Source organism: Zea mays, chromosome 3 (genome assembly GCF_902167145.1).
Source record: "Zea mays cultivar B73 chromosome 3, Zm-B73-REFERENCE-NAM-5.0, whole genome shotgun sequence".
NCBI lineage: Eukaryota > Viridiplantae > Streptophyta > Magnoliopsida > Poales > Poaceae > Zea > Zea mays.
In genome coordinates, this window is record NC_050098.1 from 28,441,141 (window position 1) to 28,512,647 (window position 71,507).

Sequence of the window (71,507 nt, forward strand, 5' to 3'; positions counted from 1 at the left end):
TCTTCCCTGCGCAGGTCGCCCAGCTCGGATTCGAGCCGTCTTCACCGTCCACGCGCCCCCTGTTTCTCCTTGGCTGAAACTCTTTCCCATGGCCGGCGTACGGCTTCACGGCCGCCCAATCTCCCTGCTCGGTTCCTGCCTGCTCGTTTCCTGCCGGTGCCCGGCTCTATTACCGTGCCCTGCCGTTCTCAGCTGCTCGCCGTGGCCGGCTCCTGCTTGGCCGCCATCTCCCATGGCGAACTCGTCCCTACGCGCCGAGGTCGTGTGTAGTTCGCGCCCTGCTCAGTTGCTGCTCCTTGTTCCCCGTGTCCGAGTTCGTCCAAGTTCTGCTCGGATCTTGCCTGAACCCGAGCAGAGCTCCGTCCATGGCCGCCGTCGAGTCCCTGACGCGCGCTCCGCTGTGTGGCTTCCCCGCGCGTCTTCTCTGTTTCCTCGACTCGCTCCTTCCCCAAAATCCCATGGCGCCCGGCCTCAGTGCCGCTCGCTCTCCCCTGCCGCGCTGGCTCCCTGTATCCATGGCGATTTTCCTCTGCTCGAGCTCGCCCGGCCCGAGTTCCCGGTCGCCGCGTCCTGTCGAGCTTGGCTCCGTGCGCGCGCTTCTCCCTGTGTACCGCGCTGCTCCCTGCGTGCCCAGCCTCAATTTCCTGTGCGTGCGCTCCACTGCTCCCTGGGCGAGTTCCTCGCTGCCACGGTTGTCCGGTGTTTGGCCCGCGTCGATTCGTGTTCGCTCATATCGCCATCGTCATGTTGTCGCTGGTGATAGCTTCGCGTGCGCGTCAAACTCTCACGTCGAGTCTTTTTCTTGCTCGCAGCGCGCCCTCTCGGCTCGCTCGACTTTAATTCCCGACCGCGTGGTCGACCTCGTCGTTCGCCGTCGCTCGTCGTCGCGTCGTTTGCCGTCGAGTCGTCAAACACGTCATCCCCTGTTCAACCCTATCTCACCAGCTCGCTCCAGACTTCAATCGAAAGTCGTCGTCGTTCTGCGCGTCAGCAAGAAATTCCAAGAATCGGGTGAAGACGAAGCCAGCCGAGTAATATTTCACCGAGTGCGCGACAAAAAGCTCGAACCAGTCATCAATCATCTCGACAACAACCACATCCAAGACTCCACCGTTCCAATAATTTTGTCGCATCGCCCTTTAAATCCGAGTCCTCGTCCGTAGGATCGTCGTTGACCTCGCAACTTCAGCTCGAGTTAATTATGGTAAGTTGATTTATTATTCCCGTCAACTAAATAAATGATAGGATTAAATAGAAGAATTGATTGCGATGATTCTTTTGTTTATTACTCGATGTAGAGATTAAGTTGAATTTTAGGGTTGTGCGATAAGTATATTGGTAGATATATATATAATACACAGGTTAACCGGTAAATTAGTTTAGAAAGTTAATAAAAGTTCTTCTATCAAATTTTATAAGTATTAGATGTCCAAAAATTGTGAAGTTAAAAGTTATAAGTCGTTTAGTGTGTTCTCTAGACTAGGTTTGATAATTTATGTGTTGGTCGATCTCATGCTTGGAATGGATGTTGATTGCTACCTCGACTGTTTAGCTAGGTTGTAAGAACATGATTGTCGTAAGTAACAATATATCGATAACTAGTGTACGTAATGTCTCGTCATTAAATAGGTTATTTCTCTTTTGCGTAGCATCGTAATATCTAGTGTTATTGTTCTTTATATGCATATGCATAATGCATTTCATTCAGGACGATAAATAATCGCGTGATGCGGAAGAAAAACCAAGTCGACCCCAAACGCGGGCTAATCTGCAAGCTGAAGCTGAAGAATCAACCTGAAGATGGTTAAATCAAGCAAGTGCTCGGTCGACGAATACTCGTCAAGCGGATGTCACCTAACAACACTAACCTAGTGTTACTCAGGCAAGCCCCGGTGCATTTGCCACCTTTCTTGATGTTTTTAAAATCTTTCTCACTTGCTTACTGCATTAGGTGATAGGAGTTCATTGATAAAACAATTCATGCATTACCTTCCTTGAACTTGATTACCTTCCTTGAAAACTCTGTTTTTATAAAAAGGTTTTACTATGCTTAGTCTTGCTTTTAGAAAAACAAAAGGATTTGTTTTACAAAAGATGTTTGGCAAAGTTGGAGGGTTGTTTTCAAAAATAAAACTTGACGGTGAATCCATCACGACCGTGATGGATTCAACATCGGAAAAGATGTACCTCTGCCAGGTACCAAACTTTGGGTTTGAAATAATTAAGCTGAGACCGGGCGGGTGACTTGCACGGGAAAGGAGTCTCGGTGTAGTGTCTCCGTCTGAGTCGATTAAGGACCGTGTCGATATAGGCCTTCTGACCGAGGACCCTTTAACTGGTCACATGCCTCGTTCATGGGTAAGCCTTGCCTCGGGCAGACTAAGGCCAGAATAAGATAACACGAAATGGGCGTGGAGCGGTGGCGGGAGTAGCGTGTACCCTCCGTAGCAAGAGGCTGGACGGTGGTGTATCTGTGCTCTCGGTTTGCGTGAACCTGATCTGGTCTTAAGAACCCCGGTGGCGGGTTGACATATGCAAGGGTTAAGTGCTACATATGTCGTGTGATTGTCTGAAAGGGAATTAGGCTTACACCTAGTTCCTAAATAATTTTGGTGGTTGAATTGCCCAACACAAATATTGGACTGACTAGTTTGCTCTAGTGTATAAGTTATACAGGTGCAAAAGGTTCACATCTAGCCAATAAAAAGATCAAGTGTTGGATTCAATAAAGGAGCAAAGGGGCAACCGAGGGCACCCCTGGTCTGGCGCACCGGACTGTCCGGTGTGCCACCGGACAGTGAACAGTACCTGTCCGGTGCACCAGGGGACTTAGACTCCAACTCTTCACTCTCGGGAATTTTCGGAAGCCGGCGCGCTATAATTCACCGGACTGTCCGGTGTACACCGGACAGTGTCCGGTGCTCCAACGAAACGCGGCCTCAGGAACTCGGCAGCCTCGGGATTTCACGAAGACTGCTCCGCTAAAATTCACCGGACTGTCCGGTGTGCACCGGACTGTCCGGTGTGCCAGCGGAGCAACGGTCATCTGCGCCCAACGGTCGACTCTGACAGTAAACAGTACACGCGGCAGAAGTCAGAACAGAAGATCAGAGAGGCACCGGACTGTCCGGTGTGCACCGGACTGTCCGGTGCCACATGAGGACAAAAGCCTCCAACGGTCGACCAGCTCCATCCCCAACGGATAGGGTGACGTGGCAGGGGCACCGGACATGTCCGGTGTGCACCGGACTGTCCGGTGCGCCCATCGACCAGCAGCTTCTCCAACGGCTACAAAATTGGATGGTGGCTATAAATACCACCCCAACCGGCCACTTCAAGGCGTGGGAGTCCAAGCAACATTCCAAGTCATCTAGTTGACATACTCAAGCCCTCCCAACCACGTATATTCATTGATCCATCCTATACACAAGATTTAGTTCACTACAACCAACACAAGTGCCACAAAAGAGAGAGCAAGCAATTGAGAGCTACTCAATCGAGTTTAGCCCTAGCGCATTGTGAGATTCATTGAGAGATAGTGTGTGCTACATCTTTGTGTTCATTTGCGCGTGGAGTTTTTGACTCCCATTCAAACTTCCTCCAAAGTGTTGGAGGCTTGTAAAAGCTAGCAAGAGACACCAAAGATTGTGGTGGTCCTTGTGGGATCGAGAGTGATCCTTGAGAAGAAGAAGAGCTCGCCGATCCTTGTGTGATCGGGAGAGAGGGAGAGGGTTGAAAAAGACCCGTCCTTAAGTGGACTCCTCAACGGGGACTAGGCCTTTGAGGGCCGAACCTCGGTAAAACAAATCACCCGTGTTCATTGTGCTTTTGCTTGTGATTTGTTTGCTTTCCCTTACTCTAAGTTCTCTTGCACTATTCTTTGCTCATCTCATTTGGTGTTGCTTCAAGCTAAAATCTCATTTAAGTGAAGCAACACTCCGCAAGAAAAGAACTTGAGTTAGTGTTCTTTTTCATCTAAGCCTTCTTGCTTTATTACTAGTTGTATTGATTTATCACTTCCGCATTATTTGAAAGCTATACTCTTTACTAGCAAGAACTTAGTTTTTATACTCCGATAACTGTTCATCTTGTTCTAACCACTAATCAAAGGATCTAGTTGGGGGATAAAGTTTTAATTTTCAGGTTTCGCCTATCCACCCCCCCCCCCCCCCTCTAGGCGACTTTCAATTGGTATCAGAGCTAGGCACTTCATCTTGAGTCTAACAACTCGAAGTGATGGCTCGTAGAAGATCCCAAAAGAACAAGAAGACCCAGGAGAACCCAACTCGGAAGGAGGTAACTCTTGAGATTTTATTTGATGATTGTTCTAACTATGATTCATGGTCATCTAGTGTGATAAATGCTTTTAGAACCATAGATCCTCGATTAGAACAAATTATAGACAAGAGTATTTTTCCCTCTAATTTCAATGGAAAAATTAATTCCGAGGAGGATCAAAGATGTTATCGCTTAAACTATCTAGCTTTTGACATCTTAACTAATTCTCTTAGCAAAGAAGATTATCATGCCTTCATATCAAACTATGATGAATCCGTCCATGATGCGCATGATATTTGGACTAGAATTAGAAGCAAATTTGATGAGTCCAAACATGATAGTTCATTTTGTGTCTCTACTTCCTTTGGTATTTGTGATACTAACCCTTGCAAGGAAGAAGAAGAGAATGAACGATGGAGACCAAACGATGAATCCACCTCTCCAAAAGGTTTGTCTTCCCATTTCGATTCCCACATGTGTTGTGTGGCTAATGAAAATAATAGCGGAAGCACAAATGAGGATGAGGAGGAAGAAAGAAGCTTTGTGCATCTCTACGCTCGCCTAAGCCAAGAAGATAAGGCGGTCATGCTCAAACTTCTAGAAAGAGCGAGAGAACAAAGCGAAGCTCGTCAAAGGCTAGAAGATATTCTCTCCATAAAGATGCAACACTTTGACGAGTTGACTAAAGAACATGAGGAGCTAAAGTGCTCTCATGTTGATTTGGTCCAAAGGTATGAAACTATTTCAATTGAGCAAGATAACGCTTCACATTGTATCGCTCAATTAGTAAATAGGAATACCTTGCTCAAGGACCAAGTAGAAAAGCTAAAAGTTGAAAATCTAGCTTTTCAAGATAAATATGATATGCTTCTATGTTCTCATGAAAATCTTATGGATAATCATATCATATTAAACATTGCTCATGAGGTTGTGATAGAGAACTTAAAATCCCAACAACCTCATTCATGCACATGTATTCAAATTGATACTATATTACCATGTGCTAATGCTTGTTGTTTGTCAACAAGCAAATCTTTCTTTGAGCTAGAATTTGCAGGAACAAATGATGATTCATATCAAAAGCTCAAAGAAGAAAATGAGAGGCTAAAGAAGAGCTTGACACAACTAAAAGGGAAATGCATTGCCCAACCTTCTCAAGATAACCGTGATCACATGGTGAAGAAGCTTGAGACGGGAACAACTGTGGCATGCACTACATCCCTTGAAGAAAATGTCAAGGATTTGAGGATTGCAATGAGGAGGGAACAAAATATGAAATTCAACACCTCCTCCAAAAGCCTCAACCACGCCTCCACAAAAGGTAACATCCAAGGTAATGGTCAAGCCACACTTCACATTAAGAGGTGTAGTGAATGCTTTAAAGAGGGGCACTTGATTAGGTCGTGTCCCTACATTAAAAATGGCTTGATTATTAGCAAGGATGATAGACTTTGTTTTAAATGCTCCAAGAAGGGACACTTGCTTAGATCTTGTCCCCATTTAAAACAAAGAGGCATAGGGTTAGAAAAGAAAATTTTTACTAACCATGTAGCAGGCAATAAACAAGGAAAGAAGAAATCTTCAAAATTTGGAAAACGCCTATGCTACACATGCCGAAAGAAGGGACATCAATGCAAAGATTGTCCCATTGGTAAAAATCTCACTCCTAACTTGTCATTTGATTCATATATAACTAGGCAACCCAAGATTGCAACTTGTGCTAGAAAAGTAACAAGTTTACCAAGCGCTAGCACAAAGGACACTTGGGTTCCTAGATCTTTGTTTACTAACCTTAACGGACCCATCAAGCGATGGGTACCAAAATGTGCTTGACAAGATTTGTAGGAGAAGGAGATGGTATGAACCTTTGGGGTGCTTGAGGGAGTTAATTCAATTCTTATCAACTCAAGCTATCAATCTTCAAATGATCTACATATTCAAGATTGACCCAAGGTTACTTCAGCTTATTGTATTCAAAACTCATATCATCTCGGGAAGATATTAATGTTGTAGGAAATAAAAAATCATCATGTGCGGAATATCAAAGCCTACAACATGGAGGAAAGTCAAGGGATGGTAACATTTATATTCTTAAGTGCAATTATCTTAATTTGTCATGTGTCTTGTGTAGTCACATAGAAATAGAAAGCACTTAAGGATGTTTTAAAAATTATGTCATCATTTTTTTGAAGAAATTCCTCTCATATGGTAGATTGTGTATTTATCAAATTCTATATTATGACAATCTACATGCTTTAAATTATTGCAAGTTCTCATGGCATGTTTCTACATTAATTATTCTATTATTGCCATGTTCTAGATATAGAGAGATACTTCATGTTCTTAAAAGAATAAGGTGTCATGTAAGGAATTCAAATACTTAGGACACTTATAAAAGGAAAATTCTCTCCATAGCTAGAAAAGTGAGACTAATGTTTTTATCTAAGTAATTTAAGTAGTCTCACTTGTAGAGATAAAATTCTCTATGGAAATGCGTAATCCATCATGACAAGGAAAATCAATCCAATAATTTATGGTGTATCTCTTATTGCTCAATTGGATATGATTCTTCTACATTTATCGCTCTCCATGTAATAAATTAGATTTATTCCCTTAAGTCTCAAGAATTTAACCATGCTTGTTTTATGAGTTTAAAACTAGGCATACTTCATGGAATAATCTAGTTCATATTATAAAGTTTCCATGCTGTAATAATTCACCTTTTCATTCCCTATCAAAATGATTACTAAATGGAAACTAGTGCTTGTGTTGCTAACGTATCTCTTGAGCTTACTTATAAATATGCATAGAAGGGAAAGTACACAAGCCTCATGGGTTGATCTTCACCCAAAAGAAGAAAGGTAAAAGCAAAGGTATGGGAACTCATCTTCTTGGATAACAACACCTACTTGGACAATAAGGTCTTCGCAATAATCAATGGTGTGGTTGTAAGCATTCTAAATTCTTTTTCATTATGAGATTACAAGGCTTAAGTTGGTTATTGCTAAATTTATGAGCCTTGATCAAAATGTATAATACTTCTCCCTTTATGTTCTTTAAAGTAAATGCATCGAAATCATTTCTTTAAAATTACTTGATGCATATCTTTAGGGGGAGTCCATTATTATATTTTGATTATGTTGAGACTATTGCTTTATCTTAGTAATTTCATGCATGAGAATAATGTCTCTCATATAGTATGCTACTTCATCAATCAAACTTGTTAAAGTAATATCGCTTTTATCAAGGATTATTGCTTTCATTTTTTAAAAGTAGCATGCTTATTGGATTCTCCTATTTTTTTAAGCTTGATTGGAAATTTAATGCCTTTGTTGTTTTCTTGATCGCATATTGGTTGATCATTGAACAACTTCGATTATCACTTATGTTTCTTAGTGCCTCATGTAATTTCAATTTGATCTCAATTGGTAATTTTAATTGACATCTATCTTGATATGCACTAAGGAAAAAGGAGAATTCATGATTCATTTATGCAACTTGTGATCCGTTTGATATATGCTAACAATAACTTGAAAAAGATCACTAGTTGTAGAACTCTCTCTTGTGCAAAGTATTTCCATATATTGTCATTGAGTATAGGTCTTAAGCAACTAAGACTAAAGACAAAGCACAATGAAGAGAGCGTATCTATATGAAGGTACAAAAGGGTAAAATCACTTCCTTTCATTTAAACTTGTACCTAAATCTTCCTCTTATAAGCATTCTTTGCATATCTTATATATAAGGAAGAGAAAGCATGTCCTTTGCATTTATCCCTGCTTCATACCTAGTTTAACCTCTTAAAATTTCACTCATGCATTATTGCATCTTGGCTAAAACTAGATGAAGTGATTCTATTGTCAAAGAGCTTAAAGCTTAACCTTGTAACGAGGATAAGCTACCTTTGTTCCAAAGGTGGATGGTCCTTAAGTCTCTTTGAAATCCTTAAAGGAAAATGCTTAAAATGTTTGCAACATGCTTTCATAAGTGCATAAACTGTCTTGAGCATCACTCATATACTATGACACAATGCACTTCACTTTCTCTATGATATAGACTTGTTCTCATTAACCTAATTATGTGCACTTGGCATTTAAGGCCAAAATATGTATTCCTCTCAAGGCACATATTTAGGGGGAGAAATCTATATTATATAGAACTATGATCATGCTTAATTGACATATCTCTTGATCATATCTCTTTCATTTTGGTACAAATGCATATATCCTATTATTCCCGTACCATGACTACGACTAATATGTTTCCAAGTATATTCTATGCTAAGTCGTAGATTGAAAGGGAAATGGAGTCTTCGGCGAAAACAAAGGCTTCCACTCCGTATATCATACTTCGCCATCACTCCAAGGAACTCTCTATTCTTTGAGGGAGAAATGAGCATCAAAGAAAAGGACTTCGTCTCTGGAAGAGAGTAAGAGCCCAAAGCTAAAAGACCGGACTTCGCCTTTGGTATAATCTTAACTCATTTATTTATGCCCAAAGGGGAAGATAGCACTTCGAGGGCTCTAATGATTCCGTTTTTGGCGATTCATGCCAACAAGGGGGAGAAATGAGCCCAAAGCAAAAGGACCGCACCACCACCACCAAATTCAAAAACTTAGTGCTTTCCAAAAGTCTTTATCATTTGGTATCCTATTGTGTTCAAAAGGGGGAGAAAGGAGTATTTCAAAAATGGTATATCAAAACCCTCTTGAACACTAAAAGGTGGATCTCTTTTAGGGGGAGTTTTGTTTAGTCAAAGGAAAAGCATTTGAAATAGGGGGAGACAATTTCAAATCTTGAAAATGCTTTGCAAACTCTTATTCATGTACCTTTGACTATTTGCAAAAGATCTTTGAAATGGATTTACAAAAAGAATTTGCAAAAACAAAACATGTGGTGCAAACGTGGTCCAAAATGTTATATAAGAAAGAAACATTCCTTGCATATCTTGTAAGTAGTTATATTGGCTCAATTCCAAGTAACCTTTTTCACTTACATTATGCAAACTAGTTCAATTATGCACTTCTATATTTGCTTTGGTTTGTGTTGGCATCAATCACCAAAAAGGGGGAGATTGAAAGGGAATTAGGCTTACACCTAGTTCCTAAATAATTTTGGTGGTTGAATTGCCCAACACAAATATTGGACTGACTAGTTTGCTCTAGTGTATAAGTTATACAGGTGCAAAAGGTTCACATCTAGCCAATAAAAAGATCAAGTGTTGGATTCAATAAAGGAGCAAAGGGGCAACCGAGGGCACCCCTGGTCTGGCGCACCGGACTGTCCGGTGTGCCACCGGACAGTGAACAGTACCTGTCCGGTGCACCAGGGGACTTAGACTCCAACTCTTCACTCTCGGGAATTTTCGGAAGCCGGCGCGCTATAATTCACCGGACTGTCCGGTGTACACCGGACAGTGTCCGGTGCTCCAACGAAACGCGGCCTCAGGAACTCGGCAGCCTCGGGATTTCACGAAGACTGCTCCGCTAAAATTCACCGGACTGTCCGGTGTGCACCGGACTGTCCGGTGTGCCAGCGGAGCAACGGTCATCTGCGCCCAACGGTCGACTCTGACAGTAAACAGTACACGCGGCAGAAGTCAGAACAGAAGATCAGAGAGGCACCGGACTGTCCGGTGTGCACCGGACTGTCCGGTGCCACATGAGGACAAAAGCCTCCAACGGTCGACCAGCTCCATCCCCAACGGATAGGGTGACGTGGCAGGGGCACCGGACATGTCCGGTGTGCACCGGACTGTCCGGTGCGCCCATCGACCAGCAGCTTCTCCAACGGCTACAAAATTGGATGGTGGCTATAAATACCACCCCAACCGGCCACTTCAAGGCGTGGGAGTCCAAGCAACATTCCAAGTCATCTAGTTGACATACTCAAGCCCTCCCAACCACGTATATTCATTGATCCATCCTATACACAAGATTTAGTTCACTACAACCAACACAAGTGCCACAAAAGAGAGAGCAAGCAATTGAGAGCTACTCAATCGAGTTTAGCCCTAGCGCATTGTGAGATTCATTGAGAGATAGTGTGTGCTACATCTTTGTGTTCATTTGCGCGTGGAGTTTTTGACTCCCATTCAAACTTCCTCCAAAGTGTTGGAGGCTTGTAAAAGCTAGCAAGAGACACCAAAGATTGTGGTGGTCCTTGTGGGATCGAGAGTGATCCTTGAGAAGAAGAAGAGCTCGCCGATCCTTGTGTGATCGGGAGAGAGGGAGAGGGTTGAAAAAGACCCGTCCTTAAGTGGACTCCTCAACGGGGACTAGGCCTTTGAGGGCCGAACCTCGGTAAAACAAATCACCCGTGTTCATTGTGCTTTTGCTTGTGATTTGTTTGCTTTCCCTTACTCTAAGTTCTCTTGCACTATTCTTTGCTCATCTCATTTGGTGTTGCTTCAAGCTAAAATCTCATTTAAGTGAAGCAACACTCCGCAAGAAAAGAACTTGAGTTAGTGTTCTTTTTCATCTAAGCCTTCTTGCTTTATTACTAGTTGTATTGATTTATCACTTCCGCATTATTTGAAAGCTATACTCTTTACTAGCAAGAACTTAGTTTTTATACTCCGATAACTGTTCATCTTGTTCTAACCACTAATCAAAGGATCTAGTTGGGGGATAAAGTTTTAATTTTCAGGTTTCGCCTATCCACCCCCCCCCCTCTAGGCGACTTTCAGAGATCCTCAGCTGAGTATAATCGATTCGGATCACCGTACCTTCGCGGTTATGAAGACTTGGTCACTGACCTATACGTAGAAATCCAGTAAAGATGATGGGTTTGTTAAGAAATTGGCTAGTGCAGGTCAAGTGATTGAACTAGGGTAGAAAGAACTCTAGTTGCAGGTAATTTTACGTAACTTGACAAATAAAACTGGATTTTTAAGGATCCACTTTAGTAAGCATTTCTGCAAAACAGAGTCTTTGATTATTGAGAAGCCTTACCTTACCTTGACACCCTTAAGCCAGCATACCCTTAAGAGTCTTTTCTTTAGTCGGGTAAGTCTTGCTGAGTAATTCCATACTCAGGGTTTTATTCCCTGTTGTTTTTCAGGTTCTAACTTTGTGCTGTTGTTGATGGTGTTAAGTGCCGGTGGGCTCGGCCTTCTTATAAGTCTAAGTAACCCTTCTATACTTCTTATTGAGGATGATCCCTTGAGCTAGCATATATATTTCAAACTTATACTTTTGTAATCACTCCGATAAACTAATGTAAAATTTTTGTAACCTGTAAAATTTGGTAGTAAGATTTCCGCTGCAACAATATTGGTGTGTGTGATTTGTGTTACTTAATCCCGCGGTTCTGGTTGTAAGTGGTTTATCCGATGTCCTTGGGGCAATCGGACAGATCCTGTTAAGTTATCTGGTGCACATGCATAGCCGCCTGAGGTCTTTGGGACAAGGACAGGTGCATGTGGGCCCAATAACTTGGAAGGTTCTGCCACACTTTGGAGCTAAGTTTGAGCAAGAATGAGAAAATGAGTTGGATTTATCGAAAACATATGCAACTATGGTTTAGGCTAGTTGGATAAACTCTAGTTAGTGCTCAAGAAGATAGCCAAACTCAGTCAAGGAAGAAAAGCCCAAAAGTACTTAAGTCCAGCTTGTCTGCGACGCACTAGACCGGTTACGTAGAGAACATAATTCTGGGCAATCGTGGCTTGGCGCACCGGACTACTTACAGAGAGAAGTCAGTTCCCTAGACAAAGAGGTTCTTGACGCACCAACCAATCTGGTGTGCACCGGACCTGTCAGCACTCAACGGTAAGCTTTAGGTTCCAACGGTTACATGACATGGTGGCACATTTGGCAGGGCCCAGTGTTGCATCGGACCGGTTTTGGTGCCCCCTAGTACCTGATAGCTTGGTCAGAATGGTCTGTAGAACAACAATGTGGCAGAAGGTCTGATGTGCACCAGACCTATAATGTAGAAGATCTGGTGTACCCGAGTTTAGAGCAAATTTTGGTATTTGATGTCAATGGCTATCTAAATAGTTGGAGGCTATAAATACACCTCCAACCAATCCATTCAATACATAAGAGCTAAGCAATACCTCTAATACATAAGTGCAACACTCCCAAGTGTTCAAAGCCTCCTAAGTGCCACAAAAGAGAGAATCAAGCAATAGAACTAGTTCCTTTATGTGAATTCTGGTAGTGCCTTGAGACAGTGCTAGAAGAAAGAGTGTGTGCTGCGTTCTTGTGGTCATTGAGCTTGGAGTTTCGATTCCCATCGATTGTAAAAGGTTAACAAGAACATCCAAGATTGTGGAGCGCCTTGTGGAGACTTCGATCTCTCCATTGAGTTGAGGAAAGAGAGATGGCCCAAGTTTGATCTTTAGAATCACTTGAGAGGGTTGAAATAGACCTGATCTTTTGAAAACCTTAATTGAGACGTAGGTATCGTTTGAAAACCGAACTCCAGTAAACAAATTGTCGCATCTTTATGTTTGATTGATTGCAAATTGTTTTCTTCCTTCCTCTTAAGTTCTCTTGCATTATTCTTCATTACAATCACTTGTGTTTCTCTTAAGTTTATTCCGCACATTGACAAAAGCAACACATTGCAATAAGAACTTATCTCCCTACTCCGATTGAATTATACCTTGCTTTAACCAACTAATTAGGATCAAGTTTTGTATTATGTGTCAAATTTCATGTTTCGTTTATTTACCTCCCTCTAGGTGAATATCAATATATCACATGTACGATATGATGTAAAGTCACCAACAATATATTGAGACAGAAAATTCATCAATAATTAAAAGTTTATTACACAACTGGATTCATATTAGAATATGTTTATACGAGTATTGTGTGAGAATATGCATGCACAAATGAGAGAAGGCAAGTTGTGGAGCCTTTTTATATAAACTACAAATGCTTAGATCTCTTCAAGTTATTAGCCCATGCAATAGCACAGGTTGTGGGACTAGTGTAAAAATAAAAAAAATATAAAGATAATATAGGACTTACTAAAATTCAAGGATGACATCGGGGTGGGGCACACGATTTTTGGACCCGGTAGGGGTGGGGTTGATTTTTCCTCTGCGAGTCTGCATGTTTGAGGACCTGAACTATAACGGTGTCTGGAGCGGGATTTTTTATCCCACCCACGGGTGCTCCACGGGCCTAAAAAACAACCCACACGGAGCCCAACCCACATAAAGGCCTAGGTATATAAGATATTTCCCGCCATCCCTCCACGGGTGATATTTCAAATCCAAATTTTTTGAATTCACACAAACAAAAATAATGCTCTAGAATGCAGTGCACAATATAATTTTATATATTTCCCATTTATTTAATTAAGAAAATAATTTAAATGTATAGTCCACATAAAAAGCACTGATTCAGATAAATCTTTTGGAGATCTTTATTTAATTCTCAAACTAGGAGATGTTGGGCGTTACAACGTGGGCTGCAGCGGTCTCTTTCTGCGCCATCACATTTTCCTCTTGGACCAATGGGCAAGTGGGATATGGGCCAGTATGTATGCACCATAATTAGCCAATGGCGCGCATCTTGTTATGAATTCTATAGTTTTATTTTTATTTTGGTCCCTGCAAAAGTTTTGAATATTGATACTCTTCTATACTCTGCAAATTTAGTTAAACTTTAGAAAATTTGAATAGTAAATAAAGCTGTCGCATCCTCTTCTAGGTTCTGTTGGAACCACACGGACTGGATTGGACTGTGAGGGTACAGCCTCATCAGCTGCGAAAGTGGGCAAGAAGCGCACAACAGCACAACACGGTAACCGCAAAACTGGAGGCCCATATAAGACGCACGGCCCGTCACGTCAACCAGCAGAGGCCCACCCCGACGTCCCCTAATCCCCGGGACCCCTCCCCATTCCTCTCCTCTTCTCTCCCTCGCCCCTCCCTCCCCAAAACCCTAACCCATCGTCGACCGGTCCCCGCTCTCGTGGCGCCGGCAAGATGACCCTCCTCGCAGCCATCACCAACCCCGCCGCCGACTCCCGCTCCGGCTCCAGCGAGAGGGCTCACCCTATCGTGCTCACGCCGGGTGTCACGCCGCCGCCGCCGCCATCCTCCACGCTCCCCACCCCAATACCGTCTTCCACCTGGTCGCTCTCCCCAGCCGACCCCACCCTCGCCACCGCCGCTTCCTACCTCGCGGCCTCGCTTGCCTCCTGCTCCTCCCTCCCGCAGCTCCGCGCCCTTCTCACCACCTTTATCACCACTCTGTCACGATCCCTCGCACTCCCAACCCCGCCGGCGGCCCTCCCCGCCGCCATCCGCGCTGTCGCCCCTTACTTCCCCGCCGCAATCGCCTCCCTTGTGGCCTCCAAGGCGGTAAGCCTCGCCGGGCACGACATCCTCCTTGCTCTCGCGGAATCCCGCCTCCTCCCGCACCCGCCACCGGAACTCATCTCGTCGCTCTGCGACAACGACTGGGTCGACCTTGTCTGCGTCTTGCTCCGCCAGGCCGCCGACATACGTTCCTCCGAGATCCTCGCCGCGCTCCGTTGCTTCCTCTCGCCGGCCTCCGATAAGGCTTACGACGCCATGATGGACGTCAAGTGCCGATGGAAGGACGCCGCGGTGCTTGCTGTCAACAGGTGTCGGGAGAAGAGCGCCGTGAAGAGGAAGAAAGTTGACGCTGCGGCGAGGCTCGCGGCGCTGCTGCTCATGATGGGGCACGATGGGTTCACCTCCCCAGAGGTGTGTCTGCATTACCTATTTGCATCAGGGAATGTGGATTCCGTGGTGCTTGGAGCGGCTCTGGCTGAACTTGATGGCGGGGAGGTAGTCAGGTTGATGAGATATCTCAACAAGTGGATTCGGAAGTACTGGAGCTTCTCGGAAGCGCACACTTGCCCGGAGGCTGTGGAAAACCTCAGATTGGAGCAGTGTGACAGCGTGCCATCGTTTGGAGCAGTGGCTAGGGCGCTAGGAGTGCTGCTGGATAATCATTTTTCACATCTTGTGTTGAATGCTGATGTGAGGGAGGACTTGAGGGCTGCGGACTTGATGGTGAGGGAGCTCGCTGCCGAAGCAGAGTCTTCTGGGCCAATCCTAGACTTGCTGCATAGGTTTCAACTGGATAAGTGAGAGGTTGATCTTATTCTGTCGAAACTATTTACTTTTTTGTACTTCCAAAGCCGATGCATGGAAACTTTTAACTGTTTTATTGCATTGCAGTGATGAGATACGTGTTGCAGCATTGAATATTGAAGAACTTTGCAAATTGTGATATGCTTGTTTAGTTGTTGTGAAATTCTAACGTCTATCTATGATCCAACCATCCAGATCCAAACAAGTCTGGTATCAACTAGCCTCTTGGATTTTGTAGGAAATAATGAGTGGCCTTAAATATGAACTGGTCTGAGGCCCAAGCAAAAATCCTGCATTCAGCTGCTATCTCACTATGGCTGTTTTCTTCTAAAGTCCTTCGACATGTAAGTATTTGCTTGTTAATGGTCCCTGCAACTGCTGCCCCCCTTTTGATTAATGCAACTTATGTGATTAAGATTGTCTGCTTCTTGCGCATAAAATTGAATCATCCTTTGACTTAACTGCCTCTGAAATTTGGGATAGCATGAGCACGAGAGTGAAAAAAAAATGGTTCTATGTCTGTTTTGTGAATCATATCACCGATACAATCACTATTGAAGACCTGCCAACCAGAGCTGTTAACACAGAAAAAAGATGACATAAATAAATAAGCGTTTTCATTAAGCTAAGGTCGTCTGAAACTCACAGTTCACGCGGTTCACTGTATATTAAAAGTAGTGGCAAAAAATATTTGTAAGTTGCTCCTTGTCAGGTATTGATAGATTTTTTCTGTACTTCAACCTGGATAGCTTCATGCTTGTTCGGTTAATGTACCTTCGTTAGGTAACTTTACCTGTATCTTGTGTTCTAAAATACGGATGCTCATTGTTTTGGTCCATATTTACATGTTGAAGGCATGTTCCTTCCTCCTGAGGTTTAAACAGTTCTGCCAAGGATTGGCAAGTGATTGGGATATGATCAACAGACTAAGGAAGCATGGATTCCCAAAAAAAAGATAACCAACCAAATGGGCCTGATTTTCTAGTAGCTATAGAGCTAAAGTGTGAAACTTTGGCAAGAGAGATGGGTCTCAGATATCCCATGCCACTAGGAGTACCATTTGCAGGAGCAGTCGAGCGGTCCAAATTCCTATCGGATGCTCTTCTACTTTCTTTTATTGGGCCTTCGTATGAAGGGGTAATATTCGAACTAACAAAAGATTGGTTATGTACAACAGCATTATTTCAAGAAGCATTATTAATATTATTATTATTCAACTGGTTGCAGAAGTGCGTTGAGTTTTCTACACACTTAATATTACCAGAAATAGTTTGAAACATGTTTCGAGAATAGCGTATTTGAACAGGCACAGACCATAGTCCCATGCATGAGCTAGTTCGTCAGCAACATTCATTTTTACCTTGAAATGTTGCTCTGGTGTTTAGAAACAAAACAAAACAAAAAAGAAAAAGAACGGTAGATGCTTGAGACTATTGCATGGTTAACCTTTTTTTTAGTATTTGGATGTGCAGAAAGAATCCTCTCATTTTGGCGTGTAATAAAGGCGTATTCCTTGGGACAACCTAGCAGCTTTCGAGGAATTCTTTGGGAAATTTCCTTTCTTTGCCTACCCCGTGTACCCGCGCGCATTTCTGGTAACCGTGGCCTTGTCTTTGCCTACTGCTCTGTTCATATGTACTACAGGACAGATAGAGCGTTTGTCGTCTGGTGCCATCGACCGGCATCGTGAACGGGACGCAAGAACAGAAAGAGGAGTAGAGAGTCCGTGCCATGCCGGAGAGCGGAGAACGTGCCAGATTTTCGCGGTCGGCGTTTTTTCGTCAGAGTCCGCGCGCAGTGCTGCCGGAGAAAACGCGTCGACGCGTGTGTCGGTGCCCTAGCTTATGGTTCCACTTGCAGCCACCATTGTCCATTCTCCGTGCCGTGCCGTGCCGTGCGGCTCCAGGAACCAGAGTCAGCAGGAGGAAGAAGAATACAATGTGTGTATTTGGAAGACCCGCACCCACCACGCGCACAGAACAGTGCAGTGCAGTCGGGGAAGGGATTCCAATCATGCCATGCCATGGCACCACTGCTGCACCTACCAAGACGTCGCCGGGTTTTTGCCGTGTGGGCAGCAGCTGGCACGCTCTCGCGAATCGCCGGGGAGTCCTTTTGGGCGCCACGCCATGCCAACCTAACATTACATTACACGAGGAGATGGATGGATCGATCGATCCAGGCCTCTCTTTCTTTTCCTCCTGTAAAAAGTAGAGTAGACTTTATTCCTTGTTTCTTTTCTCTCCCGCGCGCTTTCCCTCCGCTTTGCTCGCCCGTGGCCGTGGCTCCCTTTCTTCTTGCTTCCCTCGATCGCCACCGTCCACCGGTGCTGACTGCTGTGGGCTGCGGTCAGGTCAGTGGTAGTGGAAGAGTTCGCGCGGCGGCAGGGAAGCTTCGCGGCGACGGCACTGCTGCATGCCTCTCTGCGCGCCGCTAACGGATCGGAATCGCGTGCCAAGGAACCTCCGAAGGCAAGCGACCGATCGATCGAGCAACTTTAGCTTCACGGCTTTTGTACCAGTCGTCCGTAGCATCTGGTCGGAACTGGACTGATGGTGCCGTCCAACGCGGACCGTGTACATGGTTGCGTTCAACATGTGCATACTGCGTAGCAGCTGCAATCAAGCAAGCAATCAAGCCCCCCGGCCCCACTCTGGGTCGTCGTCATCTGATCTTCATGTTCCCCAAACCATGCATGCATGCATGGAAGGATCGACGTACGAACGCCACCAAACGCTGTTGATAAACCAGGGCCAGGCCTGCTTGCGATGGCCACGACGCGGTGAGCCGCTGACAGATCCCGACATGGAAACGACGCCTAGCTCCACCGCGCGCCTTCGTTAGTTCGTCACCAAATCCGTCCATGGCATGTACAGTACCAGCAGCGTGCAGGATTATATTATTGAAGATACAGCGCCGTAACTTTTGCAATTTCTTCGCTGATACGACTTATTGTACAGTGTTGTACCACCATTAGCTAGTATCGAACGAATAAAGCGTATTTTGACAGGGTATCGAGCATTTTAAACAAGAAATAAAGCGTTAATGTTGTTTATACACAAATTAAAAGTTGACAGGAAGAACTAGTACTTCAGATGTAACACAAAACAAAAAACGGACAGGGGGGCACCGTCGCACCGAGACAAAAGGCAAATATTCTTGTAGTCACTAGCCACGTCCATGCACATATACATGATGCTCTCTGTCTCTCTCTCATGAAGAACTAGCGATGCTGCGATGGTAGTTGCTCCACTACTCAAAAGCTCAGTGGTAATCAAGAAACTAGCTATAGTAGTATGTAGATGATATATATATATATATATATATATATATATATATATATATATATATATATATATATATATTCATGAATATAATCCTGCTGAATAAATTATAACAAAAGAGGGGGAGGGAGAAATAACCTCTGCAGCTCTGCTGCATCAGGGCGGAGAGAATATCGAACGAAGAAGCAAAACGAACAGGTGCTGCGGCTAAGCGCCTAAGCCACGATCAGCTGGCCAGCGGCTAGCACGGCGGCCAAGCCAAGAACACTAGAACCGGTCCCCCTCGCCGCCGCAGACGGCGGCGGCGGCGGCGTCTTGTAGTACCAGGGGTACCACGGCAGGATGGGGTTGGGCGGCGGCGGCGCCGGGTAGCCGTACCCCGCCCCGCCTCCCGCTGGAGGATTCAAGTAGGGAATGTAGCCCCCCGACGGCGGCGGCGGCGGCGGGTAGCTCCAGGAGGACGAAGGCGGAGTGTTGTAGGAGGACGATGGCGGCGGCGGCGGGCAGTTGGCGGTGACGACGGCGGGCGCCGCGGGCGGAGGCAGGCACGGGTAAGGGCAGTCGGCTGGGTACGTGCTGCCGTCTGCGGCGGAAGCAGTGTGTGCCTGGAGGAGTAGGAGCAGCAGCAGCAGCGCCGAGAAGAGCATGGCCTCGAAGAGGAAGAGCCTGCCGCCGTGCGCCGTGGCCATGGCGAGAGCCGAGGGACCGGCCGCGCGGAGAGGGATGGCAGAGCTGTAGGCTGCTGGTGATCTGGTGATGAGATGGCGTGGGTGCGTGTGCGTGTGAAATATAAGTGAGGACTCGTCGACTAGCTCGGCTGATCAGCTCTCCTCAGCAGCTGAAGGTGACGGTGGTCGGTGGCGCTGCAGAGCGTGTGGAGCGGAATAAAACGGCCGCTTTGATTGCGATTAGCGAGTGTGGGTTCCTTGGAAAAAAATTTGGTGCAGCACTGCTGCAAACCAGACTGGTTTGCAGCCCCTCACAAATAGGAGGATAGACCCCACCTGCAGGTCCAGCAGATAACGTTTTAGTTGTATTATTATTGCTGCGGGTGGGGTCTATCCTCCTTTTTGTGAGGGGCTGCAAACCACTCTGGTTTGCAGCAGTGCTGCACCAAATTTTTTTCCGGGTTCCTTATATTTAGCGGGCCGCCGGCAGGGTCTCCTTTGGATGGCGAGTTGGTAATCGCCTCATGCCCCTTTGCTATTTATTGGAAAAAAACAGTTTATTTCAGAAGCCGGTAAGAAAACAACTTTTGTTTATTGACTTTATTCTAAAAAGCATATGAATTAATTAATAAGCTGTTGCATAAGACTAGCTACTATTTGATTTCGAGCAAAACATGTTGACATCTTCATTTGATTTCGAGCAAAACATGTTGACCTTCCATAAAGGCACATAATTATCTCGTATTGCTGGAACTTGGATGCCATATTTATTGCAAAATAGTGTGTCCCTTCGAAGGAATGGAATCCATCCAACACATATATATCTCGATCCTTGGAATTTTACACTTTGCCACACTAACGAGTGACATTGCATTAAGAATATTTTTGGTCCCTTCCAAACTCTCACACAGATCATTAGTGTATCCGAGAATCACAAGCATCAAACGAGCACTGAAATAAAGTTAAATGACCCATGGACTCCATCCATGCTAGCTATGTAATTTTGGCCATTTACTTCTTTGTGATGTATCCTCTCCCAGAGCTATGAGTACATCACGGATTGCAAAGTACATCACAATCATGTTGACCACATTTTTGTAATGAAAGCACCAACGAGCTTCACCAGGCCTAGGCAAACCCCATCCCTCGATTTAACCCGCTTCTAAATTCTAGTACACCACTTTCAAGTGATTTGATGACATTATCAAATTGGTGATGGCAAAGCATACCATGCCGCTTATAAGAAACTCCAAAAATATTCAGCAAGAATGATAATTGATATAAAAAAACACACACACACAGCCACCATTTCCCTTTGCAACAAAAACAAGGACTAGTTGGAATTGATGTGCAGAACAATGAATGTAATAAGCAGAAGGTGACTCTAACGATCAAAGTTTTCAACCCTTTAAATGTCTCATTTCATGTTGCTAGCCCCATCACAGCCTTGACTAGCGATTTAAGTAATAGTCAGCCCATGACTAAACAAGTAAAGATCGAATTGCTTCCCTTAAATGATATAGTGACATATCATCTACATGAACAACTCTAAGAAAACGCTCACACATGCCCTTCCTGAACTATCAACATAGCACAGGAAAAGTGCTAGTTGTTCCTTATGAGAGACATCACTAGACTCATGAGCTAGAATTGTATAGTACTCTTCCCCACCAGTTTTGAATGTTATGTTTTATAGTTTCCATATAGCACAACATTGTATACTACCCTTTTGCATGTCTGGACTAGTCAATGTGCAATTAGTTGGAGCATGCTTGAAAACATACTTGTCCACCTCCCGCATTATTTGTTGCAAGGCACTTCAAAGTTCAATGAAATTCCCTCTATCACAAGATTCTTTACTTTTTCTTCATGCATGCCCATGGAATGACAATCTTTGCTTCAAAAGAAACTTGAAGCATCAAATGAATTATGTACTGCATGCACATCAGAGGTAAATTAAAGAACATACGCGGATCCTCCAAAATATCCCTTGTTGCGTTTGATCTTTTCTTTTCTTTCTGTTTCGTTGCGCGTACTAGTGTAGATGCAGTATTAGACTGTCTTCAGCGGTTCCCCCTAAATTTCTCCCCTATATCCCACTCACGTGTCACGTCAGCGTTCTCTCTCCCCCTATATCTCCACGCTCTACAGCGGTTCCCCCTATATCAATCCTCTATACCCCACCACAACAATATTATATACTTTCATCATCAACTAACTCAACTACCATCCAATATTAATTTTATTTTTATTTCTTCTTTGCACAGTACACGGGCGTAACTTGGTCCACAATTAATTAGCAAACTTCATAATTAGTATATTAATACGTTAGTATAAATACGGTCGAATTTTATGTTTTTTAAAAAATAGAAATTCGCATTCTTCTCGTACACGACACGAGTGGCTTCCACCACACGACTGGCTTCTACGGCAAGCCACGACCCTCTGGCTTCCTTCACACACCGAAGCCATCTATAAATAAGGTACCCCTGCGGGCATGCTCCACTCAACTACACACTCGTCTCTTCTGTATCATCCGCCATTCCATCAAAAGTACGTAGTACGTAGTCTTAGTTCAGCTCGTCATAGACTCATTGAGAAGCCTAGTGTTGTCTTTGTCATCCGATGATTCGGACGATGAGATCGATAACTTGTTGCTTTGGCAACATGTTGACCACCTTGTACTCGGAGACACGAGCACGCGTCGTAGGCGCTCCTCATTGCCTCGCCGTGTTATCCATAGGGACCACGCTGCTGGAGAAAATCTCATCAAGCACCACTACTTCGGACCTAATCTAGTGTATCCATCACATGTTTTTCGTCGAAGGTACATTTCCTAAGTAATGTTTTTACTTTGATTTGGAGCTTCGTTTTCTTATTTTTTGCTTTGTTTTCGTTTTTAGGTTTCGGATGCATCGTCCTTTGTTTCTATGTATCCTTCGTGCCGTTCAGCGAGAAGACGATTACTTCACAGTACGATGTGATGCAACTGGTTTAGCAGGGCTTGGTCCATTGCAAAAAGTTTGTGCTGCTTTGCGTATCCTTGCATACGGGTTACCAAGCGATGCGGTCGATGAGTACATACAGATTGGACAGACTACGGCTAGGGACTGTCTTATCTGTTTCTGTCGCGCAATCATCTCTTCCTTTAGCGAACGATACCTCTGTATCCCTAACCACGACGACATTGCTCGCATACTTAGTGTAAACGCGGACAGGGGGTTTCCGGGTATGCTAGGCCCATCGATTGTATGCATTGGGAATGGCGCAACTGTCCTACTGCATGGCGCGGACAGTTTTGTGGGCGCAATTCGAGGCCAACAATGATACTAGAGGCAGTCGCTGGGTATGACCTGTGGATTTGGCATGCCTTCTTTGGAATGCCTGGTACTAACAATGATCTCAACGTGCTTCATCGATCACCAGTGTTTGATCCGTTACGTAATGGGACGATGCCACCAGTGCACTTCACTATTAATGGTACCACGTACAATTTCGGATACTACTTAGCAGATGGCATATATCCAAATTGGCCTACCTTTGTAAAAGCAATTCGTCACGCTTTTGAGGAAAAAAAGGTTCACTTCATAGCCAAGCAGGAGAGTTGTCGAAAGGACATAGAGCGAGCATTTGGAGTTTTGCAGGCGAGGTGGGCAGTTCTACGTGGCCCTGCTTATGGTTGGGATCGTAATCACCTCGCAGAGATGATGACTGCTTGCATTATTATGCACAACATGATTGTCGAGGACGAAGGAGATGGTGCAGCAAATGTGGACTTCATTGGCCCCACTGGTCCCCCAGAAGTTTGTAATAATATTCCTGAGGTCCGCAATGAGTGGCTAAACAATCATATCCGCTCTGAATTACCCAACGATCCCGAGCAGGACATCACATCTCAGACCACATACTTGTCTTTGCAGCATAACCTGATAGAACACCTTTGGGCACGTCGAGGGTCGATGGGTTGAAGGCCTTCATCCATATTATGTGGTTCAACAATGTTGTTATATTTGATTTATGAACTAAGTCATTAGTTCAAGCAATGCAAGTCATGTATCTTGGTCGTCAGTGAAGAAGTCATGGTAACTGTTATGTGTAATGCATCTGCTACAAATAATTTGCATATGTTGCCAAACGTCAAGTCATGTATGAAAAAAACGTTATTATGAATATCAATATTATGAAAATAAACAATGTTCAAAAACCAAGCTCATGTTCTCAAACTAATAAGGAAATGTTCAAACTACTCGAAATCACACAAGTCCAAACACACAGGACCACGGTACGCCGATACAAAGGTGAGCAACACCTTCTCAAATAAATTAGTACTCTTCAGACAGGATTGTTGATGAAATACTCGATTAAACCTTTTCTCCTCGCGATGTATACAGCTCTCAACTCTTCTGGTAAAGCATCCATATCCATAGCATAAAGTTTCTTCAGCTCTTCGTCCTTTTGCTTCCTGTCTTCCATCATCAATTTTTTTTCCTGCACTTCTATTTCCTTGGATTGAACCTCCAACTTCTTGAGTTCAACTTCTTTCATGAACTCAATGTTCTGTTGTTTTAGCTCTGATTTTTCTTCACTTTGCTTCAATCTTGCTATTTGAATGTCATGGAGTCTTGACAGGTAGTCAGTAGACTGGGATGAACTGGACATTGCCTTCTTCCTTGATGCTTTGGTCGAGTCACGTCCTAATGGTCTCTTACCTTTTGAACCACCTTCGTCATATTCGACATCATTAATAGAACCTGTAGGTGTAAGACTACGAACAGGCTCCGTCCCCGCATTGCCTCTCCAGGGGCTTCCATGAACCATGGCATCCCATTTTGGTTCGTTTTTTAGCCGCGTCCAGCAATGCATGAAATGAAAAGGCTTTTTCTGTGACGTTGCATATAGAGTTGCAGCTTTCGAAGTCTACAGAAGATTTATAACCAGTTGTCAGTGTTCGAAAAAATAGTAAGTACACATAAACCATGACCATACATTGATTATTACAAATGAATGTTATTGTACCTTGTCGTTATCTGTGAGGCCACTCTGGTTTTCCCTTAGGACTCTAGCGTAGAATCCAACAAATTTGCCTGTTTCAGCTCTTATTTTGTCCCACCTGCTGCTCAGGGCCCTATTCAGTCTCATTGGAAACTCACCTCTAAGTTCATTGTACCTTTTCTCAATTCTAGTCCATAACCCCTCCTTCCTCTGGCCTGTGCTAATGACTGGGTCACTACTAATCTCTAGCCATGTTTTGCAAAGCAACAGGTCTTCATCAGGTTTGAAGTTCTGTTCCTTTGTCCTTCTAAATGTGATAGGTGTGTCTGAAGGTTTGGTAGGGCTATTAACTTCCTGGACACTGTGTTCTGCTTCAGATTCAAAATTGATAGGGTCAGTCTGGTTGGGAACATGGGTAGAAACCTGTGGACATGGAATGGGTGGTACAAACTGGGGTTGACAGAATGATGTTTGTGGTGGAGGACCCCCAGGATTCATCATACCAAAAAATGGGTTACATGGACTACGAAAGGTATATGTAGATGGGTCATTAGCTCCCTGGGACCAGGTAGGATTGCTCATATGGGATGTAGGACTAGTAAATGTAGAAGGATGGGTTGGGTCTAAACCTTGGCCCTGCCACATCTGAGGATCCCACATGGGTGGGGGGAAAGACTGGTTACCTGAATTGGGGCTGGCACCAGTAGGTCGAAAAGGTGTGTTTGTGTTGTTGTCAGCCATTCTGTAATGAAATACATGAATACATTAATTTGGACAACATAACAGACTTGTACTATAAAGTATAAACTTTAATGCATTGCACATAAGGTTCATAGAAAAGGAACACAATGATGAAGCATTGCACATAAAGGTTCATACGAAAGCAACATAAGGATTAAGCATTCCACATAAGGTTCATAGAGAAGGAACTTAAGGATGAACCATTCCACATAAGGTTCATACAAAATAAACATAAGGTTCGAGCATTCGTACATCGGTTACCCATGCATCACAGACATAAGACAAAAGTTCTTATTTGATTTCGATGCATTACTACCACTAAGACCATAGTCTACGTACCACAATTACAAGTTCCAAATGCTATACCTAGTGGACCTGTCCGAGTCGTACGAGTCATTGTCACTGGCCTCATACAATTCTGGTGAGGAAGGGGGGTGAAAGTAATTTGTCTAGGCACTGGCTTCACAGGCTCCGCAAGGTTAATTTGTTCCTCCATCCTCTCCTTGTCTGGGTCAGACCTTGCTTTGCTCTCAAGTGCATCCTGCTCCATCAGGTCTACCTCCTTTCGAATTGCAAGTAGAGCATTCAGAAGGTAATGCTCGTCACCCAAATGACGGAAAGCCTCTTCTAGAAAGCTTCTAATATTGAAAGCACCAGTTTCCACTGAGGATGCAAGATTGAGGACCAAGTGTTGCAGCACTTTGGCATCATGGCTGCTCATCTTGATTCGTATCCTCAACCAGTACCTCCTTGGCTAGACAAGGTGCATACATGAAAAAATTAGGGGCAAAGTCTTGTTCCTAATTGGTGAAATTAAAGTGTTCATGGCAGTTAGGAAACATCTGTGGGTTGCAATATAATAAACTAATATTTCAATTTAATAAACTAATGTGGTGATGGCAGTTAGCAAACAACTGTTGGTTGAAATATTATGCACTGCTAAAGTATTTCTACACATGTATCGTGCCTTTGGTACGTCTGTTGGTTGCATATAATAAGCTAAAGTTGCACAGAATACATGAAAGCACAGACAGAAAACATGGAGACAGACTTATGCAATTGATAAAAAACAATGTACTATAGCGAAAAAGGATTTAGAACCTCAATTAGTTGAAGATGACGTCAAATAATCAAATAATTTTATCAAGCTGCATAATAAGTAAAGGTTTCGTTAGTTGCATGCAATGGTTGGTCATGTAAGGAAAGACTACTCGAAATTGAAGGGTCACTGAGTCCAATTCTTAGACAGAGGAACTAAGTCCAATTTAAAGTATTCGATATGGAAGGAACAAGGGGTTGTGTTGGGGAATTCAACGGTACTGGTACTGAGTTCTTCGAATAGGAACATTAACATGCATTTCTCTACCAGCAACATTGAGCAAACAACATACAATCCACATGACTGGAAATCAATTCACATGCGAGAAAATGGTGGGTACACAAACTTCAGTAGACGAGGATGAGGAATATGCAAATGACACAAAAGTCTGAATGTTGTTTCCTTTGTACCATACTAAAAGTAGCATCGATTTTTTACTTCATTAGCACGGATCAGTTAGCAAAACGTGATTGAGGATAGGTTCAGATCTATGTGTACCACAATATCAAACTTTGTTCTTGTACATAAACAATAGGCGCATCGGATATCGGACATAACCGCAACCCTAACTAGTCAAAGTAGGCGATGAACACATAAATCGTAGCGCTGAAAGAAGTAAAGTACATCTAAACCCTAATGGTAATCCAAGGTACGGTTTTTAAGGAACCCGGATCAATCCGAGGTGTACACCTTGGAGATGCGACGAAGCGTACCTTGGACCTTGAAGCTCCAATGACGCAGATCTGCTGAGCGTAGATCTGTTGGCGAATGGATGACCTCCCTTCGACCTCCACCCCGCAGCTGACGTGCCGACGGACAGAGACGAGCGGCGCCGGCGTCTTCGCACGGATCGGCTGGGTCGCCGGTCCGCGAAGCTTGACGGCGGATTCGCGTGGACGACCCCCACTGGTGCTCGCCGGCCGGACGAAGACAAACGATTCGCGGGCGATGACGGATCGACGCGTACCTTCTCCGGCGGCGGTTCGGTCGCCCGCGGGTCGCCTGGAGCTCCTTCCTCGGAGTATTCCGAGCGCGCGCGTGTGTGGGAAGGAAGCGGCTGCGGGGAAGGTCTCAGCCGTAGCGTCCCTATCCATTTAGCGGGAGAGAGAAGAAATTAGAAGAGGAGAGGAGGAGGAAGAGGAAGGCGGTGAAGGGGATAGAGGGGCACTATAGCCCCTATCCCAGCTACATTAATAGGGGAGGGGGCGCAAGGGGGCTTGCGTTGAAGAGAGTCTTATGTGTTCGGAGTGTTCCGGCTCTAGGCTGCACAGAGCACGTGCCCCCGGAAACAAAACGCTTGTTTGTTCCGTGTAGGAGTAGGTGGGCGTGGGTGCATGCTGCAGCTGTAGACCTGGTAGCTACTAGGCTAGGTACGCCGAACACGAACGCCAGCGCGGGCGCGGCACTCATGCGAAACGCCGCGCCGACCGCCTGACGGCTGATTGCTCAGCATTCAGCAGGTAGCACAAACATCCAAAGCTGCGTCCATGAAAATCGAATCCATAATATATATACTCCTCCTACATCGCACTACGGGCCAGCACATACAAAAAAAATACGTGCAAATGTTGGGGTAACGTAATCGGAGGAGCAAGATGCCCCACGCAACTCCACCCGCCAGGGCCAGGGCCAGGCCAGCAAGAATGCAAAGCAAAACTAGGCGACAAGAGGACAGGGGCCTGCACTGCCGGGCTGCTCACGGTCTCACCCAGTTGGGGCTGTTGCTGTGGCAGTGCCTGGCACAAGAATGAGAAGCTTCCACGCAATCAGCAGCCATTCGGTGCCCGTCCTTGCTTGCCGGGCCGCTCCCAAACGCGCCACGAACCGACCTGCTACCTTCGTTTTTTTATTCCTTTTTTAATTAATATATTTAGTGGCACAACAGGTAAGGTTCCATTTTATTGCTAGCCGTTACTAGAGATAAACCTTTAATATCGATTTTTGGCAAGAACTGTCACGTGTCACTAAAGATGGGCCTTTAATATCAGTTCTATAGCAAAGAAACTGTACGTACCAACGAATTTTTATTTTCCGCACATACAAATTGTTGTTGATGGATAGTACATTAATTAATATGTGCACGTATAAACGGTCAAGTTCTTTCCATTACGACATGTGACACGAAAGTTCCTTGTTTTTTTTTTATCTTAGTTCCTTCTTTGACCCTACTTTTGTTTGTCTCGGTTCTACTTTTTTCTGCGCAGTTCCTTCTTCGTCTCTAGCAAGGATAAATATGCTCTTAGCGTCAACTAACCTTTAACGCACCAAATAAAAAAATGTTTTAAACTAATGGTTTGTTGATAGTTGAATGTATTTTCTTATTTCCTGTCTAAGGGCCAGTTCATGATTAAGTTCTTCACCGTTCTAAATGATACACCCAGCCCAGGTGGGGTTGGCCGAGGCCCAATAAATTAGAGTTGTCCGGAGCCTAACAATTCATTAAGCATACCCAACTCAGAGAAAGGCTCAATCGCCCCAAAAGACTAGTCCAATGGAGGAAGGGTGGTTCTCCCTTTTAAAGTGGCTTCCTCCCCCAAGTTAAGCGAGGTGGGATAATTCTGAGGCTCACACGGTCGCCGTTCAACTACAATTGAGCCAACTGGGTCAATTGCGTCTTTGCCAATGGGTAATAGTGGAGGATGCCCTCATCACTAAAGATATCATTGTTAGCACGAATCCTGTGGAAATGTATACAATAGGAAAAAAATAGAGTTTAAAATAAACCATGTAAACATTATGGACTACAAACAAAAAAGGGAAAAACATGGACAAACGTCATTTTGCGAGTATGTACAAAACTCAAAATCTATAATGAAGATATATAACAAGAGTTTCCAATGTTCTAGGGCTCGGACTCAAGACACTCAGTGGTGGTGGTGGTCATGAAAAAGAAAGGCTCGAGAAGGCTGGATTTATACGAAGAAATATTAGTATACGTTCTAATTAAGAACTAGTGCTAAAGATTTTTGGATGGAAAGGTGAAAGTTCTGGATGAGAATTGGAATATCTTTAGCACTGATTCTAGCGAAACATCGACACTAAACACTTCGCTTTTAGAATCGGTTATTTATAAGAATCGATACTACAATATCGTGTTTGGGCCTCCACCCCGGTACGATGAGCTGGCACGAGCACGACACGATTAGGTGTTGTGCATGATTAGGACGGTTTAGACCAACTGGTGGTCTGCAGATGTGATTGTGATATGTACTTGTGATTTGTGATTTGTTATGGTTTTAAGCATAATAAATTCACTTTATAATGGTATACATGTTCAAGTTTTAAAATTGTACATACAACTTTAAAGATCTTCTATGTTTTTTGAGCTCTCAAAGTGAAATAGTGCATGGACTGACACGAGCACTATTAGGTGTTAGTGTCGTATAGTGTCGACACGACACGACTAGGCACTATAGTATAGTGCCCGGGCCGATAACTAGTCACTAGTGTCAGCACGGTATGACACGATTAATAATAATGACTAACAATGTTGTGTCTAATAGTGCTAGTGCCAATGACAGGCTAGGCGGCCCGTTTGGCTATCTATAGTGTCTGATGTGGTTTTGCGAGTAGTAAAAGGCTAGAAGCATTGAGGAAGAAGTGTCTGTTGCATACGCATGGATGGAGGAATAGAACAGACGAAATGTTATTTCTCCATAGCGAGTGGCATTGGTGGATAATTAAACTCGAACTTTATGATTATATCTGAATTTTTTGGCTGCTCCACCAAAACGGTAGACTTGACCCCAACTCTATATTTTTTTAGGACCACATTAGCTGAAGTTTAAAGTGTTTGGCAACTACATTGTGGAGCGGAGCCATAAAATTTGGAGTGAAGCAATCTCAAACACCCCCTAATATCACTATACATGCTGTCATACTTTGCTGTCATACTTGGCTGTTGGCTTAGGCTTGACTACATTGCTGTCAGGTGTTATATACTAGATCCGTGCTGTATGATATTATCACTGCCAGCCAGTTTTCTAAAGTTTTAATCCTTGTTACATTGGATATTTAAATATCAAATATTAAATATAGTCTATTTATAAAACTTATTACGTAGATGAAGGCTAACCGACAAGGCAAATTTATGAAGTCTAATTAATCCAAAATTCACATATATGATGCTACATTAAATATTTGCTAATAATAGATTAATTAAGTTTAATAAATTGGTCTTGCCATTTAGTCTTTATTTAGGTAATTAAACTATATATAATACTTGTAATTGTTATTCGAACATCTGATTTGACACATACTAAACTTTAGTCAGGAAAACAAAACACACATTAATAATAGCATAATGAATTAATGATTGATGGATTGCTAGAGACACGCATGCATGCAGTGTTGTAAACAGTGATTGTAAACAGTACAGTATAAAACAGTGTTTTCCACGGTTATATACACGGTCTTTTGGACACAACCTGACTAGGAGCACCCTCAATCTCTATATCGTCAACACAGATTTAACATAGATTTTAGTCAAACAATACTCTCTAACAGTTTTTTCTTATTTAAATATCTAAACATTGTTATTATGTACTTTGAATTTTTCATTAGCCGAATATATATAAAGAACGAGATTGATCCCCCACAAGATATAAGAAGCTGTGTTGCAGGGCGAAACGTTAGGAAGGAGAGATGACAAAAGCAGACAGAGCCTTGACTCAACAGATGTTGGGGGCACCGGGCACGCACGTAGGGCACTGACAGCGGCTAGTTAGGATTAGGCTGGTTAGGTACTTAGGTGGTAACATAAACGCACGGCGCTGACAGCAACGTCGCAACCACCACCACCGATGATGGGTCGTCGGTCGACCGCGACGGCGTCGTCGTCGTCGCACGTCCTGCGTCTCTGCTGGATCGACACGACACGACACGACATCGACACGTCCATGTAAAACGCAGCGCCGCGGATGCATGCCCGTCGCTAGGCTATTTGCCAAGGCTGCGTTCTGATCTGATCGGCTCCGGGCTCCGGCCGGCCACTCATACAGAGAGTGGGAGAGCGACACGCGTCCATGGTCATTTGGAGACCTAGGAACAGTTTACACGTCCACTAGGCACTAGCAGAGCACCAGCAGAAAATCTGTGCTCACTTAGTAGAAGACTACTTTAATGTCTGTAATGTAAATCAAATGCCAATCACCAGAGAATGTTATAGGTACGGTTGGACTACATATTGATACACACTAGCTGTTATGTTATACAGGGAGGAAAATACATTCTTACGAAAAAGATGTAACAATAACAAGCTACATATATGTGTGTTATGAGGTTCTCACAGAATAATTACTTTTTTTTTTGACCAATATAATATGCTCTCTATTTTTTATTTATCACGTTTTAGTTTAAAACACGACAAATATTGAAGAACGAAGGTAGTAGATAGTAACGGGAAAACCGACTAAACCCAAAATAGACAGCAACATCGGCATCAAGGCAGCGTTTTGTGCCTGTAACTGTAGCCGTCAGTTACAGAATTAAACAAAGAAAATAAAACTAATGATGCACCGCTTTTACAATCCAACGGTCAGCATTACTCGTCTCTTGAAGCACATTCACCTATCGATCTTTTTTTTAACCCGCCTATCCTCGCAATAACTAACTTCTGCTACCTTTTATAAGAGCTCTCTCCAGGACGTAAAGTTTATCAAGCCTCAGTTTTCCACTCAAAAGACAGAGAGAGAGGATAGAATCCGATGGGAAAATGAAAAAGAGAGGTGGTGCAAGGTTCTTTTTCGAGCAAAAAGGTTACACAAAGTTTTTCTTTTTCGAGAAAAAACAAGTTTGAACACGGTTACTCAGTGTATTGCGGCGTTAGGGGGATTGAAAATCAAAAGGGGATTGGAGAATAAAACACAGTACATGTTATTTTGAGTTTGATCAGATAAGACGAACATATATATGTTTGAATGTTTCACAGAGTCTGATGATAGGTGGATGAACTTGTGTTCCTACCACGAGAACAGATGTTCCAACGACATAAGTATACGACGAATTCACTAACACAACGAACGACACACGGATGAACTGAGGTGCAAAAAAAAAAAAAAAGAAAGAAAGAAAGAGAGATATCTCACCCAACGTAACCCTTCCTCTGATAATCTTATTATTAACATAACACGGAGGCGGAACTAAACCCGCGCGCCATGCACGCCCTTGACGATCTCCCAGCACGGCGCGTGCGCGGCGCCATGTAGACGCGACACCGATCGGCGCAGGTCGTGATCCCCGGTGGCCTCCGACCGCGTCACAAGTCCAGGCAGGCGCGGGCCAGCGCCGCCGACGCCGCGGCGGCGAGGAAGAGCGCCGCGCGCCACGGCGCGGCGACGCGGGCCGGCGCGGCGTTGGGCCGGAACCCGGGGTCCTGCGGGTAGAGCGTGCCAGGCGGCGAGTTGTACGAGGGCGTGTACCAGCCGGAGCCGGACGGCGGCGTCGGGTTGTACCCGGGCGTGTAGGGCGTGTATCCGGGCGACGGCTCGTAGCCGCCGCCCGACGGCGGCGGCGGGCAGTAGGGCGTGGTCGGGGTCGGGGTCGCCGGCGGGTAGTACTCCGGCGCCGGTGGTGGCGAGTACACGGGCGGCGGCGGCGGCGGGTAGTAGACCGGCGGCGGCGGCGGGCTCGCGTACACGCACGGCTCGCCGCAGGGGTTCCCGCACGGGCTGCCGCACTTCTCGTCGCCGTCGGCGGCTCTGGCGACCGCCGCGGCGACGGCGAGCAGAAGGAGCGTGGCCGTCAGGTGGGCACACGGCCGTGGCCGCCGCGCCATGCTGCTCGATCGAATCAGCCTCTTCTCCTTCTTCGTCGTCCTCCTCGCAGACGGTACGTGGTCTCTCCTTCCTTCCCCCCTCTGTGCACTTCGCGGTCAGTGGATGGGTATAAGCTGTGCCTCTTCTGTTTCTCTTCTTCTATAGCTTGGTTCTCTTCGTGACAGCAATAAGCCGCGGCCTAATAAACCCTGCTCAAGTTGTCTAGCGTACTACCTAATCTGCGGCCGCAAGCAAGCAATGATGACGAGGCAGGTAGCTAGCGCTAATAGCTGCTGCTCTTGTGCGCGGAAAGGTGTGGCGTGATGTAAACGTCTCCATTGCCGTTGCGCTGTGCCGTCCTCGCTACCCTTTCCCCCGTCGCGCGCGCTGCGTCTCCCTCCATCCGGCCATCCCTAGTCCATTTCTTTCTGAAAGCGATCGGGATTTCTTCGCCCTTTCCAGGATTTGTTTTAATCCACCATTTCCGATGGACCACCCTCCCCTCCCCTCCCCCGCTACGGGTCACGAATTCCATCGCGAACGGCCGCATTTAGAATCGCTATAGATGGATGCACGGCCGCCTTCCTCGTGTATATATGTGATTAACCTAAAGTCCTAAACTAGACGCTCTTGGTAGTAATTCATTCAATCTTTTTCATGCACGGCCGCCCTGCTGGCTGCTGCATCTTTCGTTCCTTTTGTCCTTTCGATCTTTGTTTTACCTTGTGACGATGGTGATGGGATCCGGCGAGCTGCTGCTCTTCTGATAATTCAGACTCCAGTTTTATTCTTGATTGCAAAAGTAAAAAAAAAGTTCTGCAGTATAAGATCATGTGGTTTAGGAATTCGATCTACCAGTTAAGACCTTCTCTTAGCTGCAAAAGTAAGCGTTAAACCGTCGGATGGAGAGAAGAAAGACTAATGACTATACCTCAATTTTGAGGCCTTGTTCGGTTTCTCCATCGTCAACCAAGCGGAATAGGATGTCGTCAACAAAGCGGAATAGGATGTACGGTTTACCGAGACTTCTTTGTCGAGAGTCACACTCTGCAAAAACTTCGCCAAGTATTTTCCAGTTAGCCACTTGACAAAGCAGTTGTGTCCGATAGTGAGAGAAATTGAGGTGTATTAAATCTCTAACAAGTCAAAATCTTCTTTAGGGTCCATTCGCTTATTTAGGCCCTTCGTTTATTTTGAATTGAGGCTGTAAATAATTCTAGATAATCAATGTTAATACAATAAAGGCTAGAAATTATTCTAGATAATCAATGTTAATACAGTAAACATGTCATTTTTATATGGAACAGTTCTAAAGAAACTGCTCTAGAGTAAATGAACAAGCCCTAGATTGGACCTTGGAACCGTTTCCAATTTAGGTCTTGTTGGTTTATTCCAATTCCATGTAAATTGAAGTGTATTAGAATGGATTGAGATAGATTTTTTGACTTGCTGTGGATTTAAACTGACTCAATACCACTCAATCCACACGGTGAAACGAAGAAGCCCTTACCAAGCGGGGACATGGGATGACATCTGCTGGCTAAAAACATAAAAACCGTAGATAAATGACAAGAAGTGCCTGTATTTATGTTAGTCCTGTTCATCCTCATTCCAGTTTGAGACTGTACTCCACGCCCCAACGGCATAACTAGGGAGATAAATAAACTTCTGAGGAGACGAAGATGACGTCCTTGGTTACCACATAACAATCAGATCTGTTTTGCATGTCCATTGCTCAGTGATTACCACACAACCAACATTGATGGTGTCAATGGAATTTCAGAGCATGGTGTTAAGTCTGAAGGAAAGCTACTGGGATTTCAGAACCTTCAACGCCAGTGACACTAGTTTTACTATTATCCAAGCTAAAGCCTGAATTACGTGAATGAAGCTAGCTACGGGTTATACACGAAGATATTCCTTCGCCTGTGAAGAAACAAAGCAGAGCTACGTTCTCAAAAACAGAGCTGCTGCAGGGGAAAGCTAGTAGATTTTTTTTCTTTTCTTTTCCACAGAGCTGTATGAAACAAAGGCCTGTCGTTGGAGCAAACCTTAATTTTCTGAACTGGGCAGCTACGGATAGATATGCATCCAGTCCAGGGCAGCAACCGCGAGCGAGTCACTGCAAAAACACCAAGAGAACAGAGAACACAGCGAGCAGCGGCAGCCGTGGCACCGCGCAAGCGTCCGACGTCAAGAACCCCGGATCCTGCGGGAACACCGCCACCGACGACGGCGGCGGCGGCGACCAGGGGAACGGCCCCGTGGAGACCCCGGCCGGCCGCGTCGGGCAGAAGGGGAACGCCGACGGCGGGAACGTCGTGCCGTCGTCGTCCGCGACGCAGGCGGCCGGCCACAGCAGCAGCACCGCCGTCGTCGCCGCCGCCGCGGCCAGCAGGATCGTTCGCCGCAGAGCTGGCGGCATCTTTTTCGCTTCGCTCGTCGATGCTTTTTCGTTAGACGGTGGTAAGTGGCGATGAGGCTGTACTGTGTGTGCCAGTGCCAGCCACAGGCGTAGCGTGGAGATGAAGATGACGTCCTTGGATCCGGCGTATCAATGGCTAAATAGTCTGGACACGCGAAAGCCGACGGGGACACGTTTGTGTCCGTCCGATGCCGATCCGAGGGCCGTCGGTGGCGCCGGTGCCGCTCCCCCGGCCTCCGATCCGATCCCACCTCCCATCCCTGAGAGGCTGAGACCGAGTGACGGCTGTTGATGAAACCTGTGTGAGAACGAATATGCTCACAATCAGGAAGCTTTAGATGAATGATGATCTGAGATGAGATGGAGTGTCGGTGCCCCGTCTCGTTGCAACGGCACAAACCTGCCTGCCGGCGAAAAAGGGAATGAAGAATGCCTGGGTCCTTGGACAATGTTAACTGACAGCGACGGTCACGATTGGCATCATATTCATGGACTCGAGTGCTGAACAACAGGGTCAGAACTCACGTTAGCGAGCTTAATGGCCTCTAAAGCAGATATCCCCTGTAATCTCCATTTGATGGAGGTACAGAGCTCATGTAGTCTCCATCTGAGAGACCTCCTTTCCTGGATGGCTAGTAGATCGCTTCAGAACCACGGGACTGACAGGTCAGCATTGTTCAGCTGCTCTGATGAAGCAGCTGGGTCGTGTAGTAAAGTCGGTCGGTGGCATGGCAATTGCAGGTAGAGCGGCAGTGGCTTTTGCTTGACTACTCGTCTGCAGCTCCGGTCGTCTCGAACTCGAAGTGGAGTCCCCTTTTTTCTTTAATTTCTATAAATTCTAATCATGCGTCCATGATACTAAAACAAAGCTAGCGAAAAGCGGCAGATCAGCCCTGCAGGAACCTACCGTGAGAGAGAACTGGTTGGTTGTGATGAGCAAGCACCACGTACTGGAGAAAATTTGCAGGAGCTTTTGGAGCATTCGCGAGAGGGTACAAGGGAAAGCAGGCCTTGGTCCTTGGATGCGGACTGGCCAGACCCACCAGCAGCAGCACTCGTGGATGGCGTGCAATCAGTGCAGACCGGTGTGGTCTGCAGGGGTACATGGCCTCAGGTTAGGGCATCTAATGGCCTCTCGAACAGAATGAAATGAATACACGGAGGGCGAGAGGAGGAGGAGAGAGGATGGGAGAGGAAATTAGTTTATTTTTACTTTAATTTCCTCCAACCCCGAAGGAGATTTGAGTTTCTAAACTAGTATGGAGAGTACTTTGTACTCATGGGGAATGAAATGAATACAACATCAGGGTCGGGCTGGGAAGGCCAAGTGGGCAACAACCTCTTCCTCGTGTGTTCCACTAGCAAGTAGCAGCAAGCAGCCAAGCATATCTGGCGATCCTCCACGCCCTTACCCTATCCTTCCAATGCAGGATAGATCATGGGGCATGTATGATGTGTGGGTGGCGGAGGGTGGCCCTTATCTTTGCAGTTTGCATGCACACAAGCGATTTTCCGTTTGGATATTGAATTCCATTCTAATAGATTAATTAAACTAATATGGTTTTATATGAAATATATTTATATATCATTATTAGTAATATGTGAAATATATTTATGTGCTACATTTTACTGTATAGAAGTGAGCCAAAGAACGTCTCATATATTACAGAATAGAAACACATTCTGTGATACATAAAATCACTTCCCATAATTTTATCTAAGCTTTGGAAAGTGGTGGAACGTCAACTTCAAACTAAATAAACTACTTTATTAAATAAATTTCAATTCCTCTAAAATGAATAGATCCAAACGGTCCTTTAGTTTTTTTGCCCAAGTCAAAATAAGCAATGTAGTGCTGTTGTTTCAATATGGAGTAATAAATGGTGCTACAAACGCATACATTACGCATCTTTATAAGGTTGTCTTCAGCAATGTCCTCTAAATTTCATCCTCTAAAGAAATATTTTTTGTACTTTACGGACCACTCAAAAAGATTTTGTCCTCTATATTTTGACTATCTTCAGCAGCGTCTTTTGTATCTCACCCTCTATATTAAATAATCAATTAAATCACTATTTCAACGTCACCTCCACGTGGGTCCCGTCTGTCCAGAGCCTACGACCTCGTTACACTTCGCCTCGCTGTCCTGCGGCTTCCAGGGATAGAGGAGCCGCCAAATATAGCAGCTGAGAGAGGTGCCCTAAATTTTAGGGTTTGGTTTAGCATGTGCTATTGGAGGGGTAACGAACACCACCGTCTGCTAAATATAGCGGATAAGAGATTCTACCAAAGCATGTTTGAGAGAGTCTATGTCTGTGAGTATCCTTTAGGCCATATAGTGCTTTTCGGTTACTATCCTTTCGTTTCTTTTTTCCTTTTGGACCATACAGGTGGAGTGTCACGACATGTATACACATGAAAAATGTGGGTCTTTTTCCCCTTCCTCTCCGAATCAAATGCATGTCTAGTCATATGCCAATGCAAGAACATGGAAGAGGAGTTGTAACAGTAGAACTTGGAGAGATAGGGTGGATGTGTGTGTGTGCATACAACACACATAAAAACTGAAGATTTTCTATCACACCACACGTCGTGCTTGGTAAAAATAGGAAGCTTTGCTTGACTGAAGCTTCGAGTGGCTTTTCACCCGTTCTGTCTTGAATATCTTCTGTGTGGTGCATGTATGTTCCTCTTCCTTCCTGTCCAGTGGAGTCCCGTAGCACATTTCTCAAGCAGACGTTTGGCGCCCGTTGCGATGTCGTGTTGTAGAAAAGATGTGTCATCACTGCCACTACATCGCTAGCAGTCGAACAGGAAGAAAAGGCGGGAGCTCAGGTCAAGTGCCTTCGCTGACGGTCCATAGGCAGAGGAAACCATTGTGCGCTTTTTAGGCCTAGAGTGGTTGTAATGGGTGGCCCAAGTGGCCGACATGGTGTATGAACCACAAAGCATGAGAGAACCTTATTGGTAAAGCTTAGCTCGTCAAGCTTCATTAAGGACGAGACACCTAGACCACCTGTTCTTTAGCCCTGAGGGGCAACTTAGAATATATCTGCATAGGACGTAAACCCATCGTGCTCCTCCGCCATCACCACACATGGTCGTTTGTTCCTTGATGTTGAGATTTACCCTACGAGTTTTGCAACGAGGAATATGTTCTATACCACCCATCCTTAACTTTGATTATGCCTTATGACATGAGCAATTGCTCGTTGTTGTTCTCAGTCTGCTGCTACGAGACCTCACCACCGTGAGCTATCACCTTGTCACTCATCATTACCAATTCCTCATCTTAGGGTTTGCCATCACACATTTAAGATTTCTAGTAGATCCAGATTCTCCGGTGAAGCGCCACCGTGGAATAGATCGCCAAAAGCAATAGCGCCACCCTAAGCCTATCAATCTAACCAAAGCCATTAGATCAAAGATCCAATGGTTTACAATAAACCTAATACGATCAATATCGATCAATAAGAGCTGACATTGTTACTTTTGCTATAGAGACCACCTGCTTTGATAGAATTAACCTATAGTACATCACAGCTCAAACCATGGACTGAGTTTTTATGTTTTCACCCTAACTTAAATTGATAACTGAGTAATAACCCCTAGTTTATATCTTAATCGTTATAATCCTATTTTTGATGATTTTGATCTCGTTGGAACCATCTTGATGCACAAAATATTTTCAAAACCTTTTGGTTCTCTATTTTTATTGAATGATATATTGTTTGGTCTTGTTATGCTCTTATTGCTTGAATGCTTATTATATATAGAACTGAAGGAGCGCTCATGTCCAAAATGCCCTACATGGGAGAACCCTGAGCATTGCGAGGAAGGAAAGTATTGTGATCTATGTTCTAACACTACCAGAGTTTGGCTATTTGCCGAGTACCAAGTTCTTTGCCGAGTGTTTTTTTCGGGCACTCGGCAAAGAAGCTCTTTGCCAAGTGCCACGCAAAAAACCCTCGGTAAAAGAAAACACTCGGCGAAGAAGCTCTTTGCCGAATGTTTTATTTTTTGACACTCAGCAAAGATTGCCAAGTGTTTTTTTACACTCGGCAAAGAGCTCTTTGCCAAGTGTCACAAATACAACACTCGGCAAAGAGCTCTTTGCCGAGTGTTTTTTTCCAACACTAGGCAAAAACAATTTAAAAATCATATTTTAAAGCAGTAAATTAATTCAAATGAAAAAGTTTTCAACTACAAATTTGTATAACTTATCATGATGTACAATTTATATATTGAACATTTCTTCATATGACAAAATAAAAATAAATTTGTTCATAAAACCTATATCGGTAAAGAACCCTTTGCCGATAAAATATTTGTCGAGTGTTCTTTGCCGAGTGTTACACTCGGCAAGGGCTTTGCCGAGTGTAAAATAGCCTTTGCCGAGTGTCTTAGACACTTGGCAAAGAACGCGATTCCGGTAGTGTAATATCCATAATATCACATATTGTGTAGCCAAAACTACTGCTACTAGCTAAGTCTAACAATTTCTTTCATTTCGTGTCCTTGATAACCAGTGTATGGGTTGTTTTGATTAGCATAAAGTGAAAGGGAAATAGGGTTTAACCTTTTTCTATAAATAATTTTGGTGGTTGAATGCCCAACACAAATAATTGGACTAACTAGTTTGCTCGAGATTATATATTCTACAGGTGCTAAAGGTTCAATACAAACCAATAAAAAGATCAAGTTAGGGTTCAAAAAGAAAGGAGCAAAAGAAACCGAAGAAAACCCTGGTCTGGCGCACTGGACTGTCCGGTGTGTCACCGGACAGTGTCCGGTGCCTAGGGTCGTATGAGTCTGAACTTGCCACCTTCAGGTTTCAGAAGAGCCGCTCCGTTATAATTCACCGAACTATCCGGTGTGCCACCGGACTATCCGGTGCACCAGCAGATCAACGGCTAGGTAGCGCAACGGTCAACTCCAACGGTCGTCTGATAGAGCGACAGTGCGCGGACAGTGCGCGCAGAAGTCAGAGCAGCCGCAGAAGGCGCACCGGACAGTGAACAGTGCCTGTCTGGTGCGGCACCGGACTATCCAGTGCCACCAGAAGACAAAGCTTCTGTAATACTCAAAGTGGTATACAAAGAGTAATAGAGAGAGCTCCTCATTTTGTGTGCCTTATTTGCATCATAAAAAGAGCACCTATATAATTGAGAGTGACTAAATAAAACAATGATTCTAAAATAAAAGAAAGTGCATTTGTTGGAGTTTTTATGTTTGTGCATTAAATAAAATAATAATATTAATGGTAGTAAGATAATGATTTCTAGAAATTGAATTAAGCCCTAAATTAAACCTAGGGTTTTGAAAATGAGAAGGAGGAAGCATATAAAATATAAAACAAATTTCATAAATGTCCCAAATTGGTACTTCCTAAGTTCATAATAAAATTCGAGGACAAGTTCTGCACAGGGTTTGAATTTAAAATTTGAATTCAAATTGAAGTTGGGATAGAAAGAAAAAGGAAATCAGAAAAAGAAAAAAAGATAAAAGCTTCATGGGCCTCGAGACATCAATTCGGCCCAGCAGTCAAACCCCACCCGCGCGGCCCATCTTCTTCACCCCGCGCGCCGACAGGTGGGCCTGATTGGTCAGTTGCCGCGCGCGCCTTGTGTCGCTGCGATATGGGTCCCTTTTGTCAGCCGGGTGCTCCCTCGCGTCGCGTATCGCTCACTGAACCGTGGACCCCACGCGTCGGCTTCTTCCCCAACGGACTCCGCTAATGCCGCGCCGGGTCAACAGACCTCCGCCATGGCCGCCGCACGCCGTGCATGATGGAACCGTGCGCCGACTCGCTCTCAGGTGACCATAAATCGCGACTCTCAAACCCTAATCGACCCATGCCCCTTTTGCCGCCACCTGGCTTCTCACCCGACACCTAGTGCGAGCCCGAATCACGCTGCCGCCGCCGTTGACCCGTTGCTACGCCGTCGCTTTGCGCCAGTGAATCGGTTCTGGGAACTCAGGCGGACTCGTGGGTTGTGCTCGGGGAGAAATCCAGGGGCACGAGGCCCCACGCCGACGTGAATTCCTCGTCGGCCTTCACCGTCCACCGCGTAGCCGCCCTGCTCCGTGGGCACGGAGCATCGTCGCTCTTCCTCGGGTATGTAGCTCCGAATCACGTTCGCCGCATTCCGTACTACGCGTACCTATCGCCGATTAGGTTTTGGCCACCGTATTGCGCGTCGGAGAAGGTCCGGCGACGGCCGCCACCGCGGTGTAGCGCGGGAGTGGGCGGCGCCGCCGATCGGCTGTGTAGTGATTGGGCGAAATCATGTGGACCGTTGGATGCAGTTCGGGCGGTCCCGATTAGATCTCCGCGTACCGCTTCGCGGGGTCCCTCGTGGCCGTCAGATGGTGATCGGGCGGGTGTCGAGCGCCTGAGTCATTTGGTGATCCGGACCGTTGATTTGGCATCCGAGGGCTATGAACCGTGCACTGGTTTATAATAGCGAAGATCTAATCCTAGCCGTAGATGTAGGATCAAGCGGCCAGAACGGCCCGATACCCCTTCGCGGGTCTAAATTGCATTTAGGCCCCTCGGTTTAGGTAAAAATAACCCGCCGTCCTCTTGCACTGTTCGCAGAGTCTCTGGTTTCTTGCGCCAAAGCCCCTGCGCTTCTTAGGAAATGAGGCCCAGTCCAGAGCACATTTAAAATGTATAAATGAATTAGTAAATGCGTTTTTAATACAAAAATAATTCCTAGAACTTAGTTAATTCATAGAAAATTCATTTTAGCTCCAAATTGAGTCATTCCAGTTTCTAAAATTTTGTAATAATATTCTCTACCATTTAGTGTCTCTGTTTTGACATGAACTCTGTTAGAAAATTTATTTATCATTTAATCCTATTTCAGGCACATTAAATCTTAGAAAATTCATAACTTGAATTCTATAACTCCAAATTTAGTGATTCCAGTTCCTATGATTTCATTTTAATGTGTAGATTTTTACTGTATATTTTATTCATCTGTTTGGTGTGATGTTGATTTTGGCTATACTATGTATGTATTGTGTTGATGCGAATAGACGAGCAAGCCGCTGTGGAAACTGAGGTTCGACAAGTAGAGATAGCTGAGCAGGAGCTCGTTGAAGGCAAGTTGTGCCCTTGATCACTTACTTTTCCCAGCCATGTTCTTATTAATTTTAATGATCTGCATAGGTTAATTTTGATGGGAGCCTTTATGTTACCCCAGTTTTGATTACCTCTATACCTTGTTCACCCCTGAAATATTTTTGGGTAGTACTTGCTATTGCTTTATGTGGATTGGGTATGGAGATACACTATTCATGATTATTCTGTTATTATCTTGTTATTATTACTGTTCATGTTAAGATCATTAAATTAATGGGAACATGGAGCGACCACCCGGGAAAACAGTGCTACCACAAGGGTTTAATGGGACGCCCTTGGCTGATTAACTAGGAAAGCTAGTGGAGGGCTGCCTTACCCGAAAGGGGCAAGGGCAGTAGGGGAGTGGTCAGTGTAGGGAGGTCCCTGGTTGATTTTGCTGCGATGGCGGTCAGCCAGGAACCCTGCATTGGAACTTCCTATAAACTGTAGCGGGTAGTCTGAAGCTAGTGGAACTTTGTAAAGGCCTCGTAGTGTTACCCTGCCTCGCTTCCTTGGTAGAGGTGTATGGGATTCATGACCCCTTGACAGATGGGTAACATGACTTGTGGGTAAAGATGCGCAACCTCTGCAGAGTGTAAAACTAGTATACTAGCCGTGCTCACGGTCATGAGCGGCTCGGACCCTCACATGATTAAATTATGGAACTTAAACTTAACCTGTCATTTCATTGCATTTGGGATTACTTTATTATACTTTTACTTATTATTAATATGGTTTGGTATTTACTTACACTTAGTAACTGCTAATAAAATTTTGACCAACTTATAAAAGCAATGCTCAGCTTCAGCCTTTATTTCATTGATCAGCCTTACACTTCATGAACTTCCACCTTTGGTGAGTTCATGCCACATTATTCCCCACGACTTGTTGAGCTATGAACGTATGTGAGCTCACTCTTGCTGTCTCACACCCCCCCACAGGAGAAGAACAGGTGGTCAAAGAGGTGCCGCCTAACACTGAGGAGTTCGATCTGATCTAGGTGGCGTTTCTCAGTCGACATTGGCGCCAACGATCCTTAGTTCGTTTTATATTTATTCTTTTATTTTGTAATAAGTCTTCCGCTATGTAATAACTACTCTGAATTATGTGACATTTATCTCTATACACTCTGTTATTATATATGTTGTCTTCTTGGCGCATGTATGAGATGCACCCGGCTTTGTTCCTTAAAACCGGGTGTGACAGAAGTGGTATCAGAGGAAATGTTGACTGTAGGACGAAACCTAGATAGAAATGGACAACCCTTACCCACTTATCTTATTCTAATTCATTCTATACTTACCTTACTCTGATTCGTTCTATACTTATCTTGATTCTGTCTCACCTTCTACTGTTCTACTCTGATCATTCTTATCTTTTTATTCTAAGACAAGAAGGATTTCACACCTTGGAATCCCTACCCCTATGACATTCTTAAGAGATAGGGAACCTAAGACAAAATTTAAAACTATTTTCTTTAAAATGTTGTTTGAATTGTGCTGATGTTAAATGTCTGATTTGCTTCTTTGATTGATTGATATATTATATATGGACATCTTAGCATGTACCACCATAAGGTATTGTATTAGCTTTAGTAGGTGACCCACTAATCTACTTAGCTAATAAATCCCCCGCAGTAACATTTCTCGTAATTATTCGCCTTGTCTACAATTCTTCCTTTCTACCCTGTATTTCTAACCCGGATGGACTACCCCTATAGTGTTAGAAGAGAGCACTATAGACGTGATCCTTGGTATGTCATGGTTAAAAAAAGGCAAAGGCAGTCTATATACTGTGCTAAAGGAACCATAGAGCTCACTACCACTAAAGGAGAAAGATTTCAAGTTAATATTGCAGTAACCTCCTCATCCATGCGTGCAATGTTCTTTATGCCTGAGGAGTTTGTTGGTGACAACATCCGGGTGGTTAGGGATTTTCCGGATGTCTTTCTAGAGGAGTTACCAGGGATGCCACCTGATAGAGAAGTTGAGTTTGTTATTGATCTCTTACCTGGAACCGCCCCTATTTCTAAACGGCCATATAGGATGTCCGTAGAGGAGTTGAAGGAACTTAAGAAGCACTTAATGGAATTACAAGAGGCTGGATACATTCGTTCGAATTCTTCACCTTGGGAGAGCGCCGGTTTTGTTTGTACAGAAGAAAGATGGATTGCAAGGGATGTGCGTGGATTAAAGGTCCCTTAACGATGTCACTGTGAAGAACAAGTGTCCATTACCCCGCGTTGAGGATTTATTTGAATCAGACGAGAGATGCTAGGGTATTCTCGAAGATTGATCCCCGGCCGAGTTATCACCAAATGAAGATTAGGCCATCAGATATTCCCAAGACGGATTTCTCGACTCGATATGGATTATATGAGTTCACCGTTATGTCGTTTGGACTAACTAATGCACCAGCCTATTTTATGGATCTGAAGAATAAGGTGTTCATGATTTGGACAGATTCGTCGTAGTATTCATCGTCGATATCCTTATCTATTCTAAGAGTGAAGCGATCATGAGGAACATCTGAGATTAGTGCTATAGAAGCTATGAGATAATCAACTCTATGCCAAGTATAGCAAATGCAAGTTTTGGATTGGCAAGGTGCCATTTCTTGGACATATCATTTCTAATGGAGGGATATCAGTGGATCCTGCTAAAGTCAAGGAGATAGTGGTGTGGAGCATACCCACTACAAGATTCAGAGTTTCTTGGGACTTGTAGGATATTATTGGAGATTTATTGAAGGATTTTCTAAGATTGCTAAGCCTATGACCTCACTTCTGGAGAAGGGAATAGAGTTTAAGTGAGATGAGAAATGTCAAGAGAGCTTTGATCAATTGAAGGAAAAATTGATGTCACCTCCGGTATTGATTATGCCAGATCTGGAGAAGGGATTTGACATTTATTGTGATGCATGTGGCCAAGGACTTGGATGTGTGCTTATGCAAGAAGGTCATGTGATTGCCTATGCATCTCGTCAGTTGCGGAAGCATGAATTGGACTACCCCACTCATGACTTGGAATTGGCTGCCGTTGTGCATGCACTTAAGATTTGGAGACACTACATTATGGGAACTAAGTGCCAAGTATACACGGATCATAAGAGTTCGAAGTACATATTCACTCAGAAGGATCTCAACCTTAGGCAACGCCGTTGGTTAGAGCTTATTAGGGATTATGATTTGGAGATTCACTATCACCCGGGCAAGGCAAATTTGGTTGCAGCTGCCTTGAGTCGAAACAAGCATGTTCATTCAGCTATTGTTGCCTAGCTACCCGATGAGATTGTTGAGGATTTCAGGAGACTTAACCTGGGGATAGTTGCTCACACTGAAGGAGTTACTATTGATGTGGAACCTATTTTGGAGCAAGAAATCCGCAGAGGGACAAATCGGTAATGCTAAGATACAAGAGATTAAGGATCTGATTACTGAAGGTCGAAGTCCAGAATTCACGGAAGATGAGCAAGGCACGATATGGTTCAAGAACCGGATCTGTGTTCCCGATATCGATAGTCTTCGGGAAACTATATTGAAGGAAGCACATGATTCAGTTTATTCTATCCATCCTGGGAGTACTAAGATGTATCAGGATTTGAAGCAAAAGTATTGGTGGTATGGACTAAAGAGAGATGTGGCTGCACATGTGGCTATGTGCGATGTATGCCAAAGAGTTAAAGCTGAACACCAGAGGCCAGCCGGATTATTGCACCCACTGAAGATACCTGAGTGGAAATGGGAAGAGATTGGCATGGACTTCATTGTTGGATTACCCCGCACGTCTGCTGGTTATGATTCTATATGGGTGATTGTGGACAGGCTAACTAAAGTAGCCCACTTTATTCCAGTGAAGACCACATATTCTGGAGCCAAGTTAGCAGAGTTGTACATGGCACGGATTGTCTGCCTACATGGTGTGCCAAAGAAGATTGTGTCAGATCGAGGATCACAGTTTACCTCTCGATATTGGAAGAAGTTGCACGAGTCATTGGATACAAGATTGAATTTTAGTTCGGCTTACCACCCACAGACTGATGGGCAGACTGAGAGGACTAACCAAGTACTGGAAGATATGTTAAGAGCTTGTGCCCTTAAGCATGGTGGTAGTTGGGATAAGAGTTTACCGTATGCTGAGTTCTCATATAATAATAGCTACCAGGCCAGTTTGAAGATGTCACCGTTTGAGGCTTTGTATGGCAGAAAGTGCAGGACTCCACTGTATTGGGATCAAACTGGTGAAAGGCAGTTATTTCGACCTGAGATTATACAAGAAGCAGAGGAACAAGTTCAACAAATAAGGGAGAATTTAAGAACTGCACAGTCCAGGCAGAAAAGCTATGCTGACACCGGAGGAGACTGCTTGAGTTTAAGGAGGGTGATTATGTCTATTTGAAGGTGTCACCACTCCGGGGTATGAGGAGATTCAAAGTCAAAGGAAAGTTGTCCCCTCGCTTTATTGGACCCTTCTTAATCTTAAAGCGAGTTGGAGAGGTTGCATATCAATTAGAGTTACCGGATCATCTTACGGATGTTCAAGATGTCTTTCATGTGTCTCAGCTGAAGAAATGTCTCAGGGTACCTGAGGAACAATTACCAATGGAAGACCTTAGTGTTCAAGAGGATCTAACTTATGCTGAGTACCCCATCAAGATTTTGGATACTTTGACTCGAGTTACGAGGAATAAGGTTATAAAGATGTGCAAAGTGCAATGGAGCCACCACGGTGAAGATGAAGCAACTTGGGAAAGAGAAGAAGAGATTCGTATAGATTTTCCCCACCTTTTCTCTAGATCTTCTTAAATCTCGAGGACGAGATTATTTTTAAGGGGGGTAGGATTTGTAATACTCAAAGTGGTATACAAAGAGTAATAGAGAGAGCTCCTCATTTTGTGTGCCTTATTTGCATCATAAAAAGAGCACCTATATAATTGAGAGTGACTAAATAAAACAATGATTCTAAAATAAAAGAAAGTGCATTTGTTGGAGTTTTTATGTTTGTGCATTAAATAAAATAATAATATTAATGGTAGTAAGATAATGATTTCTAGAAATTGAATTAAGCCCTAAATTAAACCTAGGGTTTTGAAAATGAGAAGGAGGAAGCATATAAAATATAAAACAAATTTCATAAATGTCCCAAATTGGTACTTCCTAAGTTCATAATAAAATTCGAGGACAAGTTCTGCACAGGGTTTGAATTTAAAATTTGAATTCAAATTGAAGTTGGGATAGAAAGAAAAAGGAAATCAGAAAAAGAAAAAAAGATAAAAGCTTCATGGGCCTCGAGACATCAATTCGGCCCAGCAGTCAAACCCCACCCGCGCGGCCCATCTTCTTCACCCCGCGCGCCGACAGGTGGGCCTGATTGGTCAGTTGCCGCGCGCGCCTTGTGTCGCTGCGATATGGGTCCCTTTTGTCAGCCGGGTGCTCCCTCGCGTCGCGTATCGCTCACTGAACCGTGGACCCCACGCGTCGGCTTCTTCCCCAACGGACTCCGCTAATGCCGCGCCGGGTCAACAGACCTCCGCCATGGCCGCCGCACGCCGTGCATGATGGAACCGTGCGCCGACTCGCTCTCAGGTGACCATAAATCGCGACTCTCAAACCCTAATCGACCCATGCCCCTTTTGCCGCCACCTGGCTTCTCACCCGACACCTAGTGCGAGCCCGAATCACGCTGCCGCCGCCGTTGACCCGTTGCTACGCCGTCGCTTTGCGCCAGTGAATCGGTTCTGGGAACTCAGGCGGACTCGTGGGTTGTGCTCGGGGAGAAATCCAGGGGCACGAGGCCCCACGCCGACGTGAATTCCTCGTCGGCCTTCACCGTCCACCGCGTAGCCGCCCTGCTCCGTGGGCACGGAGCATCGTCGCTCTTCCTCGGGTATGTAGCTCCGAATCACGTTCGCCGCATTCCGTACTACGCGTACCTATCGCCGATTAGGTTTTGGCCACCGTATTGCGCGTCGGAGAAGGTCCGGCGACGGCCGCCACCGCGGTGTAGCGCGGGAGTGGGCGGCGCCGCCGATCGGCTGTGTAGTGATTGGGCGAAATCATGTGGACCGTTGGATGCAGTTCGGGCGGTCCCGATTAGATCTCCGCGTACCGCTTCGCGGGGTCCCTCGTGGCCGTCAGATGGTGATCGGGCGGGTGTCGAGCGCCTGAGTCGTTTGGTGATCCGGACCGTTGATTTGGCATCCGAGGGCTATGAACCGTGCACTGGTTTATAATAGCGAAGATCTAATCCTAGCCGTAGATGTAGGATCAAGCGGCCAGAACGGCCCGATACCCCTTCGCGGGTCTAAATTGCATTTAGGCCCCTCGGTTTAGGTAAAAATAACCCGCCGTCCTCTTGCACTGTTCGCAGAGTCTCTGGTTTCTTGCGCCAAAGCCCCTGCGCTTCTTAGGAAATGAGGCCCAGTCCAGAGCACATTTAAAATGTATAAATGAATTAGTAAATGCGTTTTTAATACAAAAATAATTCCTAGAACTTAGTTAATTCATAGAAAATTCATTTTAGCTCCAAATTGAGTCATTCCAGTTTCTAAAATTTTGTAATAATATTCTCTACCATTTAGTGTCTCTGTTTTGACATGAACTCTGTTAGAAAATTTATTTATCATTTAATCCTATTTCAGGCACATTAAATCTTAGAAAATTCATAACTTGAATTCTATAACTCCAAATTTAGTGATTCCAGTTCCTATGATTTCATTTTAATGTGTAGATTTTTACTGTATATTTTATTCATCTGTTTGGTGTGATGTTGATTTTGGCTATACTATGTATGTATTGTGTTGATGCGAATAGACGAGCAAGCCGCTGTGGAAACTGAGGTTCGACAAGTAGAGATAGCTGAGCAGGAGCTCGTTGAAGGCAAGTTGTGCCCTTGATCACTTACTTTTCCCAGCCATGTTCTTATTAATTTTAATGATCTGCATAGGTTAATTTTGATGGGAGCCTTTATGTTACCCCAGTTTTGATTACCTCTATACCTTGTTCACCCCTGAAATATTTTTGGGTAGTACTTGCTATTGCTTTATGTGGATTGGGTATGGAGATACACTATTCATGATTATTCTGTTATTATCTTGTTATTATTACTGTTCATGTTAAGATCATTAAATTAATGGGAACATGGAGCGACCACCCGGGAAAACAGTGCTACCACAAGGGTTTAATGGGACGCCCTTGGCTGATTAACTAGGAAAGCTAGTGGAGGGCTGCCTTACCCGAAAGGGGCAAGGGCAGTAGGGGAGTGGTCAGTGTAGGGAGGTCCCTGGTTGATTTTGCTGCGATGGCGGTCAGCCAGGAACCCTGCATTGGAACTTCCTATAAACTGTAGCGGGTAGTCTGAAGCTAGTGGAACTTTGTAAAGGCCTCGTAGTGTTACCCTGCCTCGCTTCCTTGGTAGAGGTGTATGGGATTCATGACCCCTTGGCAGATGGGTAACATGACTTGTGGGTAAAGATGCGCAACCTCTGCAGAGTGTAAAACTAGTATACTAGCCGTGCTCACGGTCATGAGCGGCTCGGACCCTCACATGATTAAATTATGGAACTTAAACTTAACCTGTCATTTCATTGCATTTGGGATTACTTTATTATACTTTTACTTATTATTAATATGGTTTGGTATTTACTTACACTTAGTAACTGCTAATAAAATTTTGACCAACTTATAAAAGCAATGCTCAACTTCAGCCTTTATTTCATTGATCAGCCTTACACTTCATGAACTTCCACCTTTGGTGAGTTCATGCCACATTATTCCCCACGACTTGTTGAGCTATGAACGTATGTGAGCTCACTCTTGCTGTCTCACACCCCCCCACAGGAGAAGAACAGGTGGTCGAAGAGGTGCCGCCTAACACTGAGGAGTTCGATCTGATCTAGGTGGCGTTTCTCAGTCGACATTGGCGCCAACGATCCTTAGTTCGTTTTATATTTATTCTTTTATTTTGTAATAAGTCTTCCGCTATGTAATAACTACTCTGAATTATGTGACATTTATCTCTATACACTCTGTTATTATATATGTTGTCTTCTTGGCGCATGTATGAGATGCACCCGGCTTTGTTCCTTAAAACCGGGTGTGACAGCTTCAACGGTCGAAACCGTCAGAATCCTAACGGTTGGGTAACGTGGCTGGCACACCGAACACTATCCGGTGGCGCACCGGACTGTCCGGTGCGCCCATCGACAACAGCCTTCCCCAACGGTTGAATTGGTGGTTGGGGGCTATAACTACCCCACAACCACCTCCACTCCAACTATCCAAGCATTCCCAACAGTGCATTCAATACAAGAGCAATACACTACACTCTAAGAAACAAATCAAAGCCTTCAATCAAATCCAAGTCCACAATTCAACTCTAGTATTTTAGGACTTGTGAGAAGATCGTCTTGTGTTTCTTTGCTGCTCTTGTTGCTTGGTTGGCTTTCTTCTTCGTCTCATTCTTACTCTCAAAGCCTTGTAAGCGAAGCAAGAGACACCAATTGTGTGGTGGTCCTTGCGGGGTCTAAGTGACCCGGAAAATCAAGGAAGAAAGCTCACTCGGTCTAAGTGACCGTTTGAGAGAGGGAAAGGGTTGAAAGAGACCCGGTCTTTGTGACCACCTCAACGGGGACTAGGTTCTTTGGAACCGAACCTCGGTAAAACAAATCACCGTGTCATCCGCTTTATTTTCTTGGTTGATTTGTTTTCCCCTCTCTCCCGGACTCGAATTTTGTTCTAACGCTAACCCCAGCTTGTAGTGTGCTTAAAGTTTGTAAATTTCAGTTTCCACCTATCCACTCCCCCTGTAGGCGACTTTCAATTGGTATCAGAGTCCGGTACTTCATCTAGAGTGTAACCACTCGAAGTGATGTCGGGAGGATCCGCCAAGAGGGAGATGGAAACGGCCACAAGCCACGGGAAGGCTCCATCAAGGGAGTCCGGCGCCAAAGGAAGAGAGGAATCACCTCCCCGCGTCAAGTCACACCGGAGTGGCGATAAGAAGAAGAAAATGAAGAAAGTGGTCTACTACGAGACCGACTCTTCGTCGCCCTCTACTTTCGGCTCCGATGTGCCGTCCGTCACTTCTAAGCGCCATGCGCGCAAGAAGTTTAGTAAGATCCCCCTACGCTATCCTCGCATTTCTAAACGCACTCCTTTACTTTCCGTCCCATTAGGCAAACCATCGGTTTTTTATGGTGAAGATTATTGTATGTGGAGTGATAAAATGAGGCATCATCTAACCTCACTCCACGTAGGCATATGGGATATTGTTGAGTTTGGAGCGCAGGTACCATCCATAGGGGATGAAGCATATGATATGGACGAGGTCGCCCAAATCCGGCACTTTGACTCCCAAGCAACTACTATACTCCTTGCCTCCTTGTGTCAAGATCTTGGTCAACCAAGTGCGCAACCTCGGGAGCACCAAGTGGGATGACCATGAAATGGTCAAGGTTATTCTTAGATCACTTGTTTTTCATAATCCCACTCAAGTTCAATTAATACGTGGTGATCCTAGATATAAGCTAATGTCTCCCGAGGAGGTAATAGGGAAGTTTGTGAGCTTCGAATTAATGATCAAAGGCTCCAAATAAATTGTCAACTTGGAGCAAGGCGGCACCTCCACACCCGAGGTGCAACCCGTCGCATTCAAAGTGACGGAGGAGAAGAAAGAAGAGTCTACATCAAGTAGGATCCCCATCGACGCCTCCAAGCTTGACAACAAGGAGATGACGCTCATCATCAAGAGCTTCCGTCAAATCCTCAAACAAAGAAGAGGGAAGGACTACAAACCCCGCTCCAAAAGGATGTGCTACAAGTGTGGTAAGCCCGGTCATTTTATTGCAAAATGTCCTATATGTAGTGATAGTGACAGGGGCGATGACAAGAGGAGGAAGAAGAAGGAGAAGAAGAGATACTACAAGAAGAAGGGCGGTGATGCCCACGTATGTCGGGAATGGGACTCCGACGTGAGCTCCACCGTCTTCTCCTCCGACGAGGACGCCGCAAACATCACCGTCAACAAGGGACTTCTCTTCCCCAACGTTGGCCACAAATGCTTCATGGCAAAGGACGGCAAGAAAAAGAAGGTACAAGCTAGAACGAACCCCAAGTATACTACATCTAGTGATGAGGGTAGTTCTAGTGATGATGAAGATAACTTGCTTAGTCTTTTTGCCAACCTTAACATGCAACAAAAATAAAAATAAATGAATTAATAGGTGCTATTCATGAGAAGGATGAACTCTTGGATAGCCAAGAGGAATTCTTTATTAAGGAAAACAAAAAACATGTTAAGGTGAAGAATGCTTATGCTCAGGAAATAGAGAAAAATGAAAATTTGACTAAAGAGCTTAGCATATGCCATGACACCATTTCCAACCTTAGAACTGAGAATGTTAATTTGAGTGCTAAGGTTGGAAAATCAAATGTTTGTCATGATTCAATTGTCAATCTTTAAAATGATAATGCTAGTTTAATTGCTAAGGTTGATAAAATGAATGAATCAATTACTAGCCTTAAAACTGAGAATGAAAAGTTAATTTCTAAGGCTAAAGATTTAAATGTTTGCAATATTTTTATTTCCAATCTTAGAAATGAGAATGCCATTTTACATGCTAAGATTGATGAATTAAATGCTTGCAAACCCTCTACATCTACTATTGAACATGTTGCTATTTGTACTAGATGTAGATACATTAATGTTGATGTTATTCATGATCACCTAGCCTTAATTAAACAACAAAATGATCATATAGCACAACTAACTAGTAAAATTAATGAGCATGAGATAGAAAATGAAAAATTTAAATTTGCTAGGAGCATGCTCTATAATGGGAGACGCCCTGGCATTAAGGATGGCATTGGCTTCCAACAGGGAGGCAATGTCAAACTTAATGCCCCCAAAAGATTGTCTAATTTTGTTAAGGGCAAGGCTCCCATGGCTCAGGATAACGAGGGTTACATTCTATATCCTATTGGTTATCCTGAGCACAAGATTATGCGAATTCATGCTAGGAAGTCTCATGCTGTTTCCCATCATGCATTTTTGTATAAGAATGAGGCATCTAGATCTAGGCAATCAACCCATGTTAAATTGCCTAAAAATAAAATTCCTACTGCATCAAATGAACCTAATGTTTCATTTAAAATGTTTGATGCTTCTTATGTGCTCACTAACAAATCAGGCAAAATAGTTGCCAAATATGTTGAGGGAAAACACAAGGGCTCCAAGACTTGTGTTTGGGTACCCAAGGTGCTTGTTTCTAACGTGAAAGGACCCAAGACTGTTTGGGTACCTAAGAACAAGGCCTAAATTGTTTTGCAGGTTTATGCATCCGGGGGCTCAAGTTGGATTATTGATAGCGGATGCACAAACCACATGACAGGGGAGAAAAGAATGTTCTCCTCCTACGAGAAAAATGAAGATCCTGATAGTCGCCTAGAGGGGGGGTGAATAGGGTGAATCTGAAATTTACAAACTTTAAGCACAACTACAAGCCGGGGTTAGTGTTAGAAATAAAAGTGAGTCCGAAAGAGAGGGCGAAAACAAATCACAAGCAAATGAAGAGTGTGACACGGTGATTTGTTTTACCGAGGTTCGGTTCTTGCAAACCTACTCCCTGTTGAGGTGGTCACAAAGACAGGGTCTCTTTCAACCCTTTTCCTCTCTCAAACGGTCACCTAGACCGAGTGAGCCTTTCTCTTCAATCAAATGGGACACTAAGTCACCACAAGGACCACCACACAATTGGTGTTTCTTGCCTTGGTTAGAATTGAGTTGGAATCAAGAAAGAATGAAGAAGAAAAGCAATCCAAGCGCAAGAGCTCAAATGAACACAAATGTCTCTCTCTCTAGTCGCTAATTTGGTTGGAGTGATTCCGGACTTGGGAGAGGATTTGATCTCTTTGTTTGTGTCTTGTATTGAATACTATAGCTCTTGTATGAGGTGTGAAGGCTGAAAACTTGGATGCAATGAATGGTGGGTGGTTGGGGGTATTTATAGCCCCAACCACCAAAGGAGCCGTTGGTGGAGGCTGCAATCGCATGGCGCACCGGACAGTCCGGTGCACCACCGAACACTGTCCAGTGCGCCAGCCACATCACCCGGCCGTTAGGGTTCGACCGTTGGAGCTTCTGACAAATGGGCCACCGGACAGTCCGGTGGTGCACCAGACAGGTCCTGTAGACTGTCCGGTGCGCCTTCTGACGCGTGCTCTGACTTCTGCGTGTGCAGCCACGCACTGTAGCGCATTTAATGTCCTCTACAGACGACCGTTGGCGCGAAATAGCCATTGCTCCGTTGGCGCACCGGACAGTCCGGTGAATTATAGCGGAGCGGCTCCCAGAATTCCCGAAGGTGAGCAGTTCGGAGTTGGGTTCCCTGGTGCACCGGACACTGTCCGGTGGCACACCGGACAGTCCGGTGCTCCAGACCAGGGCACACTTAGGTTGTCTTTTGCTCTCTTTGTTTGAACCCTTTCTTGGTCTTTTTATTGGTTTGTTGTGAACCTTTGGCACCTGTAAAACTTATAATCTAGAGCAAACTAGTTAGTTCAATTATTTGTGTTGGTCAATTCAACCACCAAAATCAATTAGGAAAAGGTGTAAGCCTATTTCCCTTTCAATCTCCCCCTTTTTGGTGATTGATGCCAACACAAACCAAAGCAAATGTAAAAGTGCAGAATTGAATTAGTTTGCAAAATGTAAGTGCAAAGGTTGCTTGGAATGAAACCAATAATTATTTCTACTAGATATGCATGGATGGCTTTCTTCTTATTTAAGATTTTGGACCACGCTTGCACCACTTGTTTTGTTTTGCAATGTTTTGGAAATTCTTTTCAAAGTCCCTTTGCAAATAGTCAAAGGTAAATGAATAAGATTTTGAGAAGCATTTTCAATATTTGAAATTTTCTCCCCCTGTTTCAAATGCTTTTCCTTTGACTAAACAAAACTCCCCCTTAATAAAATCCTCCTCTTAGTGTTCAAGAGGGTTTTAGATATTAATTTTGAAGAGGGTATACCAATTTGAAATTTTATTAAAAATAAGATACCAATTGAAAAAAAATCTTTTCTCAACTCAAATTTGAAAGACTATATTTTTGAAATTGGTGGTGGTGCGGTCCTTTTGCTTTGGGCTAATACTTTCTCCCCCTTTGGCATGAATCGCCAAAAACAGATACTTGTGAGTGAAATATAAGCCCTTTGTCAAACGTTCTCCCCCTTCAGTAAATAATATAGGAGTGAAGATTATACCAAAGTTGGAGAGCGGTGCGGAGCGTCGGCGAAGGATGAATAATTCGATGGAGTGGAGTGGAAGCCTTGTCTTTGCCGAAGACTCCAATTCCCTTTCAATCTATGACTTAGCATGAAATGCACTTGAAGAACACATTAGTCATAGCAAATGAAAGAGATATGATCAAAGGTATATAAATGAGCCATGTGTGCAAAATATCAATCAAAATTCCTAGAATCAAGAATATTTAGCTCATGCCTAAGTTTGGTAAAAGTTTGCTCATCTAATGGCTTGGTAAAGGTATCGGCTAATTGTTCTTTGGTGTTAATATAGGAAATCTCGATATCCCCCTTTTGTTGGTGATCTCTCAAAAAATGATACAGAATGGCTATGTGTTTAGTGCGGCTATGCTCAACGGAATTATCCGCCATGCGGATTGCACTCTCATTATCACATAGAAGAGGAACTTTGGTTAATTTGTAACCATAGTCCCTAAGGGTTTGCCTCATCCAAAGTAATAGCGCGCAACAATGGCCTGCGGCAATGTACTCGGCTTCGGCGGTAGAAAGAGCCACAGAATTTTGCTTCTTCGAAGCCCAAGACACTAGAGATCTTCCCAAGAACTGGCAAGTCCCTGATGTGCTCTTTCTATTAATTTTACAGCCTGCCCAATCAGCATCGGAATAACCAATTAAATCAAAAGTGGATCCACTGGGGTACCAAAGGCCATCCTTAGGAGTATAAACTAAATATCTCAAGATTCGTTTTACGACCCTAAGGTGAACTTCCTTAGGATCGGCTTGGAATCTTGCACACATGCATACGGAAAGCATAATATCCGATCGAGATGCACATAAATAGAGTAAAGATCCTATCATCGACCGGTATACCTTTTGATCTACGGATTTACCTCCCGTGTCGAGGTCGAGATGTCCATTAGTTCCCATGGGTGTCTTGATGGGCTTAGCATCCTTCATCCCAAACTTTGCAAGAATGTCTTGAATGTACTTCGTTTGGCTAATGAAAGTGCCCTCTTGGAGTTGCTTGACTTGAAAGCCTAGAAAATACTTCAACTCCCCCATCATTGACATCTTGAATTTTTGAGTCATGATCCTACTAAACTCTTCACATGTAGATTCGTTAGTAGACCCAAATATGATATCATTGTTGGGTCTATGCTTCGTCGCCGAAGGTCTTCAAGGGAGAAGCTCAAAAGATACAAAGGTTGACACAGCGCCGAAGCTGTGAAGCAGGAAAGCTTCGGCATGTTCGCAGAAAAGGGAACCGACTTAAAGATGAAAAGGCCATTTAGACCTCGATAGAGTGCTATAGAATTATCACCAAATGTAAAGGGCATGTATGTAATTTTGTATGGGTCGTACCCCGTGCCTATAAATAGGTGAACAGTACCCCCGTACTGTTCAGGTGGACTTGACATTTGCTTTTGCGTCACACTTGTATTTTCATCTCCTTCCAAGCCGAAGGTACATTTATAATTCGATATTGTTTCTATTTCTCTATGATGATATAATAAAGTTAAATGGATAATGTTATATGATTATTCATGCTATCTTTTATGTTTCATATGCTTCGTCTTTCATTAATGTATACTGTGATGATGAAGGTTCGTCCTTCATGACCTTCGTCCGAAGATCGTTATATCCTAAGGGAAATAATGCTTCAAAGGACGAAGGACTTTATCGTTTAACATTCTCTGTGTTGCCTTGTTCTTAACTCATAGCATTTGAGAACAAGTCCCCAACATTGGCGCCCACCTCCGGTGAACTCACTTCCACTTTTTGAGCTGATGGCTTCGTTCAACGACCAAGCTGGAGCTGCTTCGGACCCGAAGCTGGTGCTCCCGATCACAGGTGGCTCGTCCTCAGAGCCAGCTAACAAGAAACAGAAGAAGGAAGCACAGAGAAGGGTACAACATGTCGGGGTGCAAGGACCCTTCATCAAGTCAAGATGGTCTCACATTCCTATTACCTTCTCCCAAGAGGACCTTCAGCTCAAAGATTACCCACACAACGATGCCATGGTTATCTCTTGTGTTATCAAAGGATTTCTGGTCCACAATGTCTTGGTTGACACAGGCAGTGCAGCTGACATCATATTTGCTAAGGCCTTCAGACAAATGCAAGAGCCAGAAGATAAGATTCATGATGCTACACATCCTCTCTGTGGCTTCGGAGGAAGACAGATTGTAGCATTGGGCAAGATCACCATGTCAGTGACCTTCGGGTTCATCAACAACACTAGAACTGAGCAAGTTGTGTTTGACATTGTTGACATGGAATACCCTTACAATGCAATTATTGGTCGTGGCACCCTCAATGCTTTCGAAGCAATTCTTCATCCTGCCTATCTTTGCATGAAGATACCTTCAGATCAGGGACCCATCGCTATCCATGGAAGTCAGGAAGCTGCAAGAAAGGCCGAAGGTAATTGGACTGACTCAAAAGCAATCCATAACATAGATGGAGCTGAAGCTTGTGAACAGTACAAATTCAGAAGGGAGAAAGCAGCTTCAGCAGACCAGCCGAAGCCTATGCTCTTATGTGAGGACATAGCAGAGCAGAAGGTGCTGTTAGGCTCTCAGTTATCCGAAGAGCAGGAGAAAACCTTGATAAGGTTTTTGTTCAATAACAAGGATGTTTTTGCATGGTCAGCCAATGATCTCTGCGGAGTTAATAGAGAGTTATCGAGCACTCACTCAATGTCGATCCATCCTTCAGACCCAGAAAGCAAAGGCTTCGGAAAATGTCAGATGATAAGGCCGAAGGTGCTCGCAACGAAGTCAAAAGACTCCTTAGTGCAGGAGTTATCAGAGAAGTGAAGTACCCAGAATGGCTAGCTAACACTGTTATGGTAAAAAAGGCCAATGGCAAGTGGCGAATGTGCATCGATTTTACAGATCTTAACAAAGCTTGCCCGAAGGATGAATTCCCACTACCAAGGATAGATTCTTTAGTTGATGCAGCAGCTTCTTCAGAGCTCATGAGTTTGTTAGACTGTTATTCAGGCTATCACCAAATTTGGATGAAGAAGGAAGATGAGCCGAAGACTAGCTTCATAACTCCAAGTGGCACATATTGCTATCTTCGGATGCCTGAGGGGCTCAAAAACGCTGGAGGAAGTTTCAGCCGAATGACTGCGAAGGTTCTCCAATCTCAAATAGGCAGAAACGTGCTAACTTATGTTGATGACATCATTGTCAAAAGCACGAAGCAGGAGAATCATATTGCTGATCTGCAGGAGACCTTCGCCAGTTTCAGGCAAGCTGGCTTGAAGTTAAATCCAGAAAAATGCGTCTTCGGAGTGAAGAAGGGGAAATTTCTTGGATGCTTGGTTTCAACAAAGGGGATTGAAGCTAATCCAAGTAAAATTGAAGCTATACTTCGGATGGAGCCACCAACTACAAAGAAGGGGGCTCAAAGATTGACAGGAAGATTGGCATCTCTCAATAGATTTATATCCAGATCAGCAGAGAGAAATTTACCATTCTTCGAAGTACTGAAGTCAGCAGAAGTCTTTCAATGGGGACCAATTCAGAAGAAGGCTTTTGAAGAACTAAAACAGTATTTAATAAATCTAACAACATTGACTCCACCAATGCCAGGGGCTCCTTTGCTATTATATGTGGCAGCTTCGCACTCAGCGGTAAGTGCAGCGCTTGTTCAGGAGAAGCTTGATGGCCAGGTTAAAAAGCAGGTTCCAGTGTATTTTGTATCTTAAGTTCTTAGTATGTCAAAGAAAAATTACACAGAATTGGAGAAGGTGTTGTATGCTGTTTTGATGGCATCCAGGAAGCTTCGGCACTACTTTCAAGCATATAATATTGTTGTTCCTTCTTCACAGCCGTTGAAGGACATTATGAGAAATAGAGAAGCTACTGGAAGGATTGGAAAATGGGCTGCAGAACTCAACGAATTCTGTATTGAATATGTTCATAGATCTTCGATTCAGTCTCAGGCATTAGCAGATTTCATTGCTGACTGGACGCCAGGGGCTCAGGAGGAAGAAACAAATAAAGATGCCGAAGCATGGACAGTGTTTTGCGATGGATCTTGGGGAACCTTCGGAGCAGGAGCGGCTGCTGTGTTGGTTTCACCTTCCAAAGTCAAAATTTGTTATGCGGCAAAACTTGATTTTAATTGCACAAATAACATTGCTGAGTACGAAGCATTGGTTCTAGGTCTTCGGAAGTTAAAAGCAATGGGAATCAGAAGGGCCATACTTAAAACTGATTCCCAGGTTGTTTCGGGTCATATTGACAAAAGTTGTAAGGCTAAGGATCCGAAGCTTGAAAAATATCTGGATATGGTTCGAAGAGTCGAAGCTTCCTTCGAAGGGTTTTCTGTCAAGAATATTCCTCGAGGACAAAATGAGCATGCTGATCTGCTAGCTAAGTCAGCAGCACAGGGGCTGCCTTTACCTTCGGATGTGTTCTTCGAAACAATAAAAGCACCTTCGGTGGAACTTCTTGAAAGAGCAGTTCTTAATATATCTCCTGTTTTTAGCGAAGATTGGAGAACCGAGATCATCTCTTACCTTCAGGGTAAATTTCTTTCAGATGACGAAGCTTATAACAAGAGGATAGAAGCAAGAGCTCGTCCATATGTCATGATAGAAGGGGAGTTGTACAAACATGGAGTTTGTGCTCCGCTGCTCAAATGCTTATCCAGAACCGAAGGTATAGAGTTAATGAAAGAAATACATGCAGGCCTGTGTGGATCTCACATCGGATCTAGGCCGTTACTCGGAAAAATTTTCCGTCAAGGGTTTTATTGGCCGAAGGCAGCTTCGGATGCAGCAGAGTTGGTTCAAAAGTGCGAAGGTTGTCAGAAATGTGCAAGAGATCAAAAACAACCTTCGTCCCTAACACAGCTCATACAACCCACTTGGCCATTGCAAAGGTGGGGCCTTGACTTGTTAGGTCCGTTACCACCGGCCCAAGGGAACCTGAGATATGTTGTAGTAGCTGTGGAATATTTTTCTAAATGGATTGAGGCGAAGCCTTTAGCAACAATAACTTCGACCACCGTCCAAAAGTTTTTCTGGCAGAATATTGTTTGTCGTTTCGGGGTGCCAAAGGCCATCACTGTGGACAATGGGACACAGTTTGACTCCGAAGCTTTCAGGGATTTCTGTGACCAAATTGGTACGAAGATCCATTTTGCATCAGTTAGGCACCCGGAGTCAAATGGACTCGTTGAAAGAGCCAACGGCATTATAATGACAGGAATAATGAAGTTAATCTTCAATCAACCCAGAGGAAAATGGCCAGATCAGTTAACCACAGTGGTGTGGAGCCACAACACGACAACATCAAGGTCTACAGGCTTCACTCCATTCACGTTGTTATTCGGTGACGAAGCAATAACTCCAGAGGAAGCTAAAACCGGATCAATAAGGATAGTAGCTTCGGCAGAATCAGATTCCGAAGCTGCTTATTCTATAGAAAAAGATGCTTTAGAAGGGATCATACTGCAAGCCGTGGAGAATATCAATAAATATCAAGCTGAAACAGTCAAATGGCGGGATAGAAAGGTTCGGCTAAAAAATATTGAGCCAGGGCACTTGGTGCTTCGGAGGGTGGCCAACCCGGAAACAGTGGGCAAACTGCAGTTGAAATGGGACAGGCCTTTCTTAGTAGCATCTTCGTCAAGACCCGGTTCATACAGACTGAAAGATATGAACGGCAATGACATTCCTAGGTCTTGGAATGCGAATGAGCTTCGGCGATATTATGTATAATTCAATGTAATTTTTCACATTTTTATTTTTTCTTTCATGGCACCCTTTTCCTTTCCAAAGAGGGAGAAAGGTTTTTAATGGGGCCAGCATATGTAATTTCCTTTTTTAGTCTTATAAGAGCAAAATCCCCCAAAGAATGTAAATGTAAAAGCTGAGAGCGCACCATCGAGTGCCAAAAAGTAAAAACGAAGAAGCTCCAAAGACGTTCCTAAGGGAATGCAGAGCTTATACCGCCTAAGTAAAAGGCGAAGAAGCTCCAAAGACGTTCCTAAGGGAATGCAGAGCTTATACCGCCTAAGTAAAAGGCGAAGAAGCTCCAAAGACGTTCCTAAGGGAATGCAGAGCTTATACCGCCTAAGTAAAAGGCGAAGAAGCTCCAAAGACGTTCCTAAGGGAATGCAGAGCTTACAGCGAAAAGTCAACGCTGATTCCGCCAAAAGTAAAGGCGAAGAAGCTCCAAAGTCGTTCCTAAGGGAATGCAGAGCTGAGGTGTGATTGTTTTTAAGAAAATAATGGCTATGAATATGGCTTCGGATACGTGTTTGTCCATTCATTTGCACATCACATTTCATCATAGCATTTGCATTCATAAACATTCATCTAGGCATATGTAGGATAATCATCTTCATCGCATAAAATGGTTGCTTCGGCAAGAAGAGAAAAAAGAAAGGGAAAAATTTCTATGAAGGAGAGCTTCGGAGAAAAGGAAAATGTTGTTTTCTATGAAGGAGAGCTTCGGAAAAAAGGAAAATGTTGTTTTCTATGCTTCGTTGCGTACGAAAAGAAGGGAAGGTGTTTTTTCGCCTTCGGCTCAAAAAAGGAAATTTCGTCCACATCAAAGCATTTCTCATACATCAATGAAAGGTTAAGGATATATTACAAGGTATGAACAGCATACATTAAAAACAAGTTTTTGTTTACATTTACAAAAGTTATCTCAAAAGTTTTTCAAGTACTGTCTGCAGTCTACTATCTAAATCTCCAAGGAGCTTCGGCTTCGGCGTTATTTTTGATCATCAGCTTCGGCTTCGTCATCCTACATGAATAAGATCGTTGTAAGTCAAAATCGAGCTTACAAGAAAAGGTAAGCACAAGGTATGGTTTCTTACTGGTTCAAGGTGGCTGCGAGCTTCGTCTCCTGCCTTTTCTCGCCCACCTTTTGTCCATATCATTTTTATGAATCTATTCGAGATACTTCGGGCAAGGTCAGGAATGTCGTCCAGGATTGATGGCGACAAAGTGAAATTTGGCCTATTCACAATCCTTCCATGCTCGCAGCCAGCCTTCAGGAAAGCTGCAGCAGTGCCTCGAGAAGCCACCCAGGCACAGAAGTCACCATGCCCAGCTATGACTTCGTCGAGCTCGTCAATCTCCCCCTCAATATGTTCGAAGGTTTTTGGCAGATCTTCAGCTGAGGGGGTAAATTTTCCACTACTGGCTCCAACCAAGTAAAAAATCTTTCTTAGTCGTTGAATGCACTTGTTGCTAAATTCCAGGCATTTTTCTTGAAGATTTGTCAGTAGTTTTCTCAAATCCGAATTTTGCTGAGCTTCGGCTTCAAGTTTTGCATTGAGATCTTGTTTTTCCCGTTCGAACTGCTCAGACTGGCGGAGAAGCTTTGTGTTCAGTTCTGATATTTTTGCTTCAGCTTCCGCCAGTAAACCTTCGGCTGCCTGGAGCTCAAAGTTCTTTTTCTCAAAAGCATCTGATTGCTCCTTTATTTTGCTTTCCAAATTTCCAATTATAACTTCATGCTTTTTATCTTCAAGATCTTGCTGCATTTGCAAGGCTTTGCTCAATAGCATGCTCTACATAAACACAACCTTCGTCAAACATGTTTTTATTAGAAGCAATAAAAGTTAAGGGACAAGTCATTCACCTTGAAGTTGGAGTAAAATAAACTACCAACGACATGTTGTCGTCGGTAGCGGCTGATGTCTGTTTCTAGCTTCGGGAATCCAATACTCTTGGACAGAGTACTGATAACTTTGGCCCCTGTTTGGTCCCGAATACACTCTAATTTCTCGTCATCAACGCCTCCGAAGAGGAGTGCCCCAGGTTTGTATCCACAGGATTGGGCATACTCTTTAAGCTCTTCTATTTCAGCTTTGGTTAGATGTTCTCCAACTAAGTTTTGGAACGCGAAGGCTTCGTTTTCTGAAGCTTCATCAGCAATTTCTTTTCCTTTCTTTGACGCTGTGGTCACAGTCTCTTCGGCAGCAGTGGCAGCTTCTTCTGCAGCCATGTCTAGCAGCATTTGGTCAATATGTTCAATTGTGCTCTCTAAATTCAAATCTTCAGCTGAGGTAACTTCGGCGGCTGCGGCCTCCGAAGGTGCAATTTCAATATCTGCCCCCTCTGCAGCTGCTCGTGTTTTTTGGGCCGAAGCTCTTGGCGGCGTTTTGTCAATTACCTCTGTCACGGTAATGATTCTTTGTTTCCTTGCCTTGATTGTTTTCTTCGATTTCTCGGGCTCCTTGTCCTTCTGAAAAAACTTTGTCAGTTGAGGACCCAGTGGACTTAGCTTCGCAGGTAAGGATTCAGTCATTACCTTCAGAATTTCCTCAACAACAGCAGCAGAAGGTGATGCGGGAGTTTCTTCTGCTTCGGATATTTGTTGCTTCGGAGAAGAAGTTTTCCTTTTCTTCGGGATTTTCTTCGTTACTGGCTCTTTTTCACCTTCATCTAAGGCTTCAGTTACCCTTTTCCTTTTTTGGCCTCCGGCACCTTTGTTCAGATTTTCGTAGTCTGGGTATTCGAAACCCAAGGCGTCCAACACTCGATTTAGCCTTCGTTTCGGACGAGTGCCGAAGGCTGCGGTCATCAATTGATCTTCTTTTTTGGAATAATTGCCAAGTATTTCATTACACATTGCTTCAATCGTATCTAGCCACTCTTGGCAAGGTGCTTTAAAGTACTTTTTAAACTTGAAATAGTAAGGTAAACGTACGAGTTCACCTTCTTTCTTTTCCCCCTGTAGCTTCGGCATTTCCCATTCTCTCAAACTGGGAAAAACTTTGAATGCTAAAAACTCTTGAACCAGGTCCCTTGTGCTGATATGCTCTGCAATAATTTTGAATTCACTCATTGCTTGTTGTGTTGGACCTTCGGGTGTCATATTGCAGCGAGGTCGGGTTTCTCCGAAGATTAATTCCAGCGGGCTTTGTACAAGCTTTTCCTTGTCGTCATCAACCTTGACATAGAACCACTCTGATTTCCAGCCTGCTGCCCACTTGCTTCGGTAGCTAATTACAGGGAACTTTGTAGTTTTCCGATATGCAAAGTTATAGCAACCAAAATTATCGTGTAATCCATCTTTTCTAGCCTTTGTTTGATAATGTAGCTCGTGAACCCGGCAGAAGCTGTCTGCAAATGGTTCCACTGCTTGGCTTCGGAGTGCCCAGATATAAACAATAAGCCTAACGATAGCGTTAGGGGTCAGCTGATGAAAATAGATACCGAACCTCTTCAGTACCTCTCCAATAATCCCATGTAGGGGGAACCTTAATCCAGCCTTTAGAAAACTTTTAAAAATAACAATCTCATCCTTCTCTGGCTTCGGGGTAGTCTCTTCTCCACCGAAGCGCAACAGCTTCTTCTGATTTTCAGTGAAAAAGCCCGATTTTACCATCTTGGATAGATCAGTCTTCGAAACAGTAGATTTTCTGAAGTCCAAGTGGCTCGGCTTGCTTGGCATGGCAATGCGGTAATCATCTTCGGAATCAGTTTCCTCAATATCTTCTTCCTCTCCTTCAGCGATTGCTTGTTCTGTATCATCATGAGGGATCTTTCCCGAAGTCACTAGACCCGATCGTTGCATGGCTTCGGAGATGGGGAGAGTCTCCGAAGCTTCAGTTTCTTCTCCCTCGCGCTCAACCCTGGCGGTAGAGCGGACTCTGGCCATTCAATTATGAACTTGTGAAACTTCAAAATTTTCTTCCTCCGAAGCAGGTTTCAAACTGCAGCTTTGTTCGGTTCTAACAGACAAGCTTCGGTGATGGTTAAAAATTTTGGCAGGAAAACAGTGCAAATAGCAATGAATGCTGTGGTAACTTCACACCTACTCGTCTGTTTATATAGTGCTGCAGGCAAGAAGGCAAAGCGCCAGAATTTTTACACCAGGCGCACACCCGCTTGCGCTCGCTGCGCAGTGGACCGCAGGGACAAACAGTAAACTCTGCAAGGTGGGACCGCTACGTGCTGGGAAATTAAAATCGTTTCTCGGCAACGAGCTCAAGGAAGGTGTTTTTTGGACCTTCGGCTCCCCGAAGCTTAAGAGACTTTTTTCACGGATCAAGCTCGTTACGAAAAACGATCTAGCACCGCGAAAGGGGCTACTGTTGGGTCTATGCTTCGTCGCCGAAGGTCTTCAAGGGAGAAGCTCAAAAGATACAAAGGTTGACACAGCGCCGAAGCTGTGAAGCAGGAAAGCTTCGGCATGTTCGCAGAAAAGGGAACCGACTTAAAGATGAAAAGGCCATTTAGACCTCGATAGAGTGCTATAGAATTATCACCAAATGTAAAGAGCATGTATGTAATTTTGTATGGGTCGTACCCCGTGCCTATAAATAGGTGAACAGTACCCCCGTACTGTTCAGGTGGACTTGACATTTGCTTTTGCGTCACACTTGTATTTTCATCTCCTTCCAAGCCGAAGGTACATTTATAATTCGATATTGTTTCTATTTCTCTATGATGATATAATAAAGTTAAATGGATAATGTTATATGATTATTCATGCTATCTTTTATGTTTCATATGCTTCGTCTTTCATTAATGTATACTGTGATGATGAAGGTTCGTCCTTCATGACCTTCGTCCGAAGATCGTTATATCCTAAGGGAAATAATGCTTCAAAGGACGAAGGACTTTATCGTTTAACATTCTCTGTGTTGCCTTGTTCTTAACTCATAGCATTTGAGAACAAGTCCCCAACAATCATCAACATAAATTTGGCATACAAACAAATCATTTGCAAGTGTTTTAGTAAAGAGAGTAGGATCGGCTTTTCCGACTTTGAAGCCATTAGCGATAAGAAAATCTCTTAGGCATTCATACCATGCTCTTGGGGGCTTGCTTGAGCCTATAAAGCGCCTTAGAGAGTTTATAAACATGGTTAGGGTACTCACTATCTTCAAAGCCGGGAGGTTGCTCAACATAGACCTCTTCCTTGATTGGTCCATTGAGGAAGGCACTCTTCACGTCCATTTGATAAAGCTTAAAGCCATGGTAAGTAGCATAGGCAAGTAAAATGCGAATTGACTCAAGCCTAGCTACGGGTGCATAGGTTTCACCAAAATCCAAACCTTCGACTTGTGAATAACCCTTGGCTACAAGTCGGGCTTTGTTCCTTGTCACCACACCATGCTCATCTTGCTTGTTGCAGAAGACCCACTTGGTTCCTACAACATTTTGGTTAGGATGTGGAACTAAATGTCATACCTCATTCCTCGTGAAGTTGTTGAGATCCTCTTGCATTGCCAACACCCAGTCTGAATCCCTTAATGCATCTTCTACCCTGTGTGGCTCAATAGAAGACACAAAGGAGTAATGTTCACAAAAATGAGCAACACGAGATCTAGTAGTTACCCCCTTATGAATATCGCCGAGGATGGAGTTCACGGGGTGATCTTGTTGTATTGCTTGGTGGACTCTTGGGTGTGGTGGTCTTGGACCATCGTCATCTTCCTTGTCTTGAACATTAGCATCTCGCCCTTGATCATTGTCCGCCTCTTGAGGTGGCTCCTCTTGATCTTCATCATCATCATCTTGAGCTTGATCCTCATCTTGAGTTGGTGGAGATGCTTGCATTGAGGAAGATGGTTGATCTTGTGCTTGTGGAGGCTCTTTAGATTCCTTAGGACACACATCCCCAATGGACATGTTCCTTAGCGCGACACATGGAGCCACTTCATCATCTAGCTCATCAAGATCAACTTGCTCTACTTGAGAGTCGTTAGTCTCATCAAACACAATGTCACAAGAAACTTCAACTAGTCCAGAGGACTTGTTAAAGACTCTATATGCCCTTGTGTTTGAATCATAACCTAGTAAAATGCCTTCTACAGCCTTAGGAGCAAATTTAGATTTTCTACCTATTTTAACAAGAATAAAGCATTTGCTACCAAAGACTCTAAAATATGAAACATTGGGCTTTTTACCGGTTAGGAGTTCATACGATGTCTTCTTGAGGATTCGGTGAAGATATAACCGGTTGATGGCGTAGCAAGCAGTGTTGACCGCCTCGGCCCAAAACCGATCCGAAGTCTTGTACTCATCAAGCATGGTCCTTGCCATGTCCAATAGAGTTCTATTCTTCCTCTCCACTACACCATTTTGTTGTGGCGTGTAGGGAGAAGAGAACTCATGCTTGATGCCCTCCTCCTCAAGAAAGCTTTCGATTTGTGAGTTCTTGAACTCCGTCCCGTTATCGCTTCTAATCTTTTTGATCCTTAAGCCAAACTCATTTTGAGCCTGTCTCAAGAATCCCTTTAAGGTCTCTTGGGTTTGAGATTTTTCCTGCAAAAAGAAGACCCAAGTGAAGCGAGAATAATCATCCACAATAACAAGACAATACTTACTCCCGCCGATGCTTATGTAAGCGATCGGGCCGAATAGGTCCATGTGGAGTAGCTCAAGCGGCCTGTCAGTCGTCATGATGTTCTTGTGTGGATGATGAACACCAACTTGCTTCCCTGCTTGACATGCACTACAAACCCTGTCTTTCTCAAAATGAACATTTGTTAGTCCCAAAATGTGTTCTCCCTTTAGAAGCTTATGAAGATTCTTCATCCCAACGTGGGCTAGTCGGCGATGCCAGAGCCAACCCATGTTAGTCTTAGCAATTAAGCAAGTGTCGAGTTCAGCTCTATTAAAATCAACTAAGTATAGCTGACCCTCTAACACTCCCTTAAAAGCTACTGAATCATCACTTCTTCTAAAGACAGTAACACCTATATACGTAAAAAGACAGTTGTAACCCATTTTACATAATTGAGAAACAGAAAGCAAGTTGTAATCTAAAGAATCTACAAGAAAAACATTGGAAATAGAGTGGTCAGGTGATATTGCTATTTTGCAAAGTCCTTTGACCAAACCTTGATTTCCATCCTCGAATGTGATAGCTCGTTGGGGATCTTGGTTTTTCTCATAGGAGGAGAACATCTTCTTCTCCCCTGTCATGTGGTTTGTGCACCCGCTATCGATGATCCAACTTGAGCCCCCGGATGCATAAACCTACAAAACAAGTTTAGGCCTTGTTCTTAGGTACCCAAACGGTCTTGGGTCCTTTCACATTAGAAACAAGCACCTTGGGTATCCAAACACAAGTCCTTGATCCCTTGTGTTTGCCCCCAACATATTTGGCAACTATTTTGCCTGATTTGTTAGTTAAAACATATGATGCATCAAAAGTCATAAATGAAATATTAGGTTCATTTGATGCAATAGGAGTTTTCTTCTTAGGCAATTTAGCATGGGTTGATTGTCTAGAACTAGATGCCTCACTCTTATACATAAAAGCATGATTAGAGCCAGAGTGGGACCTCCTAGAGTGAATTCTCCTAATTTTGTGCTCGGGATAACCGGCAGGGTACAAAATGTAACCCTCGTTATCCTGAGGCATGGGAGCCTTGCCCTTAACAAAGTTAGATAATCTTTTTGGAGGGGCATTGAGTTTGACATTGCCTCCCTGTTGGAAGCCAATGCCATCCTTAATGCCAGGGTGTCTCCAACTATAGAGCATACTACGAGCAAATTTAAATTTTTCATTTTCTAACTCATGCTCGGCAATTTTAGCATCTAATTTTGCTATATGATCATTTTGTTGTTTAATCATAGCAATGTGATCATGAATAGCATCAATGTTAACATCTCTACATCTAGTGCAAATAGTAACATGCTCAACGGTAGATGTAGAGGGTTTGCAAGAATTTAGTTCAACAATCTTAGCATGTAAAATGTCATTCTCATCTCTAAGATTGGAAATAGAAACATTGCAAACATCTAATTCCTTAGCCTTAGCAATTAATTTTTCATTCTCATTTCTAAGGCTAGCAAGAGAGGCATTCAATTTTTCAATCTTAGCAATTGAACTAGCATTATCATTTCTAAGAATATTAATTGAATCATCACAAACATTTGATTTCTCAACCTTAGCAATTAATTTGGCATTTTCATTTCTAAGGTTGGAAATAACATTATGGCAAGTGCTCAGCTCACTAGATAATTTTTCACATTTTTCTACCTCTAGAGCATAAGCATTTTTAACCTTAACATGCTTTTTGTTTTCTTTAATTAGGAAGTCTTCTTGGGTGTCCAAGAGTTCATCCTTCTCATGAATAGCACTAATTAACTCATTTAATGTCTCCTTTTGTTGCATGTTTAGGTTGGCAAAAGGCGTTAATAAATCATCATCATCATCACTAGAGCTAGCCTCATCACTAGATGTTGCATACTTAGTGGAGGATTTAGATTTTACCTTCTTCTTCTTGCCGTCCTTTGCCATGAGGCACTTGTGGCTGACGCTTGGGAAGAGGAGGCCTTTGGTGACGGTGATGTTTGCGGTGTCCTCGTCGGAGGAGTATGTGGAGCTCTCGTCGGAGTCCCACTCCCTGCAAACATGGATAGCGCCGCCCTTCTTCTTGTAATATCTCTTATTCTCCTTCTTCTTCCCCCTCTTGTCGTTATCCCTGTCACTATCACTAGACAAAGGACATTTAGCGATAAAATGACCGGGCTTACCACACTTATAGCAAACCTTCTTGGAGTGGGACTTGTAGTCTTTCTCCCTCCTTTGCTTGAGGATTTGACGAAAGCTCTTGATGATGAGCGCTATTTCCTCGTTGTCGAGCTTGGAGGCGTCGATGGGGACCCTACTAGGTGTAGAGTCTTCTTTCTTCTCCTCCATTGCCTTGAATGCAACAGGTTGCACATCAGGTGTGGAGGAGGCGCCTTGCTCGATGATTTTCTTGGAGCCTTTGATCATCAACTCAAAGCTCACAAATTTTCCTATCACTTCCTCGAGAGACATTAGTTTATATCTTGGATCACCACGAATTAATTGAACTTGAGTAGGGTTAAGAAATACAAGTGATCCAAGAATAACCTTGACCATTTCATGGTCATCCCACTTGGAGCTCCCGAGGTTGCGCACTTGGTTCACCATGGTTTTTAGCCGGTTGTACATGGCTTGCGGGTCTTCTCCTTGGTTGAGCATAAAGCGACCGAGCTCCCCCTCGATCGTTTCCCGCTAGGTGATTTTGGTCACCTCATCTCCTTTGTGTGCGGTCTTGAGTACATCCCAAATCTCTTTAGCGCTCTTCAACCCTTGCACTTTATTATACTCCTCTCGACTTAGAGAGGTGAGGAGTATAGTAGTCGCTTGAGAGTTGAAGTGCTCGATTTGGGCCATCTCGTCCTCATCATAATCTTCATCCCCTACGGATGGTACCTATACTCCAAACTCAACAACATCCCATATGCTTTTGTGGAGTGAAGTTAGGTGATATCTCATCATATCACTCCACCTAGAATAATCTTCACCGTCAAATGTCGGTGGTTTGCCTAATGGGATGGAAAGTAATGGAGTATGTTTAGGAATGCGAGGATAGTGTAAGGGGATCTTACTATACTTCTTGCGCTCTTGGCGCTTAGAAGTGATGGACGCGGTGTCGAATCCCGATGTAGAGGGCGATGAAGAGTCGGTCTCGTAGTAGACCACTTTCTTCATTTTCTTCTTCTTCTCGCCACTCTTGTGCGTCCTAATGCGTGAAGGGGATCCGTCCTTCTTTTTGTTGTCGGACTCCCTTGATGGCGCCTTCCCGTGGCTTGTGGCGGGCTTCTCGCCGATCACCATCTCCTTCTTGGCGTGATCTCCCGACATCACTTCGAGCGGTTAGGCTCTAATGAAGCACCGAGCTTCGATACCAATTGTAACGCATCCACTGGGCTAGTCCGCCCAAAGCCCACCATCGCCAGCGTCGGACGTTCATGTGCTCGTGCGCAGCCTATTCAGACGGACACCTCGCTCTCAAAACCTAGGCTGAGAGAG

General features: G+C 44.1%; 5 protein-coding genes across 6 annotated transcripts; 1 reads left to right on the top strand and 4 right to left on the bottom strand.

The window, feature by feature from the left end:
- The first annotated feature begins 14,175 nt into the window (after positions 1-14,175).
- On the top strand, positions 14,176-15,479 carry LOC100276506 (uncharacterized). The gene has a single exon (NM_001152480.2). The coding sequence runs from the start codon at positions 14,228-14,230 to the stop codon at positions 15,362-15,364; it is 1,137 nt and encodes a 378-aa protein (NP_001145952.2). The 5' UTR covers positions 14,176-14,227; the 3' UTR covers positions 15,365-15,479.
- Positions 15,480-18,392: 2,913 nt separating this feature from the next.
- LOC100384424 (extensin-like protein) lies at positions 18,393-19,394 on the bottom strand. The gene is given in 1 exon segment (NM_001176961.2): positions 18,393-19,394. A coding segment is annotated over 1 exon segment (474 nt). The 5' UTR covers positions 19,341-19,394; the 3' UTR covers positions 18,393-18,866.
- A 4,073-nt stretch (positions 19,395-23,467) lies between these two features.
- Positions 23,468-27,360, bottom strand: LOC103649891 (glutathione S-transferase T2-like). The gene is made up of 3 exons (XM_008675577.4): positions 26,865-27,360; positions 24,336-25,053; positions 23,468-24,236 (listed from the first exon to the last, which is right to left on the bottom strand). Exons 2-3 carry the CDS (start codon positions 25,050-25,052, stop codon positions 23,652-23,654), a joined length of 1,302 nt encoding a protein of 433 aa, XP_008673799.1. The 5' UTR covers position 25,053; positions 26,865-27,360; the 3' UTR covers positions 23,468-23,651.
- A 4,641-nt stretch (positions 27,361-32,001) lies between these two features.
- LOC103649892 (leucine-rich repeat extensin-like protein 3) lies at positions 32,002-33,356 on the bottom strand. Its single transcript, XM_020550143.3, has one exon. The coding sequence runs from the start codon at positions 32,924-32,926 to the stop codon at positions 32,408-32,410; it is 519 nt and encodes a 172-aa protein (XP_020405732.1). The 5' UTR covers positions 32,927-33,356; the 3' UTR covers positions 32,002-32,407.
- Positions 33,357-33,673: 317 nt separating this feature from the next.
- LOC103649893 (uncharacterized) lies at positions 33,674-36,102 on the bottom strand. 2 transcript variants are annotated; one of them, XR_002267970.3, is made up of 3 exons: positions 35,732-36,102; positions 34,958-35,629; positions 33,674-33,962 (listed from the first exon to the last, which is right to left on the bottom strand). XR_002267970.3 is itself a non-coding variant. In XM_008675579.4 (2 exons), exon 2 carries the CDS (start codon positions 35,329-35,331, stop codon positions 35,026-35,028), a length of 306 nt encoding a protein of 101 aa, XP_008673801.1. In that variant the 5' UTR covers positions 35,332-35,629; positions 35,732-36,090; the 3' UTR covers positions 34,595-35,025. The 2 variants fall into 2 exon arrangements, 1 of the variants encoding a protein (XP_008673801.1); XM_008675579.4 differs by lacking the exon at positions 33,674-33,962 and having other exon boundaries at positions 34,595-35,629; positions 35,732-36,090.
- Positions 36,103-71,507: the final 35,405 nt, after the last annotated feature.

What these genes read in the sequence shown, in the direction of transcription:
- LOC103649891 (XM_008675577.4), bottom strand. Translation starts at nt 25,052, where the DNA reads ATGGCTGACAACAACACAAACACACCTTTTCGACCTACTGGTGCCAGC. An exon ending in GCCTCACAGATAACGACAAG is followed by an intron (nt 24,237 to 24,335) that starts GTACAATAACAT and finishes AATCTTCTGTAG; the next exon opens with ACTTCGAAAGCTGCAACTCT.
- LOC103649893 (XM_008675579.4), bottom strand. Translation starts at nt 35,331, where the DNA reads ATGCCGCCAGCTCTGCGGCGAACGATCCTGCTGGCCGCGGCGGCGGCG.
- LOC100276506 (NM_001152480.2), top strand. Translation starts at nt 14,228, where the DNA reads ATGACCCTCCTCGCAGCCATCACCAACCCCGCCGCCGACTCCCGCTCC.
- LOC103649892 (XM_020550143.3), bottom strand. Translation starts at nt 32,926, where the DNA reads ATGGCGCGGCGGCCACGGCCGTGTGCCCACCTGACGGCCACGCTCCTT.